At 39.8% G+C, this 72,089-nt stretch overlaps 3 protein-coding genes across 3 annotated transcripts; all 3 read left to right on the forward strand.

The window, feature by feature from the left end:
• Positions 1-20,168: 20,168 nt before the first annotated feature.
• Positions 20,169-37,788, forward strand: LOC130714670 (uncharacterized). The gene is made up of 11 exons (XM_057564592.1): positions 20,169-20,269; positions 20,459-20,748; positions 21,620-21,697; positions 21,807-22,369; positions 29,112-29,741; positions 29,898-30,052; positions 30,835-31,031; positions 31,122-31,255; positions 31,386-31,714; positions 31,802-31,905; positions 37,335-37,788. Exons 2-11 carry the CDS (start codon positions 20,475-20,477, stop codon positions 37,403-37,405), a joined length of 2,535 nt encoding a protein of 844 aa, XP_057420575.1. The 5' UTR covers positions 20,169-20,269; positions 20,459-20,474; the 3' UTR covers positions 37,406-37,788.
• Positions 37,789-63,851: 26,063 nt separating this feature from the next.
• Positions 63,852-64,319, forward strand: LOC130712746 (secreted RxLR effector protein 161-like). The gene has a single exon (XM_057562565.1). The coding sequence runs from the start codon at positions 63,852-63,854 to the stop codon at positions 64,317-64,319; it is 468 nt and encodes a 155-aa protein (XP_057418548.1).
• A 417-nt stretch (positions 64,320-64,736) lies between these two features.
• On the forward strand, positions 64,737-66,404 carry LOC130712747 (uncharacterized). Its single transcript, XM_057562566.1, has one exon. The coding sequence runs from the start codon at positions 64,737-64,739 to the stop codon at positions 66,402-66,404; it is 1,668 nt and encodes a 555-aa protein (XP_057418549.1).
• Positions 66,405-72,089: the final 5,685 nt, after the last annotated feature.

The raw sequence follows: 72,089 nt of genomic DNA on the forward strand, positions 1-72,089 counted from the left end.
AGGTGTACGTCGCTGAGATTGTACGACTTCATGGGGTACCTTCGAGTATTGTTTCTGACAGAGATCTGAAGTTTACTTCGCATTTTTGGAAGGCCTTGCACAAGGCTCTTGGAACGAAGTTGAGGTTGAGCTCTGCCTATCACCCTCAAACCGATGGGCAGACAGAGAGGACGACACAATCATTGGAAGACTTGCTGCGAGCATGAGTTCTAGATAGTCAAGAGAGCTGGGATGAGCTGTTACCTTTGATCGAGTTTACTTACAACAACAGTTTTCATGCTAGTATTGGAATGGCACCTTATGAGTCTTTGTATGGGAGGAGATGTAGAACTCCTTTATGTTGGTTTCAAGATGGCGAACATCTTCTCGTTGGACCTGAATTAGTGCAACAAACCGCTGAAAAAATGAAACAAATACAAGAGAAGATGAGGACGTCACAGAGTAGGCAGAAGAGTTATGCCGACACACGTCTGAGAGAGCTAGAGTTCGAGGCGGGAGACCATGTGTTTCTTCGCGTGACACCTACTACCGGAGTGGGAAGAGCGATAAAATCGAGGAAGCTAACACTGAAGTTCATTGGACCGTATCAGATTATCGAGCGAGTCGGTAAAGTAGCTTATCGTATTACGTTGCCACCTTTTCTGTCCAAGATTCATGACGTGCTACATGTGTCACTATTGAGGAAGTATATTCCTAATCCCTCTCATATCATCAAGGAAGATGACATTCAACTTAGAGACAACCTGTCTTTTGAAGTGGCACCGATGAGGATTGAAGAACGTAGGATCAAGCAGTTGAGGAACAAGCAGGTTACTCTGGTAAAAGTGATTTGGAACCAAGTCACGCGCGGTGCTACTTGGGAACTAGAGGAGAAGATGATGGAACAGTATCCGAAACTCTTCACTGAGCCTTAAGTTTCGAGGACAAAACTTTCTTTTTGGGGTGTAGTATTGTAAGACCCAAGATATTAGAATTAAAATAAATAATTAATTTCCAGCTCACGCATAGGATTCTATGTAAGCATGAGAGGAACTTGACTTGTATTTGATGAGGACAGTAGCCATCAGACGGTAGTCATCAGACGAATGAAACTTTGCATAGTGTAGTCTGAACAATCTAGCTCTTCCTTTGGACAGTTTGTGATGATGCCATGAAATATCTTTCACGCCTTTGCTTTGACTGTCTGGCTTGATCCTTGATCTCTTCTTCACCAAGTAGTCTAAGATATTTCCAAATATGAAGATGAGGCTTAATATGTAGACTTCGCAGCTTGCTCCGTTGGATAAAATTTCTTTGATCCTTTAGACGGTCCTCTTGTTTTAGATTGTCTTCTTTCCTTAGACGATCTTCTTTCCTTAGACGGTCTTCTTTCCTCAGACGGTCTTGTGACTAGACAATTGACTTTGACCAACTCTTCAGGGTTTGAACTGGCTTGCAGATTTTGCATTTTTGCTTGGACAATACACATAACGGGTATGGATGATAAGGCATGATATTTCCTGAAATACACAATATATGAAATTTTTAGTATTTCATTTATACCCTTGAAATTGTTATCATTCAAAACATGATAAACGACGTAGATATGCGTTTGAACCTTACATAAATGACTAAGAATAGTACAATAGTTGCTATAGTTTATAGCACGAGTTTTATTCACTTCCGCCTTAGGGCGAAATTAGTAAAGGGCTAATCTGCTCTTAAAGCACTGTAGAAGCAAATCTCCAAAAATATTCATAGGAATATAAGAATTTCTCTTATTCCTTTCCATGACAAGTGTTTCGACACGAAACTCTGGACTGTAAGAACGATTGATTTCAATTCTCGGAAGTTTGCCGAAACTGAGTTCTTGATAACTCAAGAACCTTGAAACGAACTGTAGATGAAGAATTTTTCTATTCAAAGCTTCAAACAAAGATTCCACCTGCGTAAACCCATTTATTTCGATGTTTTCGACCTTTCTTCAGAAGGAAGTTTTCTTATTCGACATCAATTGCAAAAAAGTAACTTTTCGGGTTAAATCGATTAACACCGTTAGTGAATCGTTTTCTTAAATTCCAAGAAACCTATTTCGAGTCCTGGAATTCTGTCACCGGATTCTCTCTTATAATTCACAGAGGAATGGACAGGAAAAATCGGAATCGCAAAATATTCATTTTCTCGCGTTTTCCACTTCCTATAAATAGGTGAAGAATAAAAAATTCTTCACCATTGGAGCACCAAGGCAGCGAGTTCAAGGGAGGAGAGGGAGAGAAATATTTTCGCCGTTTCTTGCCTGATCATCGCTCTGTTAGTTGCTACGCGTAGACTTTGAGGTACTGATGCTATTCCTTACCTCTGATCGTAAATTCTGTCGCTTTACTCTAGTCTTTATGTGCTCAAAGTTATGAGTGTTTTGTAAAACTGTCCAAATAACTTGATTTCTCTGTCAAAACCTCTTCTCTACTAACCCAAGAGCATGATTATCCGATTGTATTTCGCCGACTCTCGCTGGATCGACGTAGGAATTAAAAAAATACTCAAATACCCATTTTTATGCTGAGGTTCCGCTTTTTGGATCAAAACCTCTTGACTGAGCTTAGCGTCAGTAGGATTAGTTGTCATAAACGTCGTTGGTATCAACCTCATTCAATTTATTTTTTGAAATTCCAACTTTGAGTTTCCGAGCTAAAATCTTGACCAAAATACCCTTAGTCGCATTTCGAATTCTTAAATTTTTCTGAGAGTTTCCTTGGCCTAGATATCGCCTAAGAATACCTAGGAATTAAATTAGATCGAAGAAAAAGTTCGGGGAACCCTATTTTGAAAGTGGCCGAAACTTAGTTGTTATGGTACCGTGTCCTAAAATAATTTTTGGGTCTGTATGGCCTAAGCTATAGAGTAGCTCTTTAAATTAGATCGAAGAAAAAGTTCGGGAAACCCTATTTTGAAAGTGGCCGAAACTTAGTTGTTATGGTACCGTGTCCTAAAATAATTTTTGGGTCTGTATGGCCTGAGCTATAGAGTAGCTCTTTCGATTGTTGAAATTTTGGCTTTGGTTTCGTGTCATTCCAAGTTATGTAGCTCAAGTTTTGCGAGTTTTAGCAAACAAAGTTCTATTGTCTATTCGTGCCTAAATAGGAACTCCGAAGCTTTAAAGGCTTTCTTTTCGGTGTCGATTAGCGTTATTAGATTGTTTGTTTCTTGTGGAGTTTGTGTTGATGAGACTGTGTTCCTGTGTTTTAGGTTCGCAACGTACATGCACTACTTCTACTCACGAAGGTAAGGGTAACTCGGTTTTAGCGCGTCTTTGAGTCTTATATGCTTTTATCGCACTGCGTGCGTTTGAGATGAAGATGTTTAAATTTGTTTTGCATTTGATTATGATTGTTGTACTGAACTGGGAAAATGTTTTCTGAAGGCTTCGGCCGTGTGAACTGAGTGAGACGTGTGTCTCCGTTTTCTGACGCTTCGGCCATTGGTTATAGTTGATAACTTGATTGTTGTTATGTTGATATATTGAACTGAGCTGGTATGCATTGAATTGATTTATGTTTCGTTGAGATTATGAATAACATGTGGTTATTCTTGCATGACTATTGGATTGGAACTGTTGATTGCTTTTGGCATATAGGGCTGAAAAGTGGCAGTGGAGTTGATATTTTCACATGACTATCCCGTCTTTCGAGGTGTGACCAAGTGGTAGTGGAGTGAATATTTTCACATGACTGTCCCGTCTATCAGAGGCGTTATTAAGTGACATTCAGGAGTTATCGTTCTTCGTCTGTCCCGTCTTGCGAGACATTATTGATCGATCCATTTTGGTAGCAGCATATAGTTGCATTATAGGGCAATGATGTTTGCTTCTGTTGATTTGGTCGATATTGGAATTAATATATGTTGTTAAGTTGTTTATATCTGGTCTAATTCTATCTTGTTGCTTCTATTGATATCTATCTTGGATTATATTGTTAGCCTATCTAGTTGTGGTATCTATGTTGTTAAGTTGTTGATTTATGTTTTCAATTCCTATTGTCGATTTCGTTGATATGTAATTCGATTTCATGTTGCTGGATGAGTTGTCATCTATCTTGAATTAAGTTGCTAGTTTATGTGTCATGTTATGCACTCTAATTTGAATAGCATGTTTTTCTCCTTTATATGTGGTAATTGTATGGAGTTAACCCTTTCTGTTTGTTATTTGTTGTTTGGGCGCTTAACGCTATTAGGCGGTGAAGAGCCTTCCGACGATGCTTAGCTATGTTCGAGATGGAGGAGGGATAATAAGCGGCGGAGCAGAGATGGAAGAAGTTGTTTAGTTTTCTCTTGGTAGTTTATGCTTTGAGTCATCTTCGTCTTCTGAAAACTCCATTACTAAAACCCTACTTTTGCCACTGTTTAAGTGTGCGTACTTATTCTGAACCTTGTTTATGTTATTGAATTTTACTATTACTCTATGTCGGGAACGGGTTGTTTAATTAAGGCTATGTTATGTATTCAACTATGTTTAGCTGCATTCAAAAAAAAATCATGTTTTCTTTAGGTTTGCGAAATAGTCCTTAGGCTTTGTTATGTTACTAATGTGATTCCTCAGTTAAGAAATTGAGGCGTTACAGGCTCATCCACCAACAAACCTCCCTTCTTTGATGGAACTGAATATCCTTACTGAAGAACTCATATGCAGCTATTCATTGAGTCCTCAAACTACAAGTTATGGGACATCATTGAAAATGGCAACATTGTTCACAAAGATGAAGCTAGACAACCTATCAAGAAAGATTAACTGACAGAAGCACAACGCAAAGACTATCAACTCAACACCACAGCGAAGTTGTTTCTACAAGCGGGTGAAGATCAATCCTGCTCATCTCATCTGGAATTGTCTGATTAAGTTTCAGGAGAAGAGCCAAGGGTTTTGTAACACCCCGATTTCGGTGGCGTCACATTAGTAACCAAAAACTAAATAAAGCGGAAAAACGTAAATATTTTTTTTTCATTTTGTTTTAAAAGAAAAGACTTGTAGAAATAAAGACTCAACATCAAAAGATAAACATAACTAATGTACAATATATTTACAGCTCCCGCTGTAAGAAGCAAGCCACGTCACGAGTAACCTCCAGTGACGGGAAAAGTGACAGAAGGTATCTGAAAGTAGTGTCTGTGGGCAAATATGTACAAACCAAAGTAAAGGTCAAGTATTCGAAATACAGTCCTCCAAACCAAAGTAAGTCAGCCCAAAACGGCCTAAACAAGACAACCTAGTCCGACCAACTCTTTGTGATTCCCATAGAGAGAACCACACAAAAAGCTAAAGGTCGGGGACCTACCCTGCCCCAAAATGAGAACATGACGACCAGAGCTGTTACGCTACCCTACTCTATCTTTCCCAGAGAAGCGCACCACAGCACTCCTCAACCTACGCGCTAGCATGGTCGTCGCCTGAATCAGAATCCAGAACGACTAGCTCACTGTCTGCATCGATATCCTCCCTCGCTACTGGCTGGGTCTCAAATCTAGGAACTCCCGTCACTGCGTCCACTACGCGGACGGACATGTCCTCCTCCTTCAGGTGTACCGAAGGCACAACCTGATAACCACGAGGAGAAGTCGATGTCCTCAAGCGAAGGGTGGCTACAGCAACACGCTCCTCTGCTGGCCTCGCGGGTCCGGAACCCGATCCAGTATCATCAGGGTCAGCAACAGTGGGTGAGCTCGATCCCGAAGAAGTCCTCCCACAGACTCCCCCTCCGAGGGGTCCTCGTCGTCGGAAGAGCGCGGTGGTGGTGCTCCTGCACCAGGTCCACAGTGCACGCCGGGTGGTAGGTTAAAGCTGACAGAATAACGCCTCAGTACTCCCTCCGTCAAGTGTCCCAGACTGTCGACACGGTCCTCCATTATTCTCCCCAAATAGATGGCCCGGTGGCTGGCGGGGTCAACCACCCATGAGCCGGGGATATCCTAATCCAACATCTCGAATCTAGTCCCCCCGAGGGGTGGACCATCGTGAACCAGTCCGCCATGGACATCTGACAATGGGCGTATTCTGCCAAAACACGAACAGCAGGCGCGAGGGTCAACTCAAGGAATTACATAAATAATACACCCAGTAGATAAAATTTACGGGATAGATACTGAGGTTCAAAGGCTTATAATAGCATTATAAGTAATACATCTTCCAGTGGAATATAAATGACAATTATTGACAATTAACAATTACCAATTAAGATAACAAATATCAATCACATTCGGCAATTAGGTCAGCATGTATGATGAGATGTAATGACATGGTTAGGACCAAAAATGCTCCGGAAGGATGGGCACCATCGAGTCAATCCTAGCACCGGCCTTAGTGGGACCATTTCAGCTCGGGCGTCTCTTATACCAAACAAAATGTACTCAGATCAGCAGTATACCCGCAGACATGCCATTTCTGTCTGCTACTAAGAGTCACCTCAGTGTTCTTATGTGGAAATCTGGGTCTTATGACCATTTTGGAATCCACCGAGGTCCGGCATCCCACCGTGTATAAACCTCAAAATGTATGAATGATGCAACGTGATTAGCCAAACAACGTCTCCGACCTCACTGGTCATGTCGTCACGTGTTCTAGCTAACTTATTGTCTCTAAAAAGAATACCCTAAGGTAAATGTCGATTCTGCGGACAATTAAATATAAAAAGAGTGCAATCACCCGTGATGACTTCTCGAGTCATCTGACTCATCCAACTCCGATGGTCAAAACTGTTCAGCGAGCGAAAAGGTACCAATGTACTTGGAACCTTATAGATCCCCAGCTTATCTTTTAGATACCAAACAATAAACTGCTCATCGAGCAAAAGAGTATCAATGTACTTAGAAACTTATTAGTTTCCCGGCTCATCCTTTAGATAGCCAAACAATAAAACTTCTCATCGAGCAAAAGAGTATCAACATACTCAGAAACTTATTAGTTTCCCCAACACTTGGATTCGACGACACTTCTCATTTTCCCAAACTAATATTCAAACCCTAAGCTTTTAATCCGAGATTGTCATCATTATTTAAAAGGTTCAGAGGTTGTTTAGTGTCTTATGAATTTTCCTTGTAAAATAGTTTTCTTTTAGGTTTATATCTAATCTTATGAGTTTAAAAGATCCCAACATCCCGAGTAACTCCCAGAGAAGGTCTCGATCCACTAAACAATAACAAGGGCCCGAACCTCGGTTTGTCTCGTCAAACTTTCCCAAAATCTCGTAATGAGTATGGCATAACTGCCCGTTATCCTCACTCTGACGTACAACAGATATATGTGCTATTGCATAATCAAATTAACACAATCCAACAATCATGGCACATATATCAACACATCCTAAGATTAACCATTTAGCACATAGCATGTTTTTTTTTTTGATAAGCTTAGCACATAGCATGTGAAGCAATCAACAACAATCAAAGCGACAAATAATCAACAATGTCGGCTGAAGCCTCAGAAAACGGAGACACACGTCTCAATTAGTTCACTCGGCCGAAGCCTCCAGAAAACATTTCCCAGTCAATCACAATCAAGTGCATAAACAATAAATCAAGTCAAATTCGTCGACACCTAAAACATTAGCTAGTATTCAGTGAGTAGCCCTCACCTCTAGTTCCTCCAGTGCGTTCCTGCAGGGTTCCTTCACGATCCTTTCCTTCCGCTCCACGGAATTCTCCAAACAAACCTTTGATCAAAATCAAAGAATTCCATCACAACAAGTCAGAATTAACCAAACAATAATTACTAACGTCATACGAAGCATCCTAAGCTTCAAAGTACGATAACCTAACGCGACAAGACGAGTTTTCGAAAAAGAGAAATTTTCTCCTCCCCCTTAAGGAGTTCTCGACCATGGCACATGAAAATGTGTTTCGGCGCTTTTTCTTCGATCAAACTTGATTCCTAGGTTATCATTAGTCGTAACTAAGGTGAATCGAAGCTCGGAAAATTATCGGATCGAAAACTGAAGCAGGGGTATTTTGGTCAGTTTCTTTAGCTCGGAAATTCAAAATTGGAATTTCGAAAAACAAATTGGATGGGGACGTCACCAATGACGTTTATGACAACTAATCCTACTGGCACTAAGCTCAGTCGAGAGTTTTCAGTCCAAAAAGCGAAACTTTAGTCAGAAAATGGGTCTTGGAGCAGAATCGAAGCTCGGCGACGATTCGACGAGATTCGGCGAAATGTAATCCGCTAGAAGTACTCTTGGGTTAGTATAGAATAAGTTTAGACACTGAAATCAAGTTATTTGGACAGTTTTACAAAAAGCTCGAAACTTTGAGCACAGAAAGACATAGAGAAAAGCAACGGAATTTACGATCAGAGGTAAGGAATAACATCAATACCTCGAGGTCTACGCGTAGCAACTGACAGTGCGACGATCAGGAAAGAAACGGCGAAAATAACTCCCTCCCTTTCTCCTCTCAAGCTCGCGGGTTTGGTGGTGAAGATGGTGAGGAATTTTTGATTTCTCACCTATTTATAGGTGAGGAAAAATGCGGGAAAATGAAAATTTCGCAATTCCGATTTATCCTGCGTGTTCCTTTGTGAATTCTAAGATAGGTTCTGGCGACAGAATTCCAGAACTCGAAACAGGTTTCTTGGAATTAAAGTAAACGATCCAAAGTCGGTGTGAATCGATTTAACCCGAAAAACTACTTTTTGCAGTTGATGTCGGATGAGAAAACTTTCTTCTGAAGAAAGATTAGAAACATCGAAAGAAATCGGTACCCACGTGTGGAATCTTCGTTTGAAGCTCCGAATAGAAAAAGTCTTCATCGACAGTTTATTTTAAGGTTCTTGAGCTATCAGGGATTCAGCTTCGGCAAACTTCTGAGAATTGGAATCAGACGTTCGTACATCCCAGGGTTTCATTACGAAATGCTTGTCATGGAAAGGAATAAGAGAAATTCTTATATTTCTCTGAAGATTTTTGGAATTAGTTTCTATAGTGATTTTTAAGAGTAAATTAGTCGTTTACTAATGCTCTTGCCCTAGGCATAAGCGAATAAGACTTGTGCTATAACTTACATCAATTCTAATGCTATTCTTAGCCTTTTCCTGAACTTTCTCCTCCATAAATTTATTCCATTTGATGAACACTTGTTCAGGTTTTCCTTCACGTTACATCGAACCTAATCGTGAATAGGAATTTCATCAATTTATTCTAAGCTTAAAAACTTGGGTCTCACAGGTTTCTCCCTTTCAGTTCTTTGCTCACTGTAATCCTTGAGAAAAAAGGGGATTACTACTGAGTTCCTAGATTCTGATGAACGATTGGATGAACATGATGAGGAACTGGGTGATGAAGACATTGCTTTTCACACCAGACTTGCAAATTCTCTGGGAACCACTCTTCCATACCAAGAGGTACCCCCTGACATTTCTAATCAAGATTTTGTCAATTCTCTTTTCAATGAAACTTATGAACAACAAGCTCCTACCACACCATTTCACCTCAACCATCTCCAATCATCACCATCCCCATTCCACATTCACCATTGGTTGTGCAAACTGCACAAGTTCCTGAACAAGACCTCTCTCACTCAACTCCGGACTCAAGCGCCTCAAAGACTACACGGTTTGACACTATTCTTTCCCTTTCTCAAGTGAGAAAGAGGCGTCTCCAGACGCTTGTGTCATCTGTTATCAAACGCAAACGCACTGCTAAGACCACAAAAGTTTGTTTGAAGGACTTCCAAAACCGTCTGACAAAGCGCATTGAACGAGCTCATGATCATCAAGTCTCTATGTCTTGGAGAAAACCATCCGATGTGGGCTATGTTTATCATCTCCAAGAAAGCAGAGTTTCTGACTGGGAGCAATGGAAATTGTGTGCCACAGAAGGCTATGTAGGCACTGCACTGTTTTCCTTACTGAATCGACTGACTGCCCTGATTGTCCTCTTGGGCAACTAGGTGTTTGTGCTCATGACAACCGATATACCTAACTCTATATTGCATCCTGAGAAGTTTCAAATGATTAAAGGAAAAGCACCACTTCATGAAGCTGGTGAATGCTCAATTCAACTTCCACCAATAAAGGATCATACTGCTGGACAATCCAAGGCCCCCACGGAGGACGATGATGAAGATGAAGGCCAAAGGAATCAAGAGGGAAATGATGATAAAGTCAATCAAGAGCAACCTGTGGCAAATCAATTTGTCAGCAGAGAGGATTTCGACAACCATCGAGATCAAATAAATCAACTCTTCATGAACCTCTCTTCCAAGATTGAGCAACTGCTTAATCGTTTTGGCTAATGGACATTTTCTAATCTTAAAAAAAAAACAATTTCAGTTGTTATGCTACTATTTTTACTGTACTGTTTAAATATGTTTCTCTATGCTATGCATGTTTCTTTTATTTATTGCACTATCTAACATATTAGCTTAGGCTCTGATACCGCTTATGACAATGATATAGAATGCTTTTTAATAATGTCAAAGGGGGAGAAACGTATAGAAAAGTATAGAGAAAATTTGATAATTTGATAGAGAAAATAAGTTTTGGAATTTAAAACTTAAAACACCCTTTCTCTGAAATTCATATAAGGTTGTTTTACTTAGGGGGAGCAAAACTTAGAATTAATCTTTTATGAAATGGAAGCTAAGCAGAACCTAAATCATAAATGCTTTCTTTTTGCAAACGATATTGAACTCAGGGGGAGTTTATGATTTCTTTGGAAAACCGTTCTCAACTACCCTCTATCGTTTTCAATAAAAATTGTCATTATCAAAAAGGGGGAGATTTTAAAGTTCAAATGTATCATAAAGTTTTTAAAATCTTATTTTGATCATAACAATTTTTATAGAAGCACCTCTATTGTCAACTAAGCTTCATATAACATTTGAATTTCTGGAGAAATTCAATTCACTCTATATGCTTCAACGTTTAATTGTCACAAAAAGAAAAAGCTTCAGAAGTCAAAAGACGGTTTGGCAAGCAAACTCATTCAAGTCAAGACACATCTGCTCTGATCGTCCAATGCCAACTCATTAGTCAGAAATATTGAAGACAAATTTTGAGCGCCAAAGACAAAGTCAGATTGCAACCAATTGACTTACATTCAAATCAAATCACGTGAAGACTATGTTGCTTTTGCTAATGGCACGCTGACCAACAAAGAAAAATGACAAGTTGTCAACATCAAAGTTCCCAATTGTCTCATGTCTGAAAAGTAGCCCAAGTCTATTACCACCTACTGGCTGACAAACATCACCTTTCCGACTAAAGGATAGACTTGATTCTGAGCATACATTCAATGAAGCTACCAACCGAAGCCATTTGAGTCAACGGATGGATCTCATCTCACAACGGCTAGAACAACGGTCGGATCATGACTCACAACGGCTACAACACTAGCAAGCGAGTATATAAGACACTCATGAAGAATGAAGACTAAGAGAATTAACTTTGTTAGACAAGAACTCAAAGCATTCATTTCAACTTTCTACAATGCATTCAAAGCTCAAAGTAGAAAATTCCATAAGTGTCAAATCCAAGCCACTACTTCTGCAAAGTGAAAGAGAGAACCTCGTACCTTAAAATAGTCAAATCTCTTTATCCCCTTCTCTCTTAGACTTAGAACTCTCAAGTGAACCAAAGTCAAATCTGAACCCAAACACTTAGAGTTCCAGTGCTATAAATTTTTGACCTATACTCTTGTACGAAGAGAATCCTTGTAGAGTGAAATAATCTTGTAAAGATTGTGGGAGAAGTCCTGAACAATACTTGTAGGAGGAGTCCTGTAAAATACTTGGAGAAGCCTGTGATAATACTTGTTGGAGAAGTCCTTGCTAGTGAAAATCTTGGTGGTAGTCAAGTACTGGACGTAGCTCAATCATTTAGGGTGAACCAGTATAAATCTTTGTGTGTAACGTCTGCCTTTACTTGCTTATATTTCTGCTGCACTAAACGGTTTACGAAAAGTTTCACTAAACGTTTTCAAGAACTAATATTCTTTTCACAAACCTAAGTTTTAAAAAGCAATTTTCAAATACACAATTCAAACCCCCTTTCTTGTGTTACTTATTTGCATCTCAAATTGGACCATTCTGAGCTCAAACAAAATCATACCCAGAAAATCAGAACCCCCCAATGAACAAATCAATAAAATCAAACCTAGAAAGTGAAACTCATTTCCAGAAAATCACGCTGTTGTTCTTCCTCCAGTTCCATCACCTGTCTTTTTCTATCACTTGCAAAATGTAACAGACTGAAAAGAAAATATGTATTAGTAAATTGAAAGAGTTGATCAAAACTAAATTAATCCTCAGGTAGGTGGTATGGTTAGCATAATATGTGCTTGGATCATTATGATTTTTATGGCAATGCTGAAGTTTAAGCCAACTACCCTGCATACGTAGACATTAACATTCAATTCTCCAAAAATGAAAATAACCTGTTTCAACTATGACCCTAGCAAACAAAAATTAGTTTCACTTTTGGAAATTAATTTTCACAAATTTTAGAACTCTTATCAATGAAGCATTATGTAAAGATACTTCTTTGTTACTATTTGTGCTGGAATGCTTGTTGAAACTTAAGCGAAATGATGTTAGTTTTGAATAAATGGAATTAGTATACATATTCATCAATTTAACCCAGGAATTAGTAAAAATACGCTTCTTTTTTACTTTAAATATTTGTAACGGATAATTGGAAAATATATTAAAATCATATATCTGCAAATTAGGAAACGTGAACCTTGTCAAAAAAATTCAAGTGTAAACATTATAAAACGACAAAAAGATGATTACGACAAGATTATAAATTTCAACATGTGGCATCTTTTAACCTCCTCCCTTTCTCTCTCGAAATTTAGGGTTTCCCTGGGTGGCCGTCGCGCCGCCTCCTTGCGCGGCGGCCACCCCCTCTCGCCCTATGTCGTTTATTTCCTGCTTTCCTGTTACGTTTCTCTTCTCTGGCGGTGCAAACTTGACTCTCTGATGTCGATGGCCTTCTCCCTCGTGTTGCCGTCGCCGGCCGCCTGCCTTGCTCTTCGTCCTTGTCCCTGCGTCCCTTGGGTCAGCTTCCCCCACTCGCTCTCCTCTTCCTTTAAGGTGGGTTTCACGTGTTCTGCGATTTTGCCCAGATCTTTCCAGATCTGTGCCCGATGGGTTCTCTGGTTCTTCCAGGAGATTGGTGTCGAAGGGAGATGCAGTGGTTGGCGAGGGGCCCTCTGTGGTAGGCGAGGAGGTTGATGTGCTCCATTCTCCTTCTCTGCAGTTGCGGCGGCGTTTTCTGGTTTTGTGTGGGCGTGTTTGATTGAAAGCAATTCTGGTGTTTTGCCCTCTCCTTTCCCGGCGTGTTGGTTCTAAGCGTTTATTCCGGCGATCCACCTCTCTCCCATCTGTTTTGTCGACATTCAGTTTAGGGCCTCCAGATCTGTAGTTTGGGAGTTTTCTTGGCGTGCCGCCACGGTGGATGTCTCGTGGTTTTTCGGCTGGTGGGTTACTGTGGTCTCGTTCGAAGGTTGTTCGTAGGGTGAGGTTTCGTTGTGGGCAGTGTGCTGTGACTTTTTGTGCTTTCTACAGGTTAGGTTGTTGGCTGCTTGAGCCTGATGAAGTTTCAGAAGCATTGTTGAGTCACTGTTTGTGCTTGCTCGTTTTATGCTTTCCCTTTAAAGTTGATGCCCTGTGCTGAAACGCTTCTCCTCCAATATTTAGATGGACTCTGTTTTTGTTGGGTTGTGTGGCTTTTCTTTGCCACACCTTGGTCTCCGACAGATGCTCCTTCTCCTCGGTCGTTTGCTGCTTGATCCGGGATTGGTCCTTGTCGATCATTTGGGTTCTTCTTGCATTTTGTGCAAGTTATGAGTTTATTAGGTGCTGGTTTTTTTTTAAGTAATATCTTTTGGGTGCATCAGAGCTTTTGCTCTTAGGTTTTATTATGTAATATTGGAGGAGATTTCTCACTTTTGTGAGTTATGTGTGTACAATCAACTTTTTCATCTAATAATACTTTTGCTTTCTAAAAAAAAATCATGTGGCATCTTTTATTGAGTCAATGATTTAATTTTTAATTTTTTAATTTCTTTTAATTTATTGAGTCATTAATATGAACCAATGAAAAATATCAATATGAACCAATCAAAAACTTAGATTTGGAAAATCATTGTAATAACCAATAGGAGAAAAACATGTGACATTTAAGTTGCAATATGACCCATTTTGGTAGATTTGGTAGATGAGCCTTATATATTAGGCTTAATTGCACTTTTGGTCCCCAACTTTAACCTTCCTGCGAAAATCGTCTCCAAACTTCAAAATTAGCAAAAAACGACCCTGAAGTTTACACCCGGTTGCAAAATTGGTTTTCCGTCTAACTTTAATCCAAAATCTAACGGGAAATGATGACATGGCATTTCTAAATTAATTTTAACTGAAAAAAATAATTTTTTAATTAAATAACAACAGGTCTTTTAAAAAAAAATAATCATATTTTCTTAATTAAACATTAACTTTAATTAATTTTTAAAAAAACATTTATCCTTCTCTCTCCCTCTTCACCTCTTCTCTCTTCAAACTTTTGAAGCCATTACCACCACCGACTGTACACTTCCAGAAACAGCCAAATAATCTTCTCTTCATCTCCTTCTTCAAAGTGTTCTTCAATTTCTCAACCTTTTCTCCCATAACTAACCTTTTCTTCCAACACCAGAAGCAACCCATAACCCCCCAAAATGCAAACCCAGATTCAATCAAAGCCCCATCTTCAAACCCCTAAATACAAAGAGAGATTTGGAGCATGAGAGCATGAGCAACAGAGAGAGAGAGGTGGAGAAGATTGAAGCTTCTGCAATTTCTGGGTCGATTTGTGTTTTCCCCTGGGTTTGGTTCGATCAGTTACCACGAGAACCAAATCTCACCTCTTCTTCTTCCTCTCCTTCCTGATCAACGCTTAAAATCAAGGTTTGTGTAGCACCCCGATTTCGGTGGCGTCACTTTAGTAACCAAAAAGAAACTTAAAGCCGAAAAACGTGAATATTTTTTTTTCCGATAATACAATCAAAGACTGAAAGAAATAAACTCCCCAACAAAAGATAACAGAACTAATATACAATAATATTTACAGCCCCCGCTGTAAGTAATAAACCACGTCACGAGTATCCTCTAGTGACGGAAAGTAGTAGAAAATAGCGCCCGTAGGCAATATGTACAGTCCAAAGGAAAAGTTAAGTGTCCGCAACACCATCCCTCAAAATGAGAATAAGTTAGCCCAAACGGCCTAAAACAAGACCCCCTAGTCCAACCAACTCTCTGTGATTTCCGTAGAGAAACCACACAAAAAGCTATCGGCAGGAAACTACCCTGTCCCCAACTAGAAACATGACGGTCAGAGCTAAGACTCTACTCCTACACTAATCCTGTCTCGAGGAGCCCACACCAGCACTCAATCCTACATGCTAGCGTGGTCGTCGTCCGAATCTGAATCCAGAACGACCAAGTCTATGTACACCATCCTACCTCCTCTCGCTACCCCGATGCGCTCCTGTGCTGGCCTCACGGGCTTAGGGCCCGAGCCAAAATCATCGATGACAGCAACAGTGGGTGAGCTGGACTCCACAGAAGTCCCTCCCACAGGCTCCTCCTCTGAGGGGTCCTCATCATCAGAAGATGACGGTGGTGGTGGTGCTCCTACTCCTGGTCCGCAGTGCACGCCGGGTGGTAAGTTGAAGCTCACAGTGTACCTCCTCAGCACTCCCTCCGTCAGGTGTCCCAGTCGGTCGACGCGGTCCTCCATAATCCTCCCCGAATAAGTCGCACGGTGGCCAGCGGGGTCGACCACCCATGAACCGGGGTCATCCTGGTCCAGCATCTCAAACCGGGTCCCCCCCCGAAGGGTGGACCATCGTAAACCAGTCCGCCATTGACATCTGACAATGGGTGTAGTCCGCCAAAGCACACACAGAAGACGCGAGGGTCAACTCCAAAGAATTATGTAAATAATAAATCCAATAGGTAAAGATAAGGAGTAGCCACTTAGGCTTATAAGTTAGAGATAGCATCCTAGGGTTGTATATTTCACAATGAATATAAAAGACGATAATAACAATTAGCATGCATCAAATAGGTTTAACAAGTATCAATCACACTCAGCGACTAAGTTAGTATGCATGTTGCGTGAAATGCAATGCCGGTTGACAAGATGCATTCCGGAAGGATGGGCATCAACGAGTCAGCCCTAGCACCAGCCACGGTGGGACCATTTCTGCTCGCGTGTCTCTTATACCACACAAAGTGTAGTCAGATCAGCAGTGAACCCGAAGGTCTGCCATTTCCGTCTGCTACTAAGAATCACCGCAGTGTTCTTATATGGAAATCCGGGTCTTATGACCATTTTGGAATCCACCGAGGTCCGGTATCCCGCCGTGTATTAACCTCAAAATGAGTGCATGAATGCAAAGTGATTAGCCAAACAACGTCTCCGACCTCACTCGACACGTCGCCACGTGTTCTAACTAACTTACTGTCTCTATAAGGAATACCCTAAGGTAAATGTCGATTCCGCGACAAAATACAATTAATCAAAAAAAAGAGTGCAATCACTCACGATAACTCTTCGAGTCATCAATGCTTTCACGAAGTCTCACGCTTCAGTGAAGTCTTATACAATCACGAAGTCTCACGCTCCAGTGAAGTTTTATGCTTTCACGAGGTCTCACGCCTCAGTGAATTTACACACTTGCACGAAGTCTCACGCTTCAGTGAAGTTTCATGCTGTTCACGAGGTCTCACGCCTCAGTGAAGATCCATGCTTTTCACGAGGTCTCACGCCTCAGTGAAGCTTCTCGGCTCATCCCTTGGATGGCTAAACAAACTGCTCAAAGAGCGAAGGAGTATCAACATACTCAAAACTTACAATTTCCCTAAAACTTGGATTCGACGACACTTCTCATTTTCCAAAACTAATATTTCCGTCCTAAGCTTGCATCCGAGATTGTTATCATTATTTAAAGGTTTAGAGGTTGTTTAATATCTTATGAATTTTCCTTGTAAAAATAGTCTCCGTTTAGTCTTATCGTATTTTCCTATGAGTTTCAAAGATCCCATAATCCCAAGTAATTCCCAGAGAATGTCTCGATCCACTAAAACCATAACAACAAGGCCCGAACTCCGTTCGTCCCGTCAAACTTTCTCAAAATCTCATAAAATTTTGGCATGACTTGCCCGTTATCCTCACTCTCCAGCACCACAGATATATGTGTAATAGCATAGTTAAATTAGCACAGTCCAACATTCATAGCTCATATATCAACACATCCTAGATTAACCCCGTAGCACTTAGCATATAGAGCAAATATCACACATCCTAGATTAACCACGTAGCACATAGCATGTGATTCAAACTCAAAAACAGTCAATAGATGAATAATCATCATTGTCAGCCGAAGCCTCAGAAAACATTTTCCCAGTCAAACACAACCAAGTGCATAAACAGTAAATCAAGTCGAATGCGTCGACACCTAAAGCATTAGCTAATAGTTCAGTGAGTAGCCCTCACCTGTAGCTCCTCCAGGGTTCTCCTCAAACGCTCCTTCACAATCCACGCCTTGTTCTTCGGGAAATTCCTCAAAAGAACCTTTAGAGCAAAAACCACAGAATTCCATCATAATCAGTCAGAAACTCAGCAATCAATACTTACTAAGGTTACACGAAGTAGCATATACTCCGAGGTACGATAATCTAATGAAATCGGACAAGTTTTTGAAAAAGAAATTTTCTTCCTCCCCTAGGGTAGCTCACGGCCACACACAACAATTGTGTGTGCCGACTTTTCTTCGATCAAACTTGGTTCCTAGGTTATTATTAGTCGTAACTAAGGTGAATCTAAACTCGGATGGGGACGTCGTTTATATTTTTAGCTCAGAATTTCAAAATTCAAATTTCGAAAAACAAATTGGATGGGGACGTCAACAACGAAGTTTATGACGACTAATCCTACTAGCACTAAGCTAAGTCGATAGTTTTCAGCTTAAAGGATGAATCTTTGCCTAAAAATGGGTATTTCCTATAGAAATGAATTCCGGCGGCATTTCGGCGACATTCGGCAATATGTAATCCTCTAGAAGTACTCTTGGGCACGTAGGGAAGAGGTTTAGACACTAAAATCAAGCTATTTGGACAGTTTTACAAAAAGCTCCAAACTTTGAGCACAGAAAGACATAGAAGAAGACGATAGAATTGACGATCAGAAGTGAGGGATAGTATCTATACCTCGTAGTCTTCAAGTAGCAACGAACTGTGAAGCAATCGGGCAAGAAACGACGAAAATCTTCTTCTCCTCCTCCTCCTATGTTGCTCGCGGGTTTGGGGAAAGAAATGGGTAAGTTTTGCCAAAATTTCTCATTTTCTTGCTATTTATAGGTTTTGGAAAATGCGGAAAAATGAAAATTTCGCGATTCCGATTTTTCCGGCTTCATTCTCCGTGAATTCTAAGATAGGTTTTGGCGACAGAATTCCAAAACTCAAAAGAGGTTTCTTGGAATTAAGGTAAACGATTCAAAGTCGGTGTAAATCTATTTTACCCGAAAAACTACTTTTTGCAGTGAATGTCGGAAGAGAAAACTTCCTTCTGAAGAAAGATTGGAAACATCAAGAGAAATGGGTGTACGCGTGTGGAATCTTCATTTGAAGCTCCGAATAGAAAAGTCTTCATCGTCGGTTGATTTTAGGTTTCTTGAACTATCAGGGTTTTAGTTTCGGCAAACCTCCGAGGATTGGAATCGGACGTTCGTACATTCTAGGGTTTCGCATCGAAACGCTTGTTTATAGACGATCAAGAGAAGTTCTAACATTTCTCTGAAGATTTTTGGAATTAATTTCCATCGTGCCTTTAAGTGTAAATTAGCTATTTACTAGTGTTCTTTCCCTAGGTTTAAGCGTATATCAATCGTGCTATAACTTTTATCGATTTGGGTACAATCCTTAGACCTTTCCTGAACTTTCTCCTTCATAAATTTATTCCATTCAATAAACTCTTGTTCAGGTTTCCCTTCACGATACATCAAACCTAATCGTGAATAGGAATTTTATTCACTTATTCTAAACTTAAAAACTTGGGTCTTACAGTTTGGTTCTCTTGCTCTTCGTCATCTCTCTCTCTCAATCGCTTCCTCTTCTTTCGATCTCATCAATAGAAGCTTGGGTTTGAAGGTTAGGGTTCCAGTTAGTGGTATATTTGGGGGTTTGAAGATTGCTTGAATATGGGTGAACGTGGATCCACCAGATGCATGTGGTGTCGCTGATAATGGAGTTTGTGAGTCGATTTGAAGGTAGGAGATATGAGATTTTGGTATGAGCAGGAAGGGTGGTGGTGGTTCTGTCGTTGCGGGAGTTGAAACGGAATGTGGTCGTGGTATTGTTTGGTTGCACGAGATTGATGTTGTTGTCCAATTAGATCTGCTTCTGCAATTCACTGGAAGAATTCTGTTTCTGATCCGTTGATATTCAGAGGAAGGAAGTGCTATAAAAGCTGAAGGAAAAAGTTGAGGGTGGCTTTGGCTTGTTCATTTTGTTGGGGGTGGCTTTGGCTTCTCTTCACATGGTTTGAGGATGAAGGTGATGAAAATGTAAGGGAAAGAGGTTGATGAAAATGCTCACAGTAACGTTAAGGAAGATGAAGAAATTTGGTGACTGAATTGTGAATTGTGACGGATTTTCTCCGTCACTAGGTCCCAAAAATAAAAAATTCACTTTCTTAATTCAATTATTAATAATTTTCAATTAAAATATTATTAAATAATATCACGTCAGCAATCTGTTAGGTTTTGGATGGAAAAGCAATTTTGCAACCGGGTGTAAACTTCAGAGTCGTTTTTTTTTTTGCTACTCCCTCCGTTCCTAATCTTTTGTTGTTTAAGGTTATGCACATTGTTTAAGAGTGCAATAATTGATATATTTGTTGACATAAACACCCCTATTCAATGTTGAGTTAGAGTGAAGAGAGAGAATGATATTTATTGGTTAAGAAAGTTGTTATGATTTTGATTGGTGAAAATAAGAGGTGATAGGTGAGAGATATAATATTAAATGAGAGTATATATGGAATGAATTGAGAAAAAATGCATTGGGTTTGTAAAACAACAAAAGTTTTGGAACGGAAGGAATAATTTTGAAGTTTGAGACGATTTTCGCAAAAAAGGATCAAAAGTGCAATTAAGCCTATATATATTATTAAGATAGATTGCAGCGAGCCGACAGAATCAGATCGAGATCGAAGTGTAGAGTGGCACTGCAATTCTTGCTTAACCCTTCATCTCCTCCTCAGGTACTCACTCTTCGCTCACAGATCACCGATTCCTATATTTATCTTCACTCTCAATCGATGAGATATTCACTGATTTGTTCACTTCGTTGAAAGTTCCTACTTGGCAATGAGAGAGTGAACTAAAAACAGACATTTTCTTAAACCCTCTCCTCGCATTCCACTGAATTTCTTCTTAATTTGAATTTTTAGGCCAGCCAGGCACACAATGAATTTCTTGATCCGATCGACCACACATGTGTATTCGGACAAGGAAAAGCCTCCGTCGACTCCTCCTATCGCTGAAGCACCGCCTCAAGGGTTGTCTTCTTCTTTGGAGAACCTAATGTCCGATGATGACCCCTACACACAATACTCCGCAGTGGAACAGTTTGACGGAGACTTTGATGCCGAAAACGCCAGGGATTCCAAAAATGACGCTCCATTTCTTGCTGAACACTTGGATGTTTCTGAAGAAGACGGATGGATTGCCATTCCATACAGTATGTCTTCTCTTCAGCACTAACCCAAACTTTCCTTTTGTAAATATTTTCTATTTTTGATAAGTTTTTTAAATGAAAGACATAATATTTTAATAATTTATTTATCATCACAACTATCATATAATTCTTTTAATTTTTTAAAAAAGTTTGACATCACCTCCCAAACATCCTTTTAGTTATTTGGCTGGCATGTTAAAGCAGAAACACTTGACATGCTATATTTGTTATATTCTATATTTTGTGCATTTCATAAGGAAAAAAAAAACAGAGGTGGTATTTTTTAGTTCTATTGAAAGGTGAGATGAAAGAGAACTCTTTGCACACAAAATCCTATGGTTAACATGTCAATACAGGATGGCACATTACGTTTGAGTTTTGTTTAGTGTTTAATGTGTTTGATAACATGTTGGGATCCATTTTTAATCTTGCCACAATCACTTCTGTTCCCACAAAAACCGACTCATAATAGCTTGTCATAAATCCTTTCCCCTTGAATGTGGAAACAAAAGAATAGGACATGGGTTGTTGACGCATTACATATCAGTTCTGGTTTATGTTTAGTGTGTTTTAGAAATAGAAAAGAATGGGACATGAGATTAAAGAAGTGATTCATTTTGGTTTTACTACATGGGTGGAATTCTGGGTGTGTGCCAAGCATTACTCAAGAGTCAAGTCACAAAAGAAATTTGGACATGAGTAGAAATATATCCATATATATATATATATATATTCAGAATTCAGTTTAAAGTGAGTTTAGAGTTAGGACAACAATTATTTTTTTGTCTTCCCTTTTGCATGCAATGTTATGGGGGTGAGCTTGTTCTGCTTATAGAATGTGATACATCTGATTCTCAATATTTTGTTGTTTTAGATGAGTTTCCTGAAGACTGGAATCATGTATCAGATATACAGTCTTTGCGCGCTCTAGATCGTTCCTTTCTCTTTCCTGGTAAGATTTTATCCTTTTTAGTACATAAGCTATGGTGTTAAAATGCATTATTTGGTCTGCCAGATCATATGGAAATGTTTATTGGACCTAATTTATACCTGTTATTCAGGTGAACAACTTCATATTCTGGCATGCTTGTCTGCATGTAAGCAGGATACAGAGATTATTACTCCATTTAAAGTTGCTGCTGTGATGAGTAGGAATGGCATAAGTCACAGCCCTGAGAAAGAAAATGGAAACATGGAAAATGAAAGTAACTCAGTATCTGGAGAAGGGCAACCGAGTCCTAGTGGTCAAGATCAGAATGAGGTTCACCTGCCAAATGCAAAGATTGATCACCCCACACCTGTTTCTTCTGGTGAATTTCTTCTAAGGAAGGAAGTTCACAAAAGACAAACTGCATCATTGTTGCAAAAATTCAAGAATTCTCACTTTTTTGTGAGGATTTGTGAGTCTGATGAACCCCTTTGGTCCAAACGTGGTTCTTCAGAAAAGTCTAATTCCTCTGAAACAAATGGCCAAAATTTCTCAACATTTGAAATGAAAGGGACTGCAAAACATATGTCTACTAGTAGTGCAGTCATTGATAGAGCAAATTTTGATGCAACTATTTCTGGTGGAGTGGTGAGAAATTCTGTCCAGTGTTGTGCCCTGCCTAATGGAGACATAGTGGTATGTGCCATATTATTTTGTTGACTATGTGAGTTTTCAATTTTGGTAGGTATCTTTAAGCTCCACTATATATGACGTAGTGTTCATGCGCACTGTTATCACTGCGTATGAATACTCCTCGGGATGTTTTAATTTAAATTAAGTTAGTGTTATGGATAGTTTGTGTTAGTTATATAGTTACTAGTTGTTGGTAGTTTTATGATTACAGCTGTAAGGTAACAGCTAAGGTTAGAATTTAAATTGTACAGGAGTTATAAATAGGAGTTGTATCTTCTATTAGGATTCATTCAGAAGTTGTCAAACTCAGGAAAATATGGAATGAAAATACTGTCTTGATGCTGAGTACACAGCATAGAGCTAACTTTATACTGATAACATATTACAAATATGGAAATAATATCTCTCCTAATTATGGGAATAATTTCTCTGATCTGTAACAGCTAATCAACAATTAATCCTAATTACAGGCTTGGTCAACTACAATTATATACAGCAATTAATCTGGTCAGTAACTGTTATTCAATTGATTAGTCAATCAATTCCTTTGACATCCCCCCTCAAATTGATGCTGGTAAGTCTACAAGCATCAATTTGCTAGCTAGGACATTGTGGCGCTGACGTGTCAAGGATTTGGTGAAAATATCAGCAATCTGAATAGCAGTTGAGACATGAGGTAGAGTGATAACTCGGCGGTCATAGACTTCTCGTATAGAGTGACAATCAACCTCTATGTGCTTTGTTCGTTCATGGTATACTGGATTTGCTGCGATTTGTATGGCACTGGTGTTGTCGGCATGTAGTGGAATTGGTTGTGTTTGAAGGAACCCAAGATCTGCAAGAAGACCACGCAACCAAATTATCTCGGAGCAAGCAACAGACATGGCGCGATACTCTGCTTCAGTTGATGACTTTGAGACCGAATCTTGTTTCTTGCATTTCCATGAGATTAGAGCGTCACCCAGAAACATACACCAACCAGTAGTAGATTTCCTTGTGTCTGGACATCCGGCCCAATCAGCATCACTGTATGCTTGGAGCTGAAGTGATGATCCAGTAGGAAAGAATAAGCCACGTTTAGAGGTATCAATGAGGTATCGAATGATGCGGTGTACTGCTGAAAGGTGCAAATGCCGAGGTGATTGCATGAACTTACTGACTGTGTGGACAGCAAAAGAAATGTCAGGTCGGGTGGTGGTGAGGTAGATAAGACTACCTACCAGCTTGCGATATAAAGTGGGATCTTCTAGAAGGTCACCTTCATCCCGTCTATACTTCACATTAACTTCCATGGGGGTGTCAACTGAGGTAACATTGGTAAGGCTAGCTAATTGGATCAGGTCTTGAATATACTTGTGCTGATTTAAAAATATTCCTTTGAGCTGATAATGTACCTCTAACCCCAAGAAGTAAGTGAGCTGTCCAAGATCTTTCATGCGAAAAGTTGAATGCAACAATTGTTTAATTGTAGAAATAGCCTCTTGATCAGACCCTGTCACCACAATATCATCCACATAAACTAGGAGTACCACGATACCTTTTGAAGTCCTTTGTAAGAAAAGGGATGGATCATATTGGCTCTGTGTGAAGGAAAATCCAAGTAGTGTGGATTGAAACTTCTCGAACCAGACTCTTGGTGCTTGTTTCAAACCATACAAAGAGCGCTTCAGTTTGCAAACTTCATTAGGGGAGAGTGTGGGCATACCACTCGGAAGTTTGATGTAAACTTCCTCCTTGAGATCACCGTGCAAGAAGGCGTTTTTGACATCCATCTGATGTAATGTCCAAGACTGGGAGGCAGCAATTGCAAGAATAGTACGCACCGTTGTCATCTTGGCGACAGGTGCAAAGGTCTCATCATAGTCAAGTCCATATTGTTGCTTATTTCCAAGAACAACCAGTCGAGCCTTGTACCGGTCTATTGAGCCATCCGAACGAAGTTTTATAGAAAACACAAACTTGCTGCCAAGAGGTTTGATAGATGGTGGTCACGGAACCACATCCCATGTCTGATTTTCTTCTAATGCTAGAAGTTCTGTTTCAACAGCTTTTTGCCAACATTCATGCTCCATTGCCTGTTTATAAGAGGAAGGGATAGAAACAGAAGATAAAGTTGCTGTCAAAGACAAGGGAGAGGTGGAACCATACTTTTCAGGTGGTTTACGAACGCGAGAACTGCGTCGTAGAAGGTCTGGTAGTGCAGCCTGTACTGGATCAGCATGCAGGGAAGGATCTTGAAGAGGCCTTGGAGGTTCTGGTGGCAAATTTGGAGTAACATTACCACGCCTTTGATACGTCAAGAGAGGTCTTGCTGATTGTGGTCCTATAGCAGAGCTAGAAAACAATGGCAAAACAGAAATTGAAGGAGAGCTATGGTCTAGGTGAGATGCAAAAAAATATTTATTTTCTTGAAAGATGACATTTCTAGAGACCCGAATCCGACATTGACTAGGATCATAACATAGAAAACCTTTATGGTGAGTAGAGTATCCAAGGAAAGCACATTCAATAGATTGAGCAGTGAGCTTTGTGCGTTCTTGGGGAGGAAGATGAAGGTAACACGCACAACCAAAGGTGCGAAGGTTAGTATATGTGGGTGGATGACCAAATAACCGAGTGAAAGGAGTGTCATTGTTCAAAGATGGAGAAGGCAAGCGGTTAATGAGATACACAGCAGTGGAGAGAGCTTCACACCAAAAACGAGTTGGCACAAAAGATTCCAGCAAGAGAGTGCGGACAACATCGAGCAAATGGCGGTTTTTTCTTTCTGCTATCCCGTTTTGTTGGGGAGTTGAAGGGCAAGACCTTTGAGATAGAATACCATTATTTTGCAAGAACTCTTGAAACAAATGAGATGTGTACTCCCCTCCATTGTCAGAGCGAAGAATCTTAATTTTTGATGAAAATTGGGTTTGAACATAAGCATGGAAGAATTTGAATGTAGAAAATACTTCAGCTTTTGAGGGCAAAAAATAGATCCATGTGAAACGACTATAGTTGTCAATAAAAGTGACAAAATATTTGTAATTAGCATGAGATGTAACAGGTGCCATCCCCCATAAATCACTATGGATCATATCAAAAGGTTTTTCTACATTCGAATGATGAGTTGGAAAAGGTAGAATCTTACTCTTGCCAAGTTTACACGAACTGCAATCAAACTGAATAGTACTAAAAGATGGGATCTTTTTATTTTCAAGGAAACCAAATTTCAGCAAGTCATGAAGTACAACTGAGTTTGGATGACCAAGACGTTTATGCCACGTTTGGTAATCAACATTAGCAGAATTACAAGAAACAGAAGGCAATGAAAGACATTGAGACAAAGGGAAATGGAGTGGAAAAAGACGTCCAACTTTAGGCCCCTTCACGATCATCTTCCCCGTGTGTTGATCCTGCACAAGACAACCAGATTTTGAGAATTCTACCCGACAGTCATTGTCAACTAACTGACCAACAGAAATAAGATTACTAGTGAGACCAGGGGACACAAAAACATCTGTTAGAGTTGAAGAAATATCACCAGTGGCTGTAATAGGTAATTGGTTGCCATCAGCAGTATGAATCATGAGATTTCCAGAATATTTGGTGACATCAGTAAGGAATTGAGCATTGTTTGTCATATGGTGGGAAGCCCCAGAGTCAAAGTACCAAGGGGAAGAGGTAGAGAAAAATTTACCTGAGATTCCCAAAGCAGAAAATGTGGAAATGATCATTTGTTGAACTATTTCAGGAGTCAGAGTTTGAACAGGGGCAGGAGCATTTTGTTGGACAAATGCTGAATTGGCAGAATTGCTAGGAAAAGAAGAACCAACCGAGGCAGTAAATGCTGTGACCGGTCGCTTTGGAGGTCTTATTGGGCATTCTTTGATAATATGTCCATTCTTTTTGCAGTAATTGCAGTACTTTTTTGATCAATTTGCAGCAAGATGTCCAAAGCCTTTGCAACAAAAACATTGAACAACACTCATGTCTCGCCCTCTTGGCTTTCCTGGTGCTGCATATGCCACTGGAACAGAGGTGGACTTTTGTTGTTCCATGGATGTTTGAGTGAGGAGGCGTTGTTCTTCACGAAGTAGCTCATTGAGACATGAATCCAATGAGGGTACAGGGTTCCGATTCATGAGATTAGACCTGATGCCTTCAAAGTCAGATCTCAATTTCATAAGAAATTGATCTCGTTTAGTAGTTTCATGAACTAACTGTACAGATTTAAGACCATCAGCAGTCAAGTTCTCATGGACTATGTCAGTATATTCAGCCCAAAGATTCGTGAAATGAGAGTAAAATTCAGAGATCGAGAGACTTTCCTGCTGAGAAATGGCGATGTCATGTTCCAGTTGGAACCTATGAGCAGCGTTATTCTGACTATAGATTTTCTTTAGGAAGTCCCACATATCGGCAGCCATCTTGAACGGTCGAAGATTAAGAACGATGCTGGGATCAACAGAGCTGATGATCCATGTCTTGACTTGAGCATCTTTTACCTCCCACTTGACATGTTCAGTCTTATGTTTGTCTTTATCAGGAGCTGGGTCGCTGCGATCATCATGACCCCAAAGGTCCTTACCCGTGACAAATATTTCGAATTGAAATGCCCAGGTTGAGTAGTTCTTGCCATTAAGGCGAACAAATAAGACATCAAATTTTTCTGTAGCCATGAGGTTGAGAAAAAAAAAACGAAGACAAAGGGTGTATCGAGGATAACCACGAAGGAACGTGGTCTGAACTAGGACAAGGCTGAGAAAAAAAACGTGGTCTAGGACAAGAGACTAGGAATTTTCTGGCTAGACTAGGATATGATCGAAAACCAGCTCTGATACCATGTCAAACTCAGGAAAATATGGAATGAAAATACTGTCTTGATGCTGAGTACACAGCATAGAGCTAACTTTATACTGATAACATATTACAAATATGGAAATAATATCTCTCCTAATTATGGGAATAATTTCTCTGATCTGTAACAGCTAATCAACAATTAATCCTAATTACAGGCTTGGTCAACTACAATTATATACAGCAATTAATCTGGTCAGTAATTGTTATTCAATTGATTAGTCAATCAATTCCTTTGACAGAAGTCGTGTGTTTTATGGGGAGAGACTGCACTCTCGAATTCCAAAATTAGGAGAGGCTGGCGCTCGAAAAACTAGAGTTGTATCATTATCTCTGTCGAGGACGATACCTGCCAATCCTTTCATGTCGAGGACAATGATAATTTCCCCCAAGTCATAACATCTTTTGGACTCTTTGCTTTCGGCTATGGGACCCTGGTGGAATAGTGGTGGATTTTCAGCACTGGCATTCAATGGGATTCAGTCCTTCACCTTGAGGACAAGGTGAATTTTCAGGGGGGGAGTATTGATAGGTACACATGGTTTAGTTAGTTAAGTGTGGGAGTTATCATATAATTGGATAGTTAGTTAAGGGGGTTTGTAAAGCTTGTTGCCTATAAATAAGAGGGGATTAGAGAGCATTAATCATCTTGTTATTCAGTTTAGGAATTGGGTTAGAGAGAGAAGTGGTTCTCTCTTAGGCTTGGAAGGGTGTTTGGTATCCCTTTCTCTTGTATCACTCCCTAGTTTCCAATTGGGAATTAGGGTTTTCTATCAATAAAAATCAGGTTTCTATCATATTCCATGTCATTTGGTTGCTGCCTAACGACTCCAGCAAATCCACCAGATTCAGGCTTCCTTCGTGGGAGAACAGTTAGGAATGGTAAAATTCAAGAAATTTTTCCGGGTCACCTTGGGGACAAGGTGGATCTTTTAAGGCGGGCATTGATAGGGGGCTGCATGAACAGTGCGTATGAAGTATGAACAGTACATGGGGTTGTTTTAATTTTAATTAATTTAGTTATGGATACTTTGTGTTAGTTATATAGTTACAAGTTGTTGTCGGTAGTTTTATGATTACAGCAGTAAGGTAACTGCTATGGATTGAATTTAAATTATATTAGTTATAAGTTGGAGTTGTATCTTCTCTTAGGATTCATTCAGAAGTTGTGTTTTATGGGGAAACACTGGACTATCGAATTCCAGAATTAGGAGATGCTGGCTCTCAAAAAACCAGAGTTGTATCATTATCTCTGTAATATATTCTATTCTTATCATGCACTCACAAACTGCTTAGCCATCTTTTACTTGTATGCAGTAATTAGTGAATTTTGGATGGAATCTGTTAATACATAATTTTTCAGCATCTTTTGGCTAGAAATACAATTTAGATGACCCATATATGTAAGCTAATTCATTTCTTCATCCTGTTTTTATTGGACTTGGTTGTGCCCAGTTTTTTGTGTACTAAGCTGATTCTTTCTGTAACTGCATTATCAATGTCTACTATCTTTGTATATCTTGGGGGCATTTGGAGCAAAATAATTCTATATTAACCTGTGTAATTATCTTCATTATTTAGATTCGTGTAACACATCTTTTGTGATGGGAAGTTCGTGCTTTATCTTTCATGTGTTAGGCCTAGAACCTTGGTCTCTTCTGTTCGTCGAGCTTAAGCATTTGCTAAATTTTAAATTTATTTTAGTTGCATTTGCGTTGCCTCTTTAATGCCCGAAAAGACTTTATGAAATATTCATGCCAAATTTGAGTGAATGAAGCAATGCTTTTTGTATAACATTGAGTCATTTTTTTCCTTCAATATGAAAAATACTCCTAATTTTGCATGGGTAATCTCATTTACTCAGATTACTGATCTTATTCCTATTTTCCTGTTTGGAAGGATCCAGGTTGTTTTACAGTTGAATGTTGGTATTGATTTTCTTAAAGACCCTTGTATAGAAATTCTCCAATATGAAAAATATCAAGACAAAATATTGTCTTCTGAGAAGCAGGAGAACTCAGGTTATGCAAATCAGGATCCATGCCGAGAACTATTGAAATGGATACTTCCATTAGATAATAATCTCCCCCCTGCTTTTCTCCCGTTATCTCCTCATTTGTCTTCGAATTCAGGAATTGGTAGCACCTCTCAGAGGTCCAACATTTCAGCATCATCTGGTTCTCAGTTATTCTCCTTTGGCAGCCATTTTAGAAGCTATTCCATGTCATCATTACCCCAAAGTACGAGTGGTCCAACTGCTCCTCTAAAAGCAGCTAGTTCTAAGCCAAACTTTGACATTGATGATTGGGATCAAATCTCATCTCAGAGGTTACGGAAAAAACATGGGGTTGAAGAACTTTTGTCTTTTCGAGGTGTCTCATTGGAGCGAGAAAGATTTTCTGTTTGTTGTGGATTAGAAGGCATCTATACACCCGGAAGAAGGTGGAGAAGGAAACTTGAAATAATACAACCGGTGGAGATTAATTCTTTTGCTGCTGACTGCAATTCGGAGGATCTTCTGTGTGTTCAGATTAAGGTTTGATCTATGATGTCATCTGGATTTTATCAAATTATTTGGCATATTTTCCTTTTGACGTTGAATATTATACTTCCATATTTTTCTGGGGGTGCACTTTTACTCTAAATTATTTTCAGCTTCTGATTTATTAATGCTTTTGAAGTTGTTCTTCAGAATGTTGCTCCTGCACATGCTCCGGATATTGTCATATTTGTAGATGCCATAACAATTATTTTTGAAGAGGCTACAAATAGTGGACCACCATCATCATTACCAATTGCATGTATTGAAGCTGGAAATGACCATTCTTTACCAAATTTAGCCCTCAGGTTATTTTTCTTAATAATTTTCGTATTATTACTCCTCTGATATCATGCTGCATACCCTAGTTTACGCATTTATATCTGCTTGTGCTGAGTGATACCAAGCCATCCATGTCTGTGGGTTCGATACACAGTTGAGAACACTAAAATTATTGTAGGAAAGCCCTTAAAATTTTCATTAGTACGATGTAGATTTAGTAAATCGAGGGAAATGTTGCTTTTGACAGTAAGGGAAAGCAGTTGTTACATTATAACTTTAGAATTTTTATTTAAATAATAATAATAATGTGATATATCTGTATTTATGATAGATACCAAGAATTTGTAACACACTACTATAATTGAATTCACATTTTTATTTTGTTTGGTCTTTGAATGAAGTAATAGTTTCTTTTAACTTCTTGCCAAGCAAGGGAAGGGATCCAATCCTTCCTCATTTCCCATTTTCAGTATCAGGTTTTACTTCCCCTAGGTTCCTCCTAAATTCCCAGTCCAAGCATAACCTAAGAATGCTTTGGAAAATTCACTCAGTTGTGGAGGTTGAAAGATATAGGTTTATGGTTTGCAAGAGGAATGTGAATAATAACTTTTGATAAATTGTGGTGTGAAATGATTAAGGAATTTTTGTTTCTGGAATTCATGACTTTGTATCTTGAATTGAAATAAGTCTGATTAGCTGTGAGGAAATAACAGAAAGAGACTAAATAATAAATACCATTGGTGGAGTTTAGAATTTAGTTTACGTGGTTAGCTCTGAACTTCATCTTATTAGAAGTGTATAATTACAGGAGAGGTGAAGAGCATTCTTTTATCCTTAAACCTGCAACATCTATGTGGAATAATCTAAAGGTTCAGAATGGAAGTTCTCATCTTTCAAAGTTGCAATCTGGAAACTTGTCATCTAAATTAAGTCTTGAAAGAAGTAAGATAGCTTTTCTTGATGACCATTATGCAATTATGGTGTCATGTCGATGCAATTATACAGGTAAGTTTTGTGTCTACTTGGTTCTTGTGTTATCTAATGAAATTAGGATGTTAATTTGTTGTTTTCCCCTTGTTTTTGAATTTAAAAAAGCATCAAGGTTATTCTTTAAGCAACCAACCAGTTGGCGGCCACGCACTTCAAGGGATATTATGATCTCTGTTGCATCTGAGATGTCAGGACAGTCTCCTGGACCTTCTGAAAGAAATTCCCAACTTCCTGTACAGGTCAATATATATGTTTTAACTATTGACAATTTTGACTTGAGACCTTGCATCAGTACTCATATTAGTTTTCTTTGACTATTTTCATATTGCAATTATAATTTAACGAGCCTAATTGTTTCTATTTTATCAGGTTTTAACTTTTCAAGCTTCAAATTTGACACCTGAAGATCTAACTTTGACAGTGCTTGCTCCATCCTCATTTATTTCACCCCCTTCAGTTATCTCTTTGAGTTCACCCACCAGCCCAATGAGTCCTTTTATTGGTTTTGCGGAGTTTTTGGGAAGAATAAGTGGTGAAAGACTTATTGGTGCCACACAGGGGCATAGCTTAACTTTTGCAAAAGAAAATGATAAACAAAGCGATGATGGCAGATGTCAAACAGTTTCTACAAATGATGTGATTCCTAGTTCTGGCCTGGGTTGTACCCATCTGTGGTTGCAGAGTCGAGTTCCGCTCGGGTAATATATCAGGTCTCACTTTTATTTCTATGAATTTGTTTAAACTAACAGCTGATCATTTTAAACCCATATGTTTTCCCACTTCAGATCTATCCCATCTCAGTCCACAGCCACCATTAAGCTCGAGCTACTTCCATTGACTGATGGCATAATTACACTTGACTCTTTGCAAATTGATGTCAAAGAAAAAGGTACAGAGCACCATACTTTTGGATGATGTCTCTTCTGTATGAAAATAGACGTTCAAGAAATTTTACTTGTTAGAAATATGTCCATTCATGTATCCTTTACCCAATAGCTTAAGGTTTTGGAATAATTAGTTCCTGACATGGAATCGAAGCCTATCCTAGATCTGTTTAGTGGAGACCACCTGTAAATGGTCGATCCGCAAATTTTTATTCGTGCATATTCCACGCTCCAGATGTTCAGCCCTGGGTGTGAGGGTGAGTTTAGAAGTCTCACATTGACTAGAGATATGGCCAAGATAACCCTTATACATCGGAAGACTATCCTCAGCTCTTGAACTAGCTTTTGGGGTAGAGTTAGGTCTCCCAAATTCTAATAGTACTGAGTGTGGGTTTTGTCTCTTTATTTAAACTATTTATATTGTGTTAGGTCAATTGCACAGTAAGTACATTTTATTTTAGAGGACATGATTACACTTGGCATACTTATCACATGCATATTAGTATAAATTCTCCACGTGCCCCTTCAAGTTATATCTATTTAAATAGAGATAGGTTTAGATAGATTTAGTTTATTTTTATCTCTTTGTTAGTCTATATATATTGTAGTTTAGACTCAATTATTATCAATAAAATACAGAGAAATATTTTATCAAATTCAAGTGTTGCATTCTGTTAGTATTCATTTAGAAGCTGTTAGGGAGAACTGTCATTCAATTAGGACAGTAATGATGTTAGGATCCCAGAAACTGAAGACGAAAGATTGGTTGAAGAATGAGCTAAAAGAAAGGTATTGTATCACTGAAGATTGAACACAGAAATGGAGAATGAATTCTTCCTAAGGGCGATTTCTCCTTTTAATCCAAACTAACAATGATACATATAACCTGATCCCCTTCTAGTACTAACTAACTACTTTATTAACCTCTTACTACTCTAACAGTCCCTAATTAATTTCCCCTTCTGTTACATCCTAACAGGTGACTTATAGCTGCTTGAGGAGCAAAGCCTGATCACATCAGGATACATATAACCTCATGTAATTCCATTTTGATCAAATAATAAATTACACTTTCTCAGTCTATCTCTAGCTCTATAATGGTAACTAGAGTTTCAGGGATCCAACTATGGCTTCCTTTTCTCAGCCCTGAAATTCTAGTTCCGCCACTGACAATATCTGTCTGACCACCAATGATATAATTCTGACACCAGAGAATATCCAGAATCCCACTCTAATCCATCACTCTATCTGGTGCGATACTGACTCCTGCTGCAACTTCACTGAATCCTTCATCCTTTGCACCAGTTACCTTTTTGTATGTCATTTCGGAGAAGCTTGATAACAAAACCTTCCTAGTGTTGAAGCCACAAATCGAGCTGATGATCAAAGCCCATCAACTTCTGTGATTTTGCTTGAATCCAGTAATTCCTCCTCGGTTTCTTACTGAGGATGATCTTTACTCAAGGCTGGATCAATGATGCATGCACACAGTTGAGCTGCAAGATCAACTCTTCCTTTGGGAGAAAGTTCATGATCCTTTCTATGCTCGTGCAAAGGCACGAGCTAGGCAATTAAAGAATGTTCTCAGGAGGGAAGAAAAGCACCAGAAACATGTTAATAGTTGACCCCCAGTAGAGAGGGTCTATGAGAGAAGATGTAAGAGAGCAGTAGGGCGTAGTAACCCTAACTCATGATTAGTTGGATAAACTGAACTGTTAATTGTAACAATCTGTAAACCTAACTGCAAGAATGAGTTAGAGGGTTAGTGGGAGGGGTTAACATCAACCCTGGGATATAAATAGGAGTTAGATGGTCAGTTGAGAGAGATCACAAATTTTGGAGATTTGTTTGAGAGACCCATACTCTTGATTCTCAGTTTTCTAGTCCTGTGGCTGCACTGTTTGAGGCTGGGTATTGTGTGTTTCAGCAATAAGCTGCATTACTTGAATATTTTTTATTACTAGTCTTTTGAACTGGTATCAGAGCTCCAGTCAAGAGCTGTGGGAACTTGTGGGAATTGATTGAAGTAATGATGAGTAAGAAGATGGATGGGAGCTTAGTATCCCTGGAGAAAGTGATTGAATCATTGGAGAAGGAGAGAAAGAACAATCCCAACGGTGGAGATCGAGAAACTGACAGGGATAATGATAGAATTCGGCCTAGACCTCCTATCACTAAGAGCATCTTCAATGCTATCTTAGAGGTATGTTCTTAAGCTAAGAACTAAGAACCATGTTCTTAAGCATTGGAGATGGTTGACGTGGAGCCTAGTTCTTTAAAATAAGAACTAGCATTGGAGATAGTGAAGCAAGAGCTGCCTTAGCTAGCGCTGAAACTGAGGCTGTGCGCTAGCCCAACAGGCTGCAAGCCTCAGCCAAACAGCCTTGGACTTTGTCTTTATTTATCCAGTCAGCATTATGTTTATATTATCCAGTCAGCATTAGTTTAATATTTTATTATTATGTTTTATTAGGGTTTTAGGTTAAGTATAAATTGAGGTGGCTGTGCCTCTATTGAGCAGTTTTTAGAAGCTTTAGGATTTGGTGGCTTGCTATTGGTGTCCAGTTTGTAATTCTTCTCAAGAGCGGTATTTTCTAATAAATGTTTTCAGTTTTCCCTCTCTCTTAACTCACGACTGTGCTTTTCCTAAGGGGGGTGCGAATCTGTTTTTCCTAAGGGAGGGTGCAAACATGTTTGGCTAGGCCTGACTAGTTCGGTTTCAATGTTCTGTTAGGTACCAGTTTTATCAGATACCCAATAATCTAGGTTTCGGAGGTTATAGACCTTCTTGGAGACGACTCTGTGTAGACTAGAGATCAATCCCAATGATGGAGATGCAGGGGATTGTGATAGAAACCTGATTTTTATTGATAGAAAACCCTAATTCCCAATTGGAAACTAGGGAGAGATACAAGAGAAAGGGATACCAAACACCCTTCCAAGCCTAAGAGAGAACCACTTCTCTCTCTAATCCAATTCCTAAACTGAATAACAAGATGATTAATGTTCTCTAACCCCCTCTTATTTATAGGCACAAGCCTAACCAACCCACTAACTAACTATCTAACTATGTAATAAGTCCCTCACTTAACTAACTAAACCATGTGATATGTGAGTACCTATCAATACTTCCCCCCTGCCATGTATGAATTGGTGAACACAACCAATTGGAATAGCAAGCAAGAGAAATCTTCAAAAGCAAAACCCTCCAAACTAATATTTGCCAAATCAATTTTATACCCAATGTCTGCAACAGCCCTTGAAAGAATTGGTGAAATCCAAATTGCCCCATGATTCCATTGGTTGTAAACCAAGATCAATACAATTAGTCTCCTTTGATTTCCAAAATCTTTGACAAGCTGGACTTGGCCCCATGAGCCCGAGTAGTGATAATTCTCTCTAGCTGTCCAACTTCTATCAATGACCTGGGCTTGGCCCATTAGCTTAGTTAGTACACTGCTGAAACATGCAATTTCTCCACTCAACCTTAGTACCAGGTGTCAGCTTTCCCTGCCAACATCTAATGGTTGCTACCAAACCACTGTGACACATCAGAAAGAAGCCACACAGCTCACCATTCTCCTTCAAGCTTGCTTTGATACACCAGATACTGAATCCCAATACATTCGGAACAGCACCACACTGAAAAATCTGGAACTTGGGAAAACTCTAAGCTATTAGAACCAAGCAGTACTTGGGAAAACAATTCCAGGTTTGAATAAAACCCTCTTCGATGTTGAATCTTAATTTCCCTGCCAACATCTAATGGTTGCTACCAAACCACTGTGACACATCAGAAAGAAGCCACACAGCTCACCATTCTCCTTCAAGCTTGCTTTGATACACCAGATACTGAATCCCAATACATTCGGAACAGCACCACACTGAAAAATCTGGAACTTGGGAAAACTCTAAGCTATTAGAACCAAGCAGTACTTGGGAAAACAATTCCAGGTTTGAATAAAACCCTCTTCGATGTTGAATCTTAATTTCCGAATGGAAACATGTAATAAAGCCTATCATTCTCAGAAATATGTCTTCTACAATGCCCCTCAATCTAGTTAAAAGCTGTGTGGCTCTGATACCAATGATAGAAACCTGATTTTTATTGATAGAAAACCCTAATTCCCAATTGGAAACTAGGGAGAGGTACAAGAGAAAGGGATACCAAACCCCCTTCCAAGCCTAAGAGAGAACCACTTCTCTCTCTAACCCAATTCCTAAACTGAATAACAAGGTGATTAATGTTCTCTAACCCCCTCTTATTTATAGGCACAAGCCTAACTAACCCACTAACTAACTATCTAACTATGTAATAAGTCCCTCACTTAACTAACTAAACCATGTGATATGTGAGTACCTATCAGATTGAAACCCTACTATGGCAGAAGAAGCAAGAAGGGAACTGAAGGAGAAAGATTTGGGAGGGTAATCAGCTCTGAAGGAAGCTAGAAATTCCAGTCTTTAATGGGGAAGATGAGGCTTTTGGTTGGGTGCACAAAGTGGAAAGATATTTCAAAATCAAGGAGAAGGAAAGAGAGTAGGCATTGGTGGTGGCTTTAGAAGGAAGAGCCATGAGTTGGTTCCGATAGTGGGAAGCCTGCAATCTGAGATAATCTTGGAATGAATTCAAGAATGCAATCTTGGAAAACTTCCGACCATTGGTGGCACAAAACCCGTGCACTGCTGTTGGTGCTCAAACAAGACAATTCTGTCACAGATTTTTGAAACAATTCAAGAGGCATGCTGGCATGTTAAAGGGGATTGAGGGGGAATACTTATGGATATTTTCTCCAACGGACTGAAGGAAGAAATTGTTGCAGAAGTAAAGCTGTTTGAACCTAAAGACGCATAGGAGTGTCCAGATTGACTGTGCACATAAATCACGTGCATAATAGTACTTAATTACGGACATACGTGCTTGAGGCTTGAGCTTGTATTGACTGTGCACATAAATCACATGCATAAGGGAATGAAGAGGATATGAACTGCTGCCTGATGATCTTTTAATTCTATGATTGTCATGATTATTTTTGGGAATCACTCAGGGGCATTAAAAAATAATGATAATAAAGTTGCAAGTTTAACACCAATATTTTGTCATGCAGTTTATATGATCTGGCATTGGCTGCCTCTAGCTGTGGCATTCCTGTGCTAAGCGCCACTTGTATTATTAGTTATTCTGTGGGGGAACTAGTCAATTAACCTATTTTTTTTCTTCCTGTTTTACACAATGACCACTTTCTGAATGTACATGGCGCAACATACATGTTTTTACCTATATTTCACTCAAGCACTAAGTTTATTTTGTGTTGTGCATGATGTTTTACTCCTCATGGGAAAGACTGTTCTTGCTCTGCATTTAGTGACAATCATGATGCTAAATGTTATGATATTGCCAAGTTTTCATGAGTCTACATTCTGGTGTTTACAGGTGTTACCTACATCCCTGAGCGATCACTAAAGATAAATGCAACTTCTAGCATTTCCAAGGGGATTATTTAGTACATACTGAGGCTGGTTGCACTTATTTCATTGCTGTAGGGTGTAGACGCAAACATGGATGGTTTTTCTTACCTGGATCTTAGAATTGCTCTTCGTACTTGCTCCCATTGGCACAAGGGTATATCCCTTATTGGAGCATTGTGAATGTGATGGAGTTGGCGTGTCAATTTGTCAAAACAAGAGCTTCGCTTATGTATTATAAACCACGAGCTTAAAGATAGATGATTGTTACATACCCCTTTAAGGGGAAAAATGTAATTTTTATTGTTTGTTTTTTGGTTTTTTGTGTGAAGATGTACGTATCTGATGTGGAAGCAATGAATCGCCTCTCAATCCATGGCACTGGAAAGTTGGAAATTAATGCCCCCTTTCAGATGAAATAAGTGGAAGCATAGTGGCAGAAATTTAAAACCTCATGATTGATAACACAATATAAAGAAAACATGAAGAGTAAGCAAGTAAATATAGAGAAGAGAACAACAAGAAATAGAGAAATGAGGATATTCTGCTAGGTGCAGCCTCTGTATTTATAATTGTAGGTTTGGAGTGTTGAACAAGTATACATGAGTCTGCCCCATTTAACCCTAACTCCTAACCTAGATGAGTATTCAAATATTTATAACACTTTCCCTTGGATAACCATCTCTTAAGAATATGCCTTGATAAAACTGTATGGGCTAGGCGAATCCTTTACAAGTAGGGGTGGAAATAAGCCAGGCGGCCCAACAGAGGCTTGTGGCTTGGCTTGTGGCTTGGCTTGTCAGAGGCTTGCCTTAGCTTGACTCGTTTATTAAAAAAGCTGGGCTTAAGCTTTTTAAAAGGCTTAATTAACTATAAAGGTCAAGCCCAAGCTATCATAAAAGCCTATCTGGCTTGATAGGCCGACTTGTTATGGATTTATTTGAGATTGAGACTTATTATTATTGGTTTTACTTATATGTTTAAGACTTAAGACATATTATTATCAAATGATTTGTTTATGTTTAATTTTAGTTTTGTTTGTTTTAAACAACTGAGGTTTTGTTCTTTGAAATGCAATGATATATAGGTTTTTTATTTATTTGAAAACGAAATGCAATGATATATATATAAAGGTTTATTAGCTCATCGACCTATTAGCCCGTCAGTCTATCGACATTCTTTAGATGAAATTGTCTGATGTGTGTTAACTAGGCTTTTAAGTAGGCTTGTAGGTCAAACAAGACTTTATAATAAGCCGAGCCAAGCCTTAAAATTTGGCTTGTTGACAGGCCACAAGCAGGCTTGGGCCATGAAAACACAATGCAGGCCAAGCTTGGGCCACACAAAGCTTGGCTTGACTTGGCTTATTTCCACCCCTATTTACAAGCCTAGGACCCGCTACAGATACGGACAAGATGCAAGATAGAGGCTCCCGAACCGACAGGTTGGGCTCCTCATAAGCAACCTGGCCGCCATCATAGGACGTCCTAGTCTAGGCATAGAAGAGTTACCTGCCTATATGTCGGATTTGTGCCTATTTTACTTACTTGTATCAGGAATTGGGCCTTGAATGTGAGACCCAATTCCCCAAATCTTCTAGTCTAAGGATCCACCCTATATAAGGGTGGGGGGGGGGGGTCCTCCATTGTACTAGGTAGCTTTTTACTCATTAATGAAATAGCACACTTGATATCATCATCTTTGCTAGGGTTTGTTAGAATATTCTCTTGGGCCTAGTGAACTGATACACGTTTTACCCGAAGTAATATAAAAGATTGTTGAATCACAGAGATTGATGAAGAATCGATTTACAAGAGCAATGGTTGCTTAAACCAAAAGAAAAGTAAAAACAATATATGATTGATTAGTTGGTAAAGAGCTTAGAGTTCAGAAGTAGAGAAGAAACAATGTTAAAAGCTTAGCATTTATATTAGCTTCACCAAAACAAGTTATGTTTCAAGAAATCTGAGTGCATATGGAATGTATGGAATTCTTTCTATTGTTGATATAGCCTAGTTCTCTTAGTGTTGATTCCTCACGTTAGAAAGAGCTTCCAATAGACTTCACCAGTCCGATTCCTCACCACCTATGAGCAGTTTAGTTGAAGATTAAATTCATCTTAAGTTCAGGCCACCGTATTAAGTTCATCATAAGGTGCAAAATGCTTAAATAAATGTAACCCTAAGTCTCCATTTCTAAACCAAACTTTCATTTGTGCATAGAAAGGTAAGATAACATGCATGCATTCAATCTAATATTGAAACAATAGGTTAGACTCATAGAAAGAAAACACTATTCCATATAAAACCTCGGAACTTCGAAACATAAACAAGAAATGCTAAAAGAAATTTAGCCAAGCATGAATAAGGTAAACATGTTTCTAACCTAAATAAGAGCCTCAGTGGAACATGCCTCATCGTTTGATCAAAGAAACTCCACAAGGAAGTCAGTCAAAGATTTCTCGACATCTGCAGCCGTGGGTGATCTGACACTACACAGTGACCAAGGTTGAAGGCATAACGCTCCATCCATCAACGAGCTGTTTGGTCATATCAACGGGTAATAGCCCCCCAATGGATGTGGCGAGGATTATTTCTTACAAGATTTACTCACACTACAATGTGGGTAAGGAGAAGCCTCAACCCATCTTTCCTCATCTGATTTGTGCCTTGATTCATGATGTCAGGGACCAAGCTATGAGGCCAATCTTTGTTGTGCAGAAGAGGTTGATGGTTTCCCCCATTCTGAGCAAGGATCGGGTGAACCAACTTTTTAAGGAATGGATGTCTAGGATGCCTCAAGAGGAAGAAGAGGAAGAGGATCCTACAGAGGCAGCACAAGAAGAAGAAGAAGAGGAGGAGGAGAATGAGGTAGTGAATGAGGTGGCAACTCCACCGCGTGCTAGTCCTTCACCTGCTTGGATGGAGGCCGCCTTCGGGCGCATGTATTTGAGACAAGATCGTCTTCATAGGGATCTTGATCTTCGGGCAAGGAATGATTGATCTGAGCCCAATGCATGATGCCGGAATTCATCCGGAGTATGATGATGGGAGGGGTAACCAAGGCCTCATGGAGTGATTGGTGATGAGGTATTTCTACTCTTAGATAGCTTTGTTTTTTGTTGGGTCTATTGCTTCCCTATACTCACATGTTGTTGCCCGCAAGCTGTGATCTTGTACTTGTGCTGGTTTTGAAAATTGATTTTATGGATACTTAAGTTGTTTTTGGGGATGAGTGATTGCATGCTTGGGAAAGAGAGGAGGAGACTTCGGTCTTCCGAGTGTTTCTTGAGAATAGGTTGGTGTGAGTCCATTAAGGGTCTATCTTCGACCCTTCACCATAAAAATTCCCTGGAGGATCCTGACTCACTTGTACTTCTTGGTTCTGCGTTGATTTCACTCATTGCATGCTTTATGATACTTGCCTAATTCTTGAGACTTTTAGGACTTTGAGCTTCTGAGTTTATTGGCTTGAACATTATCCTTAGTTGTCTCATTTGAGCCTTAATGGAGATTTTATTGTTGCCAAATAATTGAGATGATTGTTAGGTTGAAAATTCGGGGAGTGTTGGTCCTTAAAATTGTATGGAGCTAAATGAATTCTGAAATAGTCTCTTGCCCCAAATGAAAATTGGAAAAATAGGAAAAGAAAAGAAAAAAAAGAACTCCTAATCAAATTGGAGTTGAAAAAGAAAAAAAAGAAAGAAAGTTGAGAAAGGGGTCAAGAGACTTGTGTTTAATTTGCTTGTTGTTAAAAGCTCCAGGGTACTTATTTTGGACCACACTCATCATTCTTTGAAAGCCTAGTCATCCTTAGGGACCAACTACCGACATGTTTAACCAAGCCAACATTTCAACCCTCTTTAAAGTCTCTTCGAATTTGTGCAAGTTTGATCTCTGTGGCCTTTGAGTGAATGATACCCAACACCTATGAACTACTTGTGTGCTCAGTGCACTATATCAATGTCTCATCTTAGGAGTTTAGATCTATATGCTTTCCATGAATGACTCTACACTCTTCTCTATTTGAAAGTTGCATGAAGTTGGTTGTTGAATCTTTCTCTTGGAATCAGCTGTAGTTTCTCTATCCCCCTGTTTTGTGGTTAGTATCCTTTGTGAGGCACTTGTCTTGGGAGAATTTCTTGCGCTTGAGGGCAAGCGAGTGTTTTTTACGCTCGAGGGCGAGTTGTCGTTGAGTATAGTGGTGTGATGACCCTATTTTAGTAGTGTTTTTAGGGTCATTTCTTTGTGAGTTTTGAGTCTTTTCTCTTTGTCTCATGTAGTGTTTCATGCATTCTCATCCATTTTTATCTTTATTTAAGTTTTTGTTTAGTTTTGGTAATTATGTAGTTTTATAGGGGTCTTTCTTGAATTTTTATAGAGTTTAGGACTTGCATGTGTTTTCCATGGAATTATGAGGACTATTGTGCTTAAAAACCCTTTGATTTACTTGATATTTTTCCTTGTCTTGGTCCTTAAGTACTTCAGCAGGTAACTCATGAAGAGGAAATGCCAAAAAGCTTGAAGAATTGATAGAAACATTCAAAGGGGGGTTACAAGAAGCCAAAAAGCCATCAGAATGTTTGCTGGCGCTCAAGCGCCCATGCCTGGCGCTCAAGCGCCAGCCTTCCAGTAGCAGGATTGCTAGCTTCTGCCTTATGGGCGCTCAAGCGCCTCAGGGCAGCGCTTGAGCGCCCCTGCTCGACCTGGTTGCCTATAAATAAGGCCTTAGGCCATTTTGTTCAGGACTTATAACTTTTTCTTATAATTTTACCAAGTATTGAAGCTTAGGAAGTGCTTTTGGGGCTTGTGGGAAGCTTCCAACTTGTATTTTCCAGGTTTCTTTACATTTCTTTGTATGGATTTCCTAGCCATGAGTGGCTAGTTTACTTTTTTCTTTGGGTTTAAGTGATTTCATGAATCTCTAGTTGTTAATTCCTATCCCTATGCTTTTGTTCTTGAATCTACCTTGAATTTCAATTCTATATTGCATGATTAGCTTGTGTGCACACTTTCTAAAGGCTAAACTATAATCATATAGGAAGATTGTTGTGGTTTAGGGACTTAGATTGAAATTGATCCTTCTATGCTTGCTACTAGGATTATAGTAAGGGTTGAGTTTTGTTGGCCTGAATTTGCATGATCTAAAACCTCATATAAATGACTAAGTACACAAGGAATTGGGCTTAGCTTTTAGTATGAGAGAATTGCTTATGTGAGGAATCAATAAGTGAGTAACTAGGCTAGAACAACAAGGGTTTGAATCAAGGTTACATATGCATAGGGTAGGTTGACTAGAGAGGATTGGATGATCGATAACCCAAGGCATTTCCATCAATTGATAATTTCAACTCTTTACTTTTGCTTATTTTGCAAACCCTTTTATCACAATCAACCAAATCAAAATCTCAAATTTTCTTGCTTTCAAAACTCACAAGCTTCAAGCTTAAACCATAATTCTCACTCACGGTCCCTGTGGATTCGATATTAAAACCCGGAGATATCTGTGCACTTGCAGATTGTCCAACAATGGGCGACGGAATGTCCTGCACATTAGCTTGGACATCTATAGTTTGACAAGGAGCCTCATCTTCATCATCTACACACTCTTTCCTCTCTTCAGGATTGTCATCTACTACAACATTTATAGATTCCAACATCACCTTGGTGCATGAGTTGAAAACCCTGTAAGCTCTATTGTTGTCTGAATATCCTAGAGGCTTATTAGAACTTTTGGTCCCCCAGGTTTCTAATTTGTGCAAACGGGGTATCTAAACTTTAAAAATAGTATTCATGGCTTCAACCAAAAAATGATAAGGTAGGCTTTTGGCATGCAACATGACTCTAGGTGATTCTTGTAGAGTTCTATTTTTCCTTTCAACTACTCCATTCTGCTGGGGAGTAATGAGAGCTGAAAGTTGATGAGTGATCCCTTCAGATGAACAAAACTCAAGAGAATTTTCTATTCTCAAATTCTTTGCCAGAATCACTTCTTATCTTTACTATACTGCTTCATTTTTCCCTCTGAATGCGAAGGCACAGATCTTTGAATACACCAAAAGTACCTGTCTTTTCCCTGATAAAGTCCACATGTAGCAATCGTCTTATGATCTAGCTCCCTTCATTAGTACATCCTCATTGCTATTTGTAACAACACGTTCAGATTTACTGAAAAGGACCTTCAGACCTTGATCACACAATTGACTTATATTTATCAGATTTGCAGTAGGACCTTTAACAAGTAGAACATCATTAAGATTTGGAGATTCTGAGTTAGAAAATTTGCATATTCCCTTGATTTTTCCTCTGGCTCCATTTCCAAAAGTAACATAACTATTGACATGTGATAAGAGCTCTTCCAGATAGCTTTTTACCCTTCTCATATGCCTGGAGCATCCACTATTAAAATATCAGTCCTCCCTTGATGAAGCTCGTAGAGAGGTATGAGCAATGAGACAAGTTTGAACAGCTTTTAGCTTCTACTCATTTCTAATCTTGACATTTTTCTCAACTGCTCCTATCTGATCATGAAGCTTAGGGTACCCATACACCTTATAACAATATGACCTAATATGACCAAATCTTCCACAATGATGATACCTCCAAGTTGAGTTTTGGTAATCTCTTACTTGTGGATAAAGATGTTTGTTGGCAAATCCGCAAGTGTACGAATCCACCCGGTTTTAATTATCGAACCACAGGGATTGTGAGTGAATAGATTCAGTTCAAGTCTTGAGTTTGAAGGTTTGTTTTATTAAGAAAAAGATATGTCGAAGTAGTAATAGGGAAAATAAACATAAACTCAGAAAAGAACATGCTTTGGGTCCTTGCTCAACTAGTCAATTTAAGCACATCATTCTAAGCACATGAACTCATGAATCTCTCCTTGATGTTATAGCCTAAGCAACTACCTATCGATGCCTCACATAGATAATCCTTTCAAACCAAAAGATAAGCCCAATTCCTTGTGTACTTAAACATTTGTTTGAAGCATAAAGATTACAAAGTTCAGGCCAACAAACCCCAACCCTTCCTCTATTACTAGTAGCCAAGATAGAAGGGGTAATCCCAAATCGGTTCCCTAATCTATAACAAACTTCTGTTCTGATTATAGAAAAGCATAAAGCAAGCATGCACACAAGCTTATATTGAAATTCAGAAAATGGGATTTAAGGATAAAAGAAGAACATGTGGGAAAGAACTTAAGATTATAACTTAAAGATGAAAAGTCTTACAAGAAAACCAAAGCAATAGAAGAGATTAGCCAAGCATGATAAGAGCCATGCTTGGCTAAGAACCTGAATTACATGCTTGGAAGCCTCCTCTCACTCTCCTAGATGTTCCTCTACCTCTGAGTTTTACAAAGTATGAAAAGATATGAAAAATTACAAAAGAAAACCACTAAAAACCTATTTATAGGCAAAAGAGTCGAGTTGGGGCGCTCAAGCGCTGCCCTGGGGCGCTTGAGCGCCCATATGGCAGAAACAAGCTTCCTTGCTACTGGAAGGCTGGCGCTGGAGCGCCAGGCATGAGCGCTTGAGCGCTAGCCACACGTTCTGATGGCTTTTTAGCTTCTTGTAACCCCCCTTTGAATGTTTCCATCAATTCTTCATGCTTTTTTGCCTTCCCTCTTCATGAGTTATCAGCTGAAATACTTAAGGACCAAGACAAGGAAAAATATCAAGAAATTTAAAGGGTTTAAAGCACAATAGTCCCTCACAATTCAAATGGAAAACACATGCAAGACCTAAACTTTATAAAATGCAAGAAAGACCCTTATAAAACTACAAAATCGCTAAACTAATGCAAATGCACAAGTGTGTATTGATCAAAGGAGCCAAGAGTCCTTTACAAATGGTAACCGCTCCCTATTTATAGTAAGGGAGCTGGGCCTAGCGTGCATAACTGCCCCTGTTGAGCCGATTGGGTCTCGTGCATAACTCTTCTCCCTCCACCTTTGGCTTGCTTCCCTGGTGAGTTTCTTCTACCCATTCTCGCTTTTTCTTTTACTTACTCCTGTGACTGTCATTCTTCCCACCATGTCACCCAAACAACAATCCGATGACCTCCACCATGATACCAACTGTAACACCCCTTCAACCTCTTCTTCTCAACGCGAGTCGATGCTAGAAATGTCAGATGGAACCCCTCCTTTCGAAGAGAAACCCTGAAGGTATGAAAAACACTAGAAAAAGGGGTTTGAATAGTGGGTTGAGAAGAGGTGAGTGTATCAATTTGTAAAGTAGTAGCAGTGCTAGCAGCAGGAATACCTGAAATTCTAGCAGAGGTCCTTGCAGAGGTTCTGGGAGCAGTATGCATCGCGAGATGAGAACTTGCAGCCTTGCTTTCTGTTGTAAACTTCTTCTGCTTCTGCTTCTTTTTCTCCTTCTTCGGTTCAGAAGATTCTGACCTCTTATGCTTCTTGCCTTTGGTAGCATAAGCATCCGGAGGACCCTCCGGAAGATTGTCAAGGAACTTCTGTGGGTCAAAGTCAGAGTCTAGTTCAGCCATTTCCTTCAGATACTCATAGATGGTTTTTGGATTGTCTTGCTTGGTCCAGAAAGGATAATCTTCAACCTTGTCTCTGGTGTTGATAATGACTTATGGAGCCTCATCAACAAGAGCAACAGTAAAATTCTCCAGAATCCCTATATGCCTGAGGTTCTTAGCATTCTGTGCATCACCGTAGGTTGCAATCAGATCATCGGTGAAGTTGGCACCTTCACGATACCTTACAAGCCCATTTTCCACAAATATGTCAGATAACAATCTGCCAAAGGGAATGTAGGCTGTGACATTTTTCTTCTCATTATCTGTAGTCCTTGTCTTTCTAACCATCTCCTTCAGATAGGTAAAGAGCAGAAACGGAAGACAGATTTGCTGATGTGTCTTCATACAGTACAGGATGTACTTCTGAGTGGCATTGATGTAATCTGCAGAATTTGTAAGTGGTCTTGGGTTGATGCAGGTGAGGATGATCTTCTGCCAAACTCTTAGGTCAGAGTGCAGATCCTTGACTTTGTAATCAGTTTTCTTCTCATCATAGTTATTGAAGATTCCTTTGTGCACTTGGTATTTGACCAAACGAGATTTTTTGCCAATGCCATGGATCCTTCTTCCCTTGAGACGTTCCATTTTTAGAAGCCTGGCAATGGAAATCTCTGTGATTACGATCCTTTGTCCCAGAACATGTGAGACAACGTAGGTGTCATCATCACATTCATCTTGTCTCCAGAAGTCCATTACTAACTTCTCATAAACGGTGTTGATTATTTTGTGTTGATGAAGATTCTCTAAGCGTTGGCTGCATTTTGTCTATGTTATGTGATGTGCTTAATGGTGTGACAAACAATATTGTCAGTGTCTGTTGTGTAACCTCATGCCGGGAGCATCTGGTAGGACATTATGGTTAAGGTTGCTGGAAGTGTTTTACGTGTTTCATGTTATGTTTTTAATTGTGAAGATTCGTCGGTGCTGCAAACGGTTTCATTAGCTGGACATGTCTTATGTGTTTATGGAATTAACCTATTTAGGGAAATAAGGTTAATTAGTGCAGACCAATTTAAATGTTGATTTGGTCTTATTTGTGGAGAAAATCTTTTTGAAGATTCACTGCAACTTTGCTACATGGACTCTTTGATGCTCAAGCCCATTGAAGACCTCACCAGTGGAGCATCTATTTAAAGTGTTGAAGAAACCCTAGTTGATCATGAGAGAGATTTGATAGAGTGTTAGTTGTTCTTCAGGGTTTTCTTTGTGAGTTCATTGTGTGTTTTGTAATCAACTCACGTGCTTCCATTGATCAAATAAGCACTGAGTTGTTGTGTTTCGTTGATAGTGTTTCTCTGCAACCATTTGTACTTTGAGATTCAATCACTGAGGTAGTGATTGTGAGAGAAAGTGAGAGGGGTCTCATACTTAGGGGGAGTTCTAAGTAATAATCCATTGGTAGGAACATGGGCTGTTCAACTAAGACCTTGATGTACTTGACTCTCTATAATAGTGGAGTGGATTATCTTTCTCGGGCTGAAGCCCTCTAGACGTAGGTGACATTGCACCGAATTGGGTTAACAACTCTTGTGTCATTTATTTTTTAGTTGTTGTTACTTGTGATTTGTATTAACGTTGTGTTTTATTTTGTGCATGTTCTACACAATGTCCTGAACATTGTGTAACACATTTGTCTAAGGTGAACTAGAATTTCAATTGGCATCAGAGCAGGCACCCTGTTCTGCTTGGGTGAGCTCCAGGGAGGATAAATTTTGGTTCGATGGACGGTTCGAAGGATGTTGGTTTTGCTTACAGGCCACCAATTCTTGATGGCACAAATTACGACTACTGGAAGACACGTATGATTGCCTATCTCAAATCCATTGATAGCAAGACCTGGAAGGCTGTCATCAAAGGATGGACTTATCTAGTTCTTGCACCTAAAGAAGGAACGTCAACTACAAAGTTGAAGCCAGAAGCTGACTGGACTAAAGAAGAAGATGATGAGGCTCTGGGAAACTCTAAGGCTCTGAATGCAATCTTTCATTGTGTGGACAAGAGTATGTTCAAGCTAATCAACACGTGCACTGTGGCCAAAGATGCTTGGGAGATTCTCAAGACTGCACATGAGGGAACCTCAAGAGTGCGCATGTCAAGGCTCCAAATCTTAACCATGCAGTTTGAAAATCTGAGGATGAAGGAGGATGAGACCATGACCGAGTTTCATATGAGGGTTCCTGATTTAGCTAATAATTCCTTTGCGTTGGGTGAGCAAATGTCAGAAGAAAAGTGTAAGATCAAGTTTTGATCTAGTAGTACAACTCTATGTTTTGATGATTACAAGTTAACCTTTTGATATGAACAATTGTGGTACTCTAACGTGTTTTTCTGAGTGTGCTATTTACAGGCTCTGACCTCAACTCAATCTCACACAAATCAGAAGCACTGTGTATAAAGGGTAACCCAAGCAACGCTTTCGCATTCACCATGTTCAGTATGAACAGTGGAAAAGCTTCAGAAGTTCTGAAGCTATACAAACTCTGATGTGGACTCAGTCGCTAGAAGCTCTGAAGATCCAGAAGTTCTGATAACCAAGAAACACTGAAGGTTCAGATGTTCTGATGGTGTAGAAGACTCTGAAGATCCAGAAGCTGAATAGTGGAAACTCTGAAGTCCAGAAGCAAGAAACTCTGAAGGCCATGTTCTTCCCTCTGAGTTCAGAATCAGAAGATACAATGGTCAGAGGATCTGTGCTTTCCCTCTGACTCTGATCAACCGGCTTCACAAGTTCCAATATGAAGTATTCCCCTGATCAGAAGTCTCCTAGGTTAAAAGGTCAAGTCGCTATCCAAGTACAAAAGCAAGTGTACCTTCCTGACGACCTACCTAACGTTCTCAGCCACAGCAGAAGCTGGATTTTCCAGAACTGCCCTCCAACGGTAGCATTTCCCATGCAACGCTCAACCCTAATCCTTGGAGTATATATAGAGGCTGAAGATTGAAAGAAGCGGCTAGAAAGAAACACATATACGCGCAAGACATATTCAAAATATTCTAAGCTTTCTTTCATCTGAAATTCATTGTGTTTACTATTAGCTTTTTAGAAGCAAATCTCTTGTAAACAATTCTTTGATAAACAGTTTGTTTAGTTCCTTTAGGAGATCAAGGTTGATCGGATCCTAGAGAAGACTAAGAGAGTGAATCTTAGTGTGAGCTAAGTCAGTGTAATTGTTAGTCACTTGTAGGTTTCAAGTGCAGTTGTAACTCTTACCTGATTAGTGGATTGCCTTCATTCTAAGAAGGAAGAAATCACCTTAACGGGTGGACTGGAGTAGCTTGAGTGATTTATCAAGTGAACCAGGATAAAATCCTTGTGTGCTTTTCTATCTCTTATCTTTAGCACTTAAGTTCTCGAAAGATTTGTCAAAATCTTTAAGGTGGAAGTTTTGTTCTGAAAACGTTATTCAAACCCCCCCTTTCTACCGTTTTTCATACCTTCAATTGGTATCAGAGCGCAAGTTCTGATTACCACACCTAACAGTGTTCAGTGATCCGGGCCGGTGTGAAAAACAATGGCTGCCACCACCAGTGAAACTCAAAGAGATGGTTACAACGCAAAGCCTCCTATGTTCGATGGTCAAAGGTTCGAATATTGGAAAGATAGACTGGAAAGTTTCTTTCTGGGTTTCGATGCAGATCTCTGGGATATTATTGTGGATGGCTATGAGCGTCCAGTTGATGCAGATGGCAAGAAGATCCCAAGGTCAGAGATGACTGCAGATCAAAAGAAGCTGTACTCACAACATCACAAAGCAAGAGCAATTCTTCTAAGTGCTATTTCCTATGAGGAGTACCAGAAGATTACAGATCGTGAGTTTGCTAAAGGCATTTTTGAATCTCTGAAGATGTCTCATGAAGGAAACAAGAAAGTCAAAGAATCAAAGGCATTGTCTTTGATCCAAAAGTATGAATCCTTCATCATGGAGCCAAATGAGTCCATTGAAGAAATGTTCTCCAGATTTCAATTGCTTGTAGCTGGCATACGACCTCTCAACAAGAGCTACACAACAAAAGATCATGTCATAAGGGTCATCAGGTGTCTTCCTGAAAGTTGGATTCCTTTGGTGACTTCAATAGAGCTCACGAGAGACGTTGAGAATATGAGTTTAGAAGAACTCATCAGCATTTTGAAATGCCATGAGCTGAAACGCTCAGAGAGATGCAAGATCTGAGGAAAAAGTCCATAGCCTTGAAATCCAAATCTGAAAAGGCTAAGGTTGAGAAGTCAAAGGCTCTTCAAGCTGAAGAAGAAGAATCTGAAGAAGCATCAGAAGATTCTGATGAAGATGAGCTGACTCTGATCTCCAAGAGACTCAACCGCATCTGGAAGCACAGGCAGAGCAAGTTCAAAGGCTCTGGAAAGGCAAAAGGAAAGTATGAGTCCTCAGGCCAGAAGAAGTCTTCAATCAAGGAAGTCACATGTTTTGAGTGCAAAGAATCTGGGCACTACAAAAGTGATTGTCCAAAGTTGAAGAAAGACAAGAAGCCAAAGAAGCACTTCAAGACGAAGAAGAGTCTGATGGTGACATTTGATGAATCAGAGTCAGAGGATGTTGACTCTGATGGTGAAGTCCAAGGACTCATGGCAATTGTCAAAGACAAGGAAGCAGAGTCAAAGGAAGCTGTTGACTCTGACTCAGAATCAGAAGGAGATCCTAACTCAGACGATGAAAATGAGGTATTTGCTTCTTTCTCTACCTCTGAACTGAAACATGCTTTGTCTAATATCATGGATAAGTATAACTCTTTATTGTCTAAGCATAAAAAGTTGAAAAAGAACTTATCTGCTGTCTCCAAGACTCCTTCTGAACATGAGAAAATTATTTCTGATTTGAAAAATGAAAATCATGCTTTGGTAAATTCTAACTCTGTGCTTAAGAACCAGATTGCTAAGTTAGAAGAAATTGTTGCCTGTGATGCCTCTGATTGTAGAAATGAATCTAAGTATGAAAAGTCTTTTCAAAGATTCCTAGCTAAAAGCGTGGATAGAAGCTTAATGGCTTCAATGATCTATGGCGTAAGCAGAAATGGAATGCATGGCATTGGCTATTCTAAACCAATTAGAAATGAGCCTTCTGTGTCTAAAGCTAAATCCTTGTATGAATGCTTTGTTCCCTCTGGTACCATATTGCCTGATCCTGTACCTGCTAAAATTGCTAAAAACCCTCTTAAAAAGGGATCTTTCTCTATGACTAAATATCATGCAAATATTCCTTTAAAATATTATGTTGAGACACCCAAGGTGATCAGAACCTCTGGGGTAACTAACAAAAGAGGACCCAGAAAGTGGGTACCTAAGGACAAGATTATCTATGTTGCAGATATCCTTGATAGCTCCACTGAAACACCAATCATGGTATCTGGACAGTGGATGCTCGCGTCACATGACGGGAGAAAAGCGTATGTTCCGAGAGCTGAAACTTAAGCCTGGAGGCGAAGTTGGCTTCGGAGGAAATGAAAAGGGTAAAATTGTTGGTACTGGTACTATTTGTGTAGATAGTAGTCCATGCATTGACAATGTTTTATTGGTAGACGGCTTAACACATAACTTATTGTCTATAAGTCAATTAGCTGACAAGGGTTATGATGTTATATTCAATCAAAAGTCCTGCCGGGCTGTAAGTCAGATCGATGGCTCTGTTCTGTTTAACAGCAAGAGGAAGAACAACATTTATAAGATCAGATTATCTGAGTTGGAGGCTTAGAATGTGAAGTGCCTTCTGTCTGTTGATGAAGAGCAGTGGGTATGGCATAGACGGTTAGGGCATGCCAGTATGAGAAAGATTTCTCAGCTGAGCAAGCTAAATCTTGTCAGGGGCTTACCCAATCTGAAGTTCGCTTCAGACGCTCTTTGTGAAGCATGTCAGAAAGGCAAATTCACAAAAGTCCCTTTCAAGGCAAAGAATGTTGTCTCAACCTCAAGGCCGTTGGAACTTCTGCATATCGACCTTTTTGGACCAGTGAAAACTGAGTCTATAGGTGGCAAGAGATATGGGATGGTTATCGTTGATGACTATAGCCGCTGGACATGGGTAAAGTTTCTAACCCGCAAGGATGAGTCTCATGCTGTGTTCTCTACCTTCATTGCTCAAGTGCAAAACGAGAAGGCTTGTAGGATTGTGCGTGTCAGAAGTGACCATGGTGGAGAGTTTGAGAATGACAAGTTTGAGAGTCTGTTTGATTCCTATGGAATTGCACATGATTTCTCTTGTCCCAGAACTCCTCAACAAAATGGTGTTGTTGAGAGGAAGAACAGAACTCTTCAGGAGATGGCTAGAACCATGCTCCAAGAAACTGGCATGGCTAAGCACTTTTGGGCAGAGGCAGTAAATACAGCATGTTACATTCAGAACAGAATCTCTGTGAGACCAATTCTAAATAAGACTCCTTATGAATTGTGGAAGAACATAAAACCCAACATTTCTTATTTTCATCCTTTTGGCTGTGTTTGTTATGTTCTCAATACTAAGGATAGATTGCATAAATTTGATGCTAAGTCTTCTAAGTGTCTATTACTTGGTTATTCTGATAGATCTAAAGTTTTTAGATTTTATAATACTGATGCTAAGACTATTGAAGAATCTATTCATGTTAGATTTGATGATTAGCTTGACTCTGACCAGTCAAAGCTAGTTGAAAAGTTTGCAGATTTAAGCATTAATGTTTCTGACAAAGGCAAAGCTCCAGAGGAAGTTGAGCCAGAGGAAGATGAACCAGAGGAAGAAGCTGGTCCCTCTAACTCACAAACTCTGAAGAAGAGCAGAATCACTGAAGCTCACCCTAGGGAATTGATTCTGGGCAACAAAGATGAACCAGTCAGAACCAGATCTGCCTTCAGACCCTCTGAAGAGACCTTGCTGAGTCTGAAAGGATTGGTGTCCTTAATTGAACCCAAGTCCATAGATGAAGCTCTTCAGGACAAGGATTGGATTCGGGCCATGGAAGAAGAACTGAATCAATTCTCCAAGAACGATGTTTGGAGCTTAGTGAAGAAGCCTGAGAGTGTCCATGTTATTGGAACGAAATGGGTATTCAGAAACAAGCTAAATGAGAAAGGAGAAGTAGTCAGAAACAAGGCAAGGCTAGTTGCTCAAGGCTACAGCCAGCAGGAAGGAATAGACTACACTGAAACATTTGCTCCGGTAGCAAGACTGGAGGCAATTAGACTGTTGATCTCCTTCTCAGTAAATCACAACATAGTTCTACATCAGATGGACGTAAAGAGTGCCTTCCTAAATGGTTATATCTCAGAGGAAGTCTATGTTCATCAACCCCCAGGTTTTGAAGATGAAAAGAAACCAGACCATGTGTTCAAATTGAAGAAATCACTCTACGGTCTGAAGCAAGCTCCCAGAGCATGGTATGAGAGACTTAGCTCATTCCTTCTGGAGAATGAGTTTGTAAGGGGTAAAGTAGATACAACTCTTTTTTGCAAGACTTATAAAGATGATATCTTAATTGTGCAAATTTATGTTGATGATATTATATTTGGTTCTGCTAATCAATCTCTATGCAAAGAATTTTCTGAGATGATGCAGGCTGAATTTGAGATGAGTATGATGGGAGAATTAAAGTACTTTCTGGGAATACAAGTTGATCAAACACCAGAAGGAACATATATCCATCAGAGCAAGTACACTAAAGAACTTCTGAAGAAGTTCAATATGCTGGAATCTACAGTGGCCAAGACTCCAATGCATCCTACATGCATTTTGGAGAAAGAAGATAAAAGTGGTAAAGTATGTCAGAAGCTCTATCGTGGAATGATAGGTTCACTTCTATACTTAACTGCATCTAGGCCAGACATATTATTTAGTGTTCACTTATGTGCTCGTTTCCAATCAGATCCAAGGGAAACCCACTTAACTGCTGTTAAGAGGATCCTAAAGTATCTGAAAGGCACCACTAACCTTGGCTTGATGTATAAGAAAACATCAGAGTATAAGCTTTCAGGTTATTGTGATGCTGATAATGCTGGAGATAGAACAGAGAGAAAAAGTACTTCTGGAAATTGTCAATTTCTGGGAAGCAATCTAGTCTCATGGGCAAGCAAGAGGCAATCAACCATTGCACTATCAACTGCAGAGGCAGAATATATCTCAGCAGCAATATGCAGCACTCAGATGCTCTGGATGAAACATCAGCTGGAGGATTATCAGATCCTTGAGAGCAATATCCCAATCTATTGTGATAACACTGCTGCAATCTCATTGAGTAAGAATCCTATCTTGCATTCAAGGGCAAAGCACATTGAGGTAAAGTATCACTTTATTAGAGATTATGTACAGAAGGGCGTACTTCTTCTGAAGTTTGTTGATACTGACCATCAATGGGCAGATATCTTTACAAAGCCCTTAGTAGAGGATAGATTTAATTTTATTCTGAAAAATCTAAACATGGACTTTTGTCCAGAGTGAAGATGGATCAGAACCTCTGACTATGATACTTCTTGATCAGAAGATGTCTAGTCCAGAAGGTAACTCAATCAGAGTGTGTGTGCCCACTGGTACTGACTCTGAAGCTGAGACAACAACACGTGTGTCAGAATTTCTGATGCATAATTCCTTGTGCCCGTGTGACAGTCTGTTATGATTGCGTGTAGATATGCTTATCTCCTGTGTGTGATTGTGTATTTTACTGTTACTATCTATCTTTAATTTTCAACCGTTGATCTTAAAGTGCTTTTTGAATCAACAACGGTTATTTGATAAAACCCACTATACACACACGTTCTCGTTCACTTCCGGTTTTCACTCTCGCATTCTCTGCTTTTCAAAACCGCCTCTTTCTTGATTTCTCTCTCGATCTCTCTTCATCCTTCAAACTTCATTTTCTACCTCAAACCTTCAACCTCTTCAAAATGGTGAGACAAACCAGAAGATCTACTGCAGATGCACCTCAGTTCCCTCACATGGTAGTTGGTTTGGCAACGGGTCAAAGGGGCTCTGAGAACCCGGCACAAGAACAAGTTCAAGCTCAAGAGCAGATTGTTCCAATTGCAGAACGGGGCTGTGCCGTTCACTGCGTATTTGCTCCTGAGGAACTCCAAGTCCTGGCAGAATGGAGATTCGACCTCGACAACCTGGCTGCAAATGGGTTTGATCTTCGTCCTGAAGTCCAAGCTCAAGGTTGGGGAAACTACTTCAACCGACTTCGAGGACCGGTGTATGAGAAGTTGGTCAAGGAATTCTGGAAGCACGCCGACTGCGATGATACTCAAGTGGTATCTCATATTCTTGGCAGGAAGATCATCATCACGGAGAAGTCATTCGTGAATCTGCTAGGTGCAGACACTGCTTATGGGTTTCGATTCCAATTCACTGAGTCGAAGCTGAAACCCAGCACCAAAGACAAAACCAACCAGGCCCTGTACAGCACTTTCAAACCGGGCAAGACAAGTTACAAGGTGATGGACCTTCACCCCAAACTCAGGATCTGGCACAAGATCCTGCTCAACTGCATCAATCAGAGACCGAAGGGCAGTTCCCCAGATTACATCAACTTCAACCAGAAGGCGATGCTGTTTTTCATTCAAGACAAGAGGAAGATCTGCCTTCCCTACTTCCTGTTCTCCTACTTGAAGGAGTGTATCCGGAAGTCTAGGACTACTGCCTCAATCAAGTCAGCAATCAAGTATATCCCCTTTGGGAGACTGCTGTCTGATCTCTTCTTTGAGAGTGGCCTCATTCAAGACCTGATCAATGCTGGTTGCACAGAGGACTTGAGCACAATTGTCAGCGATGTCTTCACTGCCAACTCTCTGAAGAAGATGGGTTTGGTCCAGAAGAAGATTGCTCCTGCTCATGAAGACACATCTTCTGAGATCAGAGGAAGAAGGATGCCTCTGAATGACTACCCACTGTGGACTCAAGCAGACAATCCTGAAGCCATCAGATGCTATGTTGAAGACCTCAGGGCTCAAGGATTCGAGATTGATCTTGAAGATTTCTTCAGCAGACTGCCGCCAGCTCCAGAGTTTCCTTCTCCTCCCAAGAAGAAAGCTCAGAGGAAGATGGTTCTGGAAGAATCCTCTGAAGAATCTGATGTCCCTCTGGTCAAGAAGACAAAGAGAAAGCCTGATGATGGTGATGATAGTGATAGTGAGGATGGTCCTCCAAAGAAGAAGCAGAAGAAGGTCAGAATCGTGGTGAAGCCTACTCGGGTGGAACCAGCTGCTGCAGTGGTCAGAAGGACTGAACCTCCTGCCAGAGTGACTCGATCATCAGCACATTCAAGTAAGCCTGCACTTGCTTCTGATGATGATTTGAATTTATTTGATGCACTTCCTATTTCTGCCTTGCTTCAACACTCCTCAAATCCCCTCACTCCTATTCCTGAATCCCAACCAGCCGCACAAACCACCTCTCCACCACATTCCCCACGATCCTCCTTCTTTCAACCTTCTCCTACCGAAGCACCTCTCTGGAATTTGCTTCAGAACCCAACCTCTAGGTCAGAAGATCCAACCTCTCTCCTTACCATTCCGTACGACCCATTATCTTCTAAACCCATCATCCATGACCAACCAGAGCCCAACCAAACAGAACCACAACCCAGAACGTCTAATCACTCTGCTCCCAGAGCATCAGCACGTCCTGCTGCCAGAACCACGGATACACACTCTTCAACAGCCTTTACACCTGTATCCTTCCCAATCAATGTTGTTGATTCTTCTCCCTCCAATAACTCTGAATCAATTAGAAAATTCATGGAGGTTAGAAAAGAGAAGGTGTCTGCCTTGGAAGAGTATTACCTTACCTGTCCAAGCCCTAGGAGATATCCTGGCGCTAGACCTGAACGTCTAGTTGACCCAGATGAACCTATCTTGGCCAATCCTATCCAAGAGGCAGACCCCTTAGTTCAACAAGCTCACCCTGTCCCTGACCAACAAGAGCCCATTCAACCAGACCCTGAACCCGAACAATCAGTGTCTAACCAATCCTCGGTTAGATCACCTCACCCTCTGGTTGAAACTTCAGACCCTCACCTTGGAACCTCTGAACCCAATGCTCCCATGATTAACATTGGTTCTCCACAAGGTGCCTCTGAAGCTCATAGCAGCAATCACCCAGCCTCTCCTGCACCCAACCTCTCCATAATTCCCTATACTCACCTTCAACCCACATCTCTCTCTGAGTGCATCAATATCTTCTATCATGAAGCCTCCTTGAGGCTCCGCAATGTGCACGGTCAGACTGATCTCAGTGAGAATGCTGAAAATGTGGCTGATGAGTGGAACAATCTGAGCACTTGGCTAGTGGCTCAAGTTCCGATTATGATGCAGCTCCTGCATGCAGAGGGCAGTCAGAGCATTGAGGCTGCAAAGCAAAGGTTTGCTAGAAGGGTGGCTCTTCATGAACTAGAACAGAGAAATAAGCTTCTTGAAGCTATTGAAGAAGCCAAGAGAAAGAAAGAACAAGCAGAAGAAGCTGCACGTCAAGCAGCAGCTCAAGCTGAACAAGCCAGACTTGAGGCAGAGCGACTTGAAGCTGAGGCTGAAGCTCTTAGATGCCAAGCACTTGCACCAGTTGTGTTTACTCCTGCTGCTTCTGCTTCCATTCCAGATCCTCAAGCTGCTCAGAATGTTCCTTCCAGTTCTACTCAGACAAGCTCATCCAGACTCGACATCATGGAACAACGTCTTGACACTCATGAATCCATGCTGATTGAGATGAAGCACATGATGATGGAACTTCTGCGACGCACTGACAAACCTTAGTTTTAGGATCTCTTCTTTTTCTTCTTTTTCGTTACCTTTGTTTTCCTTTGTTAAACTCTGTTTCTTTTTATTTATTTATTCTCTTTTGTTCGTTTGTGATTATATATGCATAACTATATACTTATGTCACATATGTTTGCTAAACTCGTTTTATTCATAATTGTTTTGTGTTTACATCATATTTCTTTCCATCATATAATCTAGAATGGAGGATCTCTCCTCATTCTTCTGCACTCCTGGCTCTGCTCTGACCTATCCTTCTCCAGACGCTCCAGTACATGCTGGATGTTGCTGAGCCTGATCTTTAGCTCATCCCTCTCCAGAATCTCTTCTGAAGTCTTGAGCTTCTCTTCCAAACTCTCTTTCTCTTCCAGCAGCTTGAGTTCAAGCCGGCTGAGTTCTTGCACCTCCTCCACGAAGGCAAGAAATTCCTTCAGGTCTCTCTCCAACTCTGGACGCAGGTCCTCTTCCAGCAGTGTCCGTGTCAGCTCCGCGATGGTAGTTGCACCCTCTGGATGCCTGATGTTCAGGAACAAGTCCTCTTCAAAGGCCTTCTTCCTCAGCTCTTCTAGTGCTACGTTGTATGATGCCATTTTTTTTACTGAAAATTATTCGAGGTGTGAAGCTTACCTTTCTCTCCAACGCTTTTTATAGGCTTCACTTTCTCTCTGAAAGTTAATGCTCTTACAGTTTCTCGAGGTTAAGTTCTTGGTAACTGACCCTTCTATTTACTCACTTGACCGGTGGTAAACGTTCATCCCTTGCATTAACTCTTCTATTTATTTTCGCCTAACTCTGATTCTTACATCGTTTTCATTTTCTTTTAAACTTAGACCTTCTCTAAGGGGGAGTACCTTGTACTTCAAGCTAAGTTTTTCACACCCCAAGCTTTTTGCTTATGACAAAAAGGGGGAGTAAACCCAGTTTTTGATTTGTAAGATGTGTTAGTGTGACTTATTTTTCTTTTGGAGATTTTAAGAGTTCCACCTTCATGACCATAGATGTGTCACTGGGCAAATACAAGGAATACATTTCACTTCTTCTGAAGTGATTCTAAGTTGACTCTGATACCCAAGACTCTGATACCTTGTCCATGACTCTGATCACTTATGCGCTCTGATTATTCGTTTTTCATCTATGTCATAAGCTTTTCACTCTGAACTCTTATATTTTTTAGCTCAGAATCTAGACTTTACTAACGTTTTCATCAAGTATTAGATTCAGGGGGAGCTAAAGCTCAGAATCAAGCAGTGACTTGAATTCAGAATGAGCAAGATAAACTATTCACATCAGGATAAGTCTTATTCTATATCTCTAAACTCTGAGTGAATTCAGTTTAATGTTTAAGAATTGTTCATCAAAAATCTTAGTTTTGTCATCATCAAAAAGGGGGAGATTGTAAGATCAAGTTTTGATCTAGTAGTACAACTCTATGTTTTGATGATTACAAGTTAACCTTTTGATATGAACAATTGTGGTACTCTAACGTGTTTTTCTGAGTGTGCTATTTACAGGCTCTGACCTCAACTCAATCTCACACAAATCAGAAGCACTGTGTATAAAGGGTAACCCAAGCAACGCTTTCGCATTCACCATGTTCAGTATGAACAGTGGAAAAGCTTCAGAAGTTCTGAAGCTATACAAACTCTGATGTGGACTCAGTCGCTAGAAGCTCTGAAGATCCAGAAGTTCTGATAACCAAGAAACACTGAAGGTTCAGATGTTCTGATGGTGTAGAAGACTCTGAAGATCCAGAAGCTGAATAGTGGAAACTCTGAAGTCCAGAAGCAAGAAACTCTGAAGGCCATGTTCTTCCCTCTGAGTTCAGAATCAGAAGATACAATGGTCAGAGGATCTGTGCTTTCCCTCTGACTCTGATCAACCGGCTTCACAAGTTCCAATATGAAGTATTCCCCTGATCAGAAGTCTCCTAGGTTAAAAGGTCAAGTCGCTATCCAAGTACAAAAGCAAGTGTACCTTCCTGACGACCTACCTAACGTTCTCAGCCACAGCAGAAGCTGGATTTTCCAGAACTGCCCTCCAACGGTAGCATTTCCCATGCAACGCTCAACCCTAATCCTTGGAGTATATATAGAGGCTGAAGATTGAAAGAAGCGGCTAGAAAGAAACACATATACGCGCAAGACATATTCAAAATATTCTAAGCTTTCTTTCATCTGAAATTCATTGTGTTTACTATTAGCTTTTTAGAAGCAAATCTCTTGTAAACAATTCTTTGATAAACAGTTTGTTTAGTTCCTTTAGGAGATCAAGGTTGATCGGATCCTAGAGAAGACTAAGAGAGTGAATCTTAGTGTGAGCTAAGTCAGTGTAATTGTTAGTCACTTGTAGGTTTCAAGTGCAGTTGTAACTCTTACCTGATTAGTGGATTGCCTTCATTCTAAGAAGGAAGAAATCACCTTAACGGGTGGACTGGAGTAGCTTGAGTGATTTATCAAGTGAACCAGGATAAAATCCTTGTGTGCTTTTCTATCTCTTATCTTTAGCACTTAAGTTCTCGAAAGATTTGTCAAAATCTTTAAGGTGGAAGTTTTGTTCTGAAAACGTTATTCAAACCCCCCCTTTCTACCGTTTTTCATACCTTCAAAAAGCTTGTAAGAAAGATACTCAAGTCTCTTCCCAAGAAGTTTGACATGAAAGCCACAGTAATTGAAGAGGCTCAAGATATAAGCAGTGTCAAAGTTGATGACTTATGACTTATGACTTATGAGATGACCTTCATCCTGGATCACTTATGACTTATGAGATGACCTTGAATGACAGACCTGAAAAGAAGAACAAGAACATTGCTTTTGTTTCCAACGCTGAAGAAGAAGATGATCAGGATGAAGGTGAAAATGGTGAGACTATTTCAGAAGCTATAGGTCTTCTTGCCAGAAAATTCAACAAAGTTCTGAGAAGACTGGATAGGCAACCTAAATTTAATGTCCAGGACACCCGATTCGACAATGTCAAAAACTCTGGATTTCAGCGTAAGGGAAAGGAAGAAGATAGAGGTGTCAAAAGCAAAGGGATACAGTATCATGAGTGTGAAGGTTTTGGCCATATCAAGTTTGAATGTCCTACTTTTCTGAAGAAGCAAAAGAAGGGAATGATCACCACATGGTCAGATGAAGATTCTGAAAGTGAGAATGAGAATGAAACCTCTAATGTTGTGATGTCATTCATAGGGAAATGTGAATCAGATGATGATTTTAGTGATGAAGAGATCACAGATGAGGAGCTGGCTGAAGTGTACAAATTATTATACATCAAATGGAAAGAGGCTTGCATCTATGGTCAGCAACAAAAGAGGCTTGTGTCTGAGCTCCCAACTGAAAGAAATAAGCTAGCTGGTGAAGTTGGAGTTTTAACTTCTAAGAAGGAAAACATGACAAAGTCCATTCGGATGATGAACACAAGCTCATATGTTCTTGATGAGATTCTTTTTGCTGGAAGGAGTGTTGGGGATAAAACTGGGATATGATTCAATTATGCCTCGTTGAATAAAGGAAGCAAGAATATGTCAATTGAACATGAAGCTGTAAGCAAACAATCTGGCCACCAGGTGTCTAACCAGAAGTCACAACAATGGGTGTGCCATCAGTATCCACAAGTTAGGAACTATCAAAACTCAACCTGGAGGTGTCATCACTGTGGTAGACTTGGTTATATTAGGCCTTATTGCTTCAAGTTATAAGGTAAATGATCAATCCAAGATTGATGAAACCAAGGGGAAGGTTAAAGTCAAGAGTGAATGGAAACCTAGAGTTGTACCTACTGCACTTATTGTTCATACATCCCTGCGTGCTTCAGCTAGAGAAGACTGGTATTTTTATAGTGGATGTTCAAAGCATATGACTGAAGTTAAAAGCTATCTAGAAAAGGTGAGACCTCATGCTAGTAATCATGTGACATTTGGAGATGGAGGAAAAGGAAAGATAAAGGGCATAGGGAAACTGACTCATTCAGGTTCACCAAGTCTTGAAAATGTACTACTTGTTGATGGGTTAAAGGTTAATTTGATAAGTATTGGGCAGCTATGTGCTCAAGATCTAAATGTGTCTTTTACTAAATTTGGATGTGTTGTTACCAATGAAGACATGCAGATTTTGATGAAAGGAGTACGCTCAAAAGACAATTGCTATATGTGAACTCCACAACTTGTTTCTAATCCTGCTCGATGTTTGATTACCAAGGAAGATGAAGTCAAAATCTGGCACCAAAAGCTTGGGCATTTAAACCTCAAAAGCATGAAAAGAATCATTACAGAAGAAGCTATACGAGGAATACCAAAGCTGAACATTCAGGAAGGCAAAATATGTGGAGAATGTCAAATAGGAAAACAAGTCAAGATGTCCCACCAGAAGCTTCAACATCTGGCTACCTCAAGGGTTCTGGAGCTGCTTCACATGGATCTCATGGGGCCCATGCAAGTTGAAATCCTAGGAGGTAAACGATATGTTTTTGTATGTGTTGATGATTACTCACGTTTTACCTGGGTGAATTTTATCAGGGAAAAATCAGACACATTCGAAGCTTTTAAGGATCTTTGTCTTCGCATCCAAAGAGAAAAGGGTAGTGTTATTGTCAAAATCAGAAGTGATCACGACAAGGAGTTTGAGAACAGTAAGTTTGCAGAGTTCTGTTCATCTGAAGGGATAGCTCATCAGTTCTCAGCCCCTATTACTCCTTAGCAGAATGGAGTCGTTGAAAGGAAAAATAGAACAATTCAAGAATCTGCTCGAGTTATGCTTCATGCTAAGAACGTCCCTTATTATTTCTGGACAGAGGCTATGAACACTGCATGTCACATTCATAATCGTGTCACAATTTGTTCTGGAAGCATCGCTACTCAATATGAGCTTTGGAAAGGTAAGAAACCCAAAGTGAAGTATTTTCACGTTTTTTGGAGCAAGTGCTATATTCTTGCAGATAGAGAGCAAAGGAGAAAGCTTGATCCAAAAAGTGATGAAGGAATATTTTTGGGGTATGCTGAAGATAGTAGGGCTTATAGAGTCTACATTCAACGTACTAAAATATTGTTGGAATCAATCAATGTTGTAGTTGATGATGAATCACAGGAAATCAAGAAGAGCATAGAAGTTGATAACTCAATTCCTATCATTCTTGCAGATGTCCCATCTGATGTGCTGGACATTCCGTCATCCTCTGAGTCAGAAGATGGAGATGCAGATGTTGCACCTACCACTTCTTCAAGAGGACCTTCAATTAGGATTCAGAAGATTCATCCTAAGGAGAATATCATAGGAAGCTTGAATGAAGGTGTGACTACTAGGTCTAGAGAAGTTGTTTCAAATGGTTGTTTCATTTCAAAGATAGAACCCAAGAATGTTCAAGAAGCTCTTACGATGAGTACTGGATACATGCTATGCAAGAAGAGCTTGGGCAGTTTAAAAGGAATGAAGTTTGGGAACTTGTGTCTAGACCTGAGAATGTTAATGTCATTAGAACAAAATGGATCTTAAAAAACAAGTCAGATGAAAGTGGCACAATAACAAGGAACAAGGCTCGCTTAGTTGCTCAAGGTTATACACAGATTGAGGGAGTAGATTTTGATGAAACATTTGCTCCTGTAGCTCGCCTTGAATCCATCAGATTGTTACTTGGTGTGGCATGCTTGCTCAAGTTCAAGTTATTCCAGATGGATGTGAAGAGCGCGTTTCTAAATGGTTACTTGAATGAAGAAGTCTTTGTGGAACAACCTAAAGGGTTCGTGGATCCAAGTTATCCCAATCATGTTTACAAGCTGAAGAAGGCACTTTATGGATTGAAAAAAGCTCCTAGAGCATGGTATGAGAGGCTCACTCAATTCCTAATCACTCATGGCTATAACAAAGGGGGAATTGATAAGACTCTATTTGTGAAAAGAAGTGGTGAAGACCTTATGATTGCTCAGATTTATGTCGATGACATCGTCCTTGGTGGAATGTCGAGCCAGATGGTGGAACATTTTGTGGAACAGATGAAATATGAGTTTGAAATGAGCTTAGTAGGAGAACTAACCTACTTCCTTGGTCTACAGGTTAAGCAAATGGAAAACACCATCTTTATATCCCAGAGCAAATATGCCAGAAGTGTTGTGAAAAAGTTTGGGTTAGAAAATGCAAGTCATAAGAGAACTTCAGCTGCTACTCACATCAAATTAACTAGGGATGAAAAGGGAGTTAGTGTTGACTAGAGTTTGTACAAGAGTATGATTGGTAGTCTTCCATATCTTACAGCAAGCAGGCCAGATATCACCTTTGTTGTTGGTGTGTGTGCTAGGTATCAAGCTGAACCAAAAGCTAGCCATCTTGTGCAATTCAAACGAATCATCAAGTATGTAAATGGAACTAGTGACTATGGCATCCTCTACTCACATGATCCAAATTCCATGTTGATAGGCTATTGTGATGCTGATTGGGCTGGCAGTGCTGATGATAGGAAGAGCACATCTGGAGGTTGTTTCTTCCTTGGTGGAAATCTTATCTCATGGTTTAGTAAGAAGCAGAATAGTGTGTCCTTGTCTACTACTGAGGCTGAATACATAGCTGCTGGGAGTAGCTGTCCTCAACAAATCTGGATGAAGCAAATGCCAAAGGAGTACAATGTCCCAAAAGATGTCCTGACATTGTATTGTAATAATTTGGGTACTATTAACATCTCTAAGAATCCTATATAGCACAGTAGGACAAAACACATTGATATCAGGCATCATTTCATACATGAACTTGTTGAGGATGGAACCGTGAAGTTAGAGCATGTGGGGACTGAAAATAAACTGGCATATATTTTCACTAAAGCCCTTGATGCTGTGCAATTTGAGAAATTAAGGGGATTATTGGGGATATGTCTTTTTGAGGAATTATAGCAATTAGTGTGCATTTGGGGTGCCAACGGCTATATTTTGATATCCATTACTTGTGTGGCACACGTAATCAGGGAGTGCTCGATTGCATTGGTAACTTCTCCTATAGCTACCCTGTCTGGAACCACTTTTCTCCTTACAACCGCTCTTTTGCTTTTATTCAAGATTACTCATTGTTGTGTTCCAAAGAAAATTTATGTGTTGCACTTCATAGTTGTTCCTTCTCACAAAATGTCTCAAGAATCTAGCAAGAAGATGTCTTCCGGTCCTAAGCCCGTAACCAATGTGCATGGTGTTCGCTTTTTGGGGCTCAAACCAAATACCCCCAAATCAACTAGGGTTACTCGCTCCAGTGTCTCTGAAATTTCAGAGGACGTTCTTGAAGATGTTGTCCCGCTTCAACACATTGAACCTGAAGGTAGTCACAAGAAGAAGCGATCCAAGAGTACACCCAAGAAGAAAAAGGGTTCTGTTGCTAAGAGTTCTCTGGAAGTGCCTACCGTTACAATCGAGGACCCTGAGAATCAAGGTGAGAATGTTGATGATGTTATTGCAACTGTACTGAATGATGTTCTTGAAACTCCCCTGAACCCATGTGAAGTTGATAATATTGGGCCTGATGTTCCGACAACTGAGAAGGAAGTTGATAATGTTCCCATCAGCAATCTGAATGCTGATGATGGTGGTGATGTTGAGATTGATGGTGGTCAGCCTACTCAGGAGGAAATTAATCCTGATCCTATCTCTGCGACTCCTGCAAGTCCTGATGTAACTCCACCCCCATCCTTTGAATTGTTTGATGGTAATTATGTGTCTCCCTCTCCCACTGGGAATACTGAGGAACCTGCTGTCGAGGAAGAGGTTCATGAATTGGTTGATGTTGAAGGCACAAAGTCCGATGACTATGTGTTGGCTAAGGTGTTGTTTGAGAAAAAGAAAAAGCAAAGACACTCCTCCACTCCCTCCTCTAAATCCAAATCTAGCAAGACTCCCAAGTTTCATAGGAGTGCACAGGCCCATGTCTCTACCAAGAAGAAGAAAAACAAGGAGAAGAAGAAGGCTGCAGTTGAAGATATGACTCCTCAGAAGAAGAGTGTCAAGAGAAAAAGAAGAGATGCTGATGAGTCTGATGTCGAGCCTGATGTCTCAGACATTGACATGACTGCCAAAAAGAGAATGTCTGGAAGGAGAGTTCCAGTGAATGTTCCAGAGGCTCCTCTGGATAATATATCTTTCCACTTTGTGGAAAGTGCTTCAAGATGGAAGTATGTCTTCCAGAGAAGCGTTGCTCTTGAAAGAGAGCTTGTTCCTGAAGCTCTTGGATGTCAAGTAGTGCTGGACTTGATTGCTACTGCTGGTCTCATGAAGACTGTTTCAGGATTTAGTCGCTGCTTTGACAAGCTTGTGAAGAAGTTTGTGATGAATATCACCCCAGAGTGCAATATGGCTGGTAGTGCAGAGTACAGGAAGGTGTATGCTAGAGGTAAACCTGTTAATTTTTCTCCTATTTTGATTAACTTTATTCTGGGTAAGAGCCAAGTGGCTCATGATATTGGAGACATTTTTTTGAATGTAATCACCAAGGAGATCACTGCTGGGCAAGTCAAATCTTGGCCCAAGAAGGGTATGTTGTCTACTGGAAACTTGAGTGTCAATTATGCTTTGCTCAACCGCATAGGAGCTGCTAATTGGTTTCCAACCAATCATTCTTCTCACATTTCTACTGGACTTGCCAAGTTGGTTTACTTGATTGGCACTAAGTCTCCATTTGACTTTGGAGCTTTTGTATTTAAGCAAACAATGAAGCATGCAGATACCTTGGCTGTGAAGTTGCCCATTGCTTTTCCTTCTCTGATTTCTGAGATCATTCTTAGCCAGCATCCAGAGATTGCGGCCTGAGATGAGTATCCTTTGCCCAAGGCTATTCCTCTTATACCTTTGATCCCAGGCTGTATGTTGGACCACATGTCCAGGACAATGATGATGACACTAATCAAGCTGGCGCTGAGAGTGTAAGTACGTCAATGTCCTCTGCTGATCATGGTGATGTTCTTGCTAAACTTATGGAAGTATCCAAGACTCTTCAGGATACTATTATGAGCTGCACTCAGAGGAAGAAGAAGGTTGATCTGCAGATCAAGAGGTTGACTATGGGTAAAGCTCCTGCTGCTGAAGATGGAAATCAAGCTGGTGTTGTTTAGGAAGTTGGGTCATCTGGTTCTGATTCTGATTAGTTTGTTTTATTTGTTATGTTCTGATTCGATATGGTTGTAATTGATGCTGGATGATGTTGTCTCTACCCTTTGTCTAACTACTCTGGTAACTTTGGTAGTAACTTTGGTAGTTATGTTTATGTTGTGTTGATGAGCTGCTATGGTATGATAATATGTGTTTCAGTATGTACGCCAATGTTGTTTCTGTGTTGCATGATCCTGTTCTTGCTTATCTCAAGCAAGGTGGTGTATTGTGACGTGTAATGCCTCGATTTCTCGAGTGTCACACAGTAACCAAAACGTCATAAATTTCATAAAGAATTTTTGTCGGTTCAATTATTAATCTTGAATTAATGACAGACGTTCATTTTACGAAAACCCTTGAACATTAACCTTTTCAAAACACGCGGAAGTAACCAACATCGCAAACCTTTTAAATAAACCATCGAGATAAAGTATGAAACATAGGTCTGAACTAAAGTAAATTACATCAAAACTTCTGAATATTTCAAACTAAAGGAAATAAAACGTTCAATGCCCCCAAACTCGAAAAATCTCAACCCAAACAGAAAATAGATATCCCTCATCCCAAAACCATATTCTTTGTTCTCTGCCTCTTCTTCTTCTTCGTCCTCTTCCTCCAAAGTAAAGTCATCATCCGGTATCGGCTCGTCGGTGAACTTCTCCAATACATAGTTCCTTAGACCTCGGTAGATTTCGCCCTTCCCCGTGTAGTACTGAGATGCCGCCAAGATGTGCAAACTCCTAGCCCTCTGTTCGTCGTCAGATGGGTTCGCCCAGTTCCAAGGCTCCCCTTGCACAGGTGGGAGCTCCTCTTCTTCCGGCACAGTCTCCGGCATCTTCTCGGGTTCCTCTGAAGGTTCCTTCTTCTCTACTGACACGTCCTCAGACAGATCCGACTCCGGCTCAGATACTAAGTTGGATGAGTACTATGTTTCCAAATCCATAGGGTGTGAATGGTAGTTGCACCTTTCCATTCAGCAGCTGAGATTCAATCCATTCTCCCTTCTTGTTGGTGTACCGAAGGGTAGCATTGCCGAAGTAAATTCGGCGGACCTAGTGCGCGTCGGTCACCCAAGCCTGATCCTTTTGCGCATCACAGAGTGTCAGTTCCCACGAATGCACCGCATTCCTTGTCAGAGTCATCTGGCCCCCCCAGAACAAACAAATAACAGATAATAGAGGGTCAACTCCCATGCAATCAATCATAGATAAAGCAATACGCGATAACCATAAGGTTAAATATCGGTCTCAAATACTCATCTCTAGAGTTAGCAACCCTAATGCTCAGTTAGACTAACGCCCTCACCATCACACAACCACCTCAACACCAGGATCCAATCTCAATCATCCGCAGATGAAAAATCTCTTGGGGACCAACAGAGCCGACCAAAATCGCGTGGAGACCAACACAATCAATCCACGAGTTATCAAGGAGACCAACACAGTCAATCCTTATCCCATGACTAAATCATGGTTATCACGTGTAGACCAACACAGTCAATCCAAAAAACTCCCTCGCGTGCAAGCAATCGTTTGTCTCTAACGGCACCATCGTTCTCATGGTCCATAACCTATACCCTAGCACTATAACCATATCATTCACTACTTGCAAGCGAAGTTCCCATCTCTATGTTTAGCTACTAATATCATAATCTAGAAGTAAATCAATAAGTCATCATGCATAGCATATCAACAAGAGGTTTAGGGTTTACCCCCATCCTCGCAAGAGCAGAAGATTAAACAAGCAAACTCTCATCATATAAGCAAAATCACACGCCTGAACCCTAGAGAGTGTTAGGGTTTCGGCCAAGCATCTCTGATACATCAAATAATCATGTCATCATGCTTCTTCACACAACATGTACGAAAATCCAGCAACTATCACCAACTTATATCCATAGACAAGAAAATCAAACACGCCTAACCCTAAACAAATTAGGGTTTCGGCCATACAATATCTAGGGCATCATTAAGACTTGTTCTCATGCTTCATCATACAACTCATACGAACTCCAGCAACCTTTACATCATGTTCATCACCGCATAACTAATCTTAAACGCATGATATGGACTATCAACATAGATTCGAGGATAATCATCAAGTTTGGCATGATTTCGCCTAAAGATTTTCATACATCATGGCATCAAATCTTTGAAGAAGGTAAAAATTGAAACTTTGGCCGTAAAACATGTTCAAGAAAGGATCTACTCATCATACAAGGGTTTTACATATTAGAGAGGCAACATATCATCAATCACACGAGGTTTTGCACACATAGAACAAGATTCATGTAACACAAAGCCTAGACTCTACCCAAGACCGAAACAACCCTCACCTTTTGCCTAGAGATTAAGAAGAAGAATAGATGGTTGAAGAAGATGATCACTGTTGGTCAATCTGCAAGTGTACAGAATCTACCCGGTTTTAATTTATCGAACCACAGGGAATTGGAATGTGAATTCAGTTTAAGCCTCGAGTTCACTGTAAGAAAGCGAGTAAAATTCAGTTTTAAAGGTTGATTGTTTTGGTGATTAATTAACAAGCAATTGAAATATAAGTGTGTGAGGACAATGGGGAGCATGCCTTGGGTTCTTGCTTGACTAATTCAGTTCTAATCAACCTATTCTATCCACAAAACTCTGAGTCTCTCCTTGATGTTCTAGCTTAATCAATCATCTATCGATGCCTTGCATAGACAATCCTCTCAAGCCAAAAGATAGGCACAATTCCTTGATAACCTAAACATTTGCTAAAGGCATTAAGCATGCAATTCAGGCCAACAAACCCCAACCCTTCCTCTATTCCTAGTAGCAAGTATAGAAGAGGTAATCCCACAACAAGTCCCTAATCTATAACAAACTTCCGTTCTATTATAGAAAAGCATAAAGCTAGCACATGTTCTAACTTGAAACATAAAGCATGGAGATGGGATTCAAGGGTTTACTCAGAAGATTCATGAATAGAAATAGGAATTAAGGTTAAAACATCTTAAGTCTTACAAAGAACCCAAAGCAAAAGGGGTTTAGTCAAACATGGCTATGAAATCCATACAAGAAGATAAAGATGAAACCTGAAACATAGGGCTTAGAGAAAGCTCCTCAAGCTCCAGAACTCAAACCCTCTCTTCTAACTTATGAAAATATGATAAAATGACAAAAGGTTCCAAGAGAAATGTCTAAAAACCAATTTATAGGCAAAACAGTCGAGTCTAGGCGCTCAGGCGCCAATTCAAAGCGCCTGAGCGCCAATTCCAGCCAAAAACATGCTCTCTGAAGGTCAATTGGCGCCTAGGTGCCAATTCCCAGCGCCTAGGCGCCAATTCCAGAAGCCTGACAAAACATAACTAGCGCCTAGGCGCCAATTCCCAGCGCCTAGGCGCTCCAAGCTCGCTGGAAAGACTTTTTAGCTTCTTTGTAACTCCTCTTCAAGCCTCTTTAAGCCCTCCTTCAATTCCATGCTTCTTGGCTTTCCTCATTCATCGGTTTCAGACCTGGTAACTTAGGCACAAAGTAAAAGAGATATCTAGAAGCTTCAAAGAGTTAATTAGCAAGGAGAACCTTCAATTAAAATAGAAAAGATATGCAAATCCTCTAGCTAATCAAAATGCATGAAAGGTCCTTATAAAACTACAAAAATACAAAAACAAAATAAAAACACAAAGAAAGACAAAAATGCATGACAATGCATGAAACACTACATGAGACTCAACAAAAAGACTCAAAACTAACTAAGAAATGACCCTGAAAACACTACTAAACTAGGGTGATCGAGGTCGTACCCGATACAAATAATTAATTAAGAAAACTGTAGTAACTAGGAAGTGACTCCTAGGTCGTTTCCCAAGGATTATCGTTTCAACAAAGACTCAGTATTAAGAACGCACAACGCACACACACTGGGGGGGGGGTTGTGATTCAGTTTCAAAATACTAGCAGAAAGTAAAAAAGATTAATATAATCAAGTAAAGACGGACGAATCCCTTTGTTCAGTATATCGCTGCTCAATCACGGGTATCTAAAGATCAATTCTTGTTATTAGTTTCCTAGTTCGTGAGAATTAATTAACTAAGCGATAACTAATTCACAGATTCCTAAACTAAGTGATTAAGAATCGTTTACGCCCTAATATGAACTAAGCGAACATACATCATCTTCTATTTCTAATCATAAGGAATTAAGCAACCCTAAGCCAGAAGTAGAGATGAAGAAAACTAATCAGGCGAATTCTATTAAGCACTATACCTCAAGAGCGCGATATACTTTGCAAAGGAATTCGTTCGAAAGGAATTAGCCTTCCATGGATGGGGCGAATTCAGCAATTAAATTGGAGGAAGTAGGGAATAAAAGCATAAACCCTAGCAGAACTCTAATAATTACTGAAAACGAAATTATACTGAATAATAAGCAGAAGGCAAAAGGTAATTGTTTCTCTCAGCACAAACCCTTAAATAGGAGCTGAGATCACAAATCCTAAAAGATAACAATAAATCCTAATAAATCCTAAAGATAGAGTTTTAAAATAACAACCTAAATAAGTTTGAATCTGAAAGATATCAAACTTAATTTATTCCGAAATTAAATCCTAATATTTCCTAAATTACAATCTTCACTCCAGCACAATCAAATCTTCATTCCGCAATTCTCCAAAATGCCCTTGATGTCAAATAAAACCTGAAAATAAGAATAAACGTAATTAGACCAAATAATAGAAATCTCTGTCAAGCAAGGTTAATTAATTACGAATAATCATTAATAATGACAAATTAAGGATATATAAAATGGGTAAAATATTGCTCATCAAATACCCCCACACTTAGCCTTTTGCACTCCTGGGCAAAATAAAGAATTAAGAACATGAAAACCAATTTGTAACTGGAAGTGAATCATGCAATAACCTAAAAGATCACATACTTAACAATGAATCCTAGGAAATGTAGAGAAATGGGCAAAATCAAGTGAAGAATCAAAGAGACAAGAAATCCATGAATGTCATCCAAACATCCAAGCATGTAAAGTAACCCATCAAACCAAGAGGTGAGAACAAAGATGATAGAACCTCACAAGTTATGCTCTCAAAGTGTTTACACTCAAGTGTTTAAGGTTTGTGTTTACGCTCAAGGCACTTCATGAGAACAAACACTACCATAGGCTTGACAAGACGCTAACATCAACAATCAAAAACACATGCACATAAAGATCAAAAAGGATTTTTAAAGGTTGTAATGGGGCCAAGGACAAGGTAGGATAAAATATGGGATAAGTAGCTAAAACCTTAGGAAATAGAGAAGCAATGGGGAATAAGTAAGAAGTAAGTCAAGATCAACCCAATTTCATAGCATAAGATTTG

The sequence above is a fragment of the Lotus japonicus genome, chromosome 4 (assembly GCF_012489685.1).
Source record: "Lotus japonicus ecotype B-129 chromosome 4, LjGifu_v1.2".
In the NCBI taxonomy this organism is placed as follows: Eukaryota; Viridiplantae; Streptophyta; class Magnoliopsida; order Fabales; family Fabaceae; genus Lotus; species Lotus japonicus.

Bases quoted from the DNA above. Each gene is read 5' to 3' on its own strand.
- LOC130712747 (XM_057562566.1), top strand. From the start codon at position 64,737: ATGTCTCAAGAATCTAGCAAGAAGATGTCTTCCGGTCCTAAGCCCGTA.
- LOC130712746 (XM_057562565.1), top strand. From the start codon at position 63,852: ATGATTGGTAGTCTTCCATATCTTACAGCAAGCAGGCCAGATATCACC.
- LOC130714670 (XM_057564592.1), top strand. From the start codon at position 20,475: ATGAATTTCTTGATCCGATCGACCACACATGTGTATTCGGACAAGGAA. The intron at 30,053-30,834 runs GTTATTTTTCTT...GTATAATTACAG, and splicing joins TTACCAAATTTAGCCCTCAG to GAGAGGTGAAGAGCATTCTT. The intron at 31,256-31,385 runs GTCAATATATAT...CTATTTTATCAG, and splicing joins ATTCCCAACTTCCTGTACAG to GTTTTAACTTTTCAAGCTTC.